We start from the raw sequence: 72,089 nt of genomic DNA, 5'->3' as shown, positions 1-72,089 counted from the left end.
TGTGCGGCCTCAACATGGACCTCTCCGTGGATTCAATGATCTTTGCAAAATCACTCACCACATCTTTAGTTTAGATTTTCCGTATGGATAGAGTAAATTGTTTTAAGATTTGAGATCAAGTAGAGGTAGGATTAATTAGATATGACTTGGGTTGTTATTTGTTAGTTTATGGGAGCAAAGACAAGTCGTCAACATTGTATCAAGGGAGCGGGTATAGTTTTGGTGGTATGAATAACTAGAAAACAATGTGCGCGCAGCGAACAAAATATTGAGTAAGATGGCTTTTTCTTCAGATTATTGCAATGGTTAATAAAGGAATCGCCCTTTTGATGTTCGATGCCTATCTATTTCTTCCATTGCCTCACCGTTTGCTTATGAGAGCGGCATAAACATTTAGTTCTATACTCTACTTTATTTCTAGGTTCCTTGCTCGGTGCTACATCATACTTTGTACCACAACAGTTAAACACACTCAAGCACCGACCACGTAGCTCCGTTTACCACGCGTTGCTGCTGCTGCTGCCCTTCCTTGTGCATGTCATAGGACTCTAGAACATAGACCGGTCTAACCGTCACAAGTTTAACTTACTTTATGAGTTTAGAGGACAAAATATAGCCAAATCAAGTTTAGCATATATATCCATTGATTTCCGACGTTGGACTGCATTTCAAATTGTTTCAAAATACCAATAAGGATGAGAGCGTATGTCTTATTATGATCGCGTTGGTTATGTAGAAATGATTTGGTTTGTAATAGCGAAAATTCTACTTCTTTGCAGATTATTTTCCACTGTGCAAAGCCGCTTCGCATATGGTTTATGTTGCACCGGACAGAGTATCAACTGATGTTCAAGACAGTGTGTATGCCTATGGAGCGGGTGGTCAGAGAGTTTTTTACCCAACATGAAGTACAACATAATCTCTAGACGGTCCATCGCCTATTTTGACATAGGCATAGTGTCGGCCTATATGACTACTGTTGCGGATGTATCGATTATTTTATTTTACTTTTGTCAGACTGTTGGTCTTTGACTGTGTGCATTTTACGTATGCAGAGGTCAGGTGTTGCTCGTCATATTTTGTATGATCTTGATCCTTGATGCTACATTTTGAGTTAACAGGAATGCCCTTTATCAAAAAAGTTATGACAAATTGTTCCCTGTGAAATTCATGTGTCGTGTATAAGAAAAATCCATCAACCGCTTAAGAAAATCGAGAGGGTGCTTACATGATTTTGTTACGCGTAACAATAGAATATTCTTTAGCTGCGTAACAGTAGCAGGTAGACGATATGATTAGTGAGAGTAATTACCTATCCAGGCGTCGCTTCAAGAAAGGGGTCAGCTCGAGCGATGGGCTCCGGGCGAAGAACTCGAGCGACTCCCCGAGGACGGGGAGACCCCGGGACCCCGGCGGCAGCATTGCCCCTGCTTTGCATGGTGGACTCGTGTTCCATCTAATGACAAAATGGATGAACCAGGCAGCTAAGAGGGCCGCCATGGCCACGAGAACAACCCAAGGCATGGCCAGATCCACAGGGATAGAGACCGACATTTGCATGTGTGTTCACTAGAGCTAGCTAGCTGGCTGGGTTTTGGCTTACCCTATCACCCCGCCCGGAATGTGATTTATATAGACAATTTGCAAAGTTGCAAGCCGTCAGAGGTACAGAGACCCATGGCCTGGGACAGTGACAGTGCAGCTACCCATGGAATCCACCATCCCGTTCGGATCCACACCCCGACCCCCTTCTTCACGCAAGAACGTGCAATGCATGGGACCGTTCTTTATGCTGTTTTAAGGAAAACTCAAGTTTTCTTCTTTCTTTGACGGCGATATATGGGGTCATAGATCCGCAATTAGTGTCTTGAAATTTCTTACTTTTCGCTGCAACAAGAACCTATTAAGAGAGGACTTCACAAATTCAGACCCCTATACATCCGCATCCGTGGACGTACCTGAACAGTGACCAGTTATCCCTTATTTTTTTGACATCCTAAACATTCATGTACTATTTTGTAAGGTCTTCATGAATAATTAATAAAATGAATGCATGCATCTTCCAGATGCACAGGCTGGGGTCATCCTCCTTTTCTAAAAAAAAACATACATAGCTAGCCTATCTACTCATCATCGGATATGTGATGGCGTGCTTGCCGGAGTCGCCGGCCTCATGGTCATCTGTGACGGGGCAAAACTTCAGCGCGCGCCCCTTGTTGGCAAACAACTCCTCATGTGCCATGTTCGCCTCGTGGATGTAGCAGAGGTTGGCCTCGACCTCAAACTCCGACTGGATGGACTCTAAGGATGCATGTTCCTCCTCTACCTCCTCTGCTTGGGCGATCTCGAACCCCGCCAAGGCATCCTCCATGGAGAGTTTAGCTTGCTCCAGCGTTGTATCTGCATCGTCCTTATGTTCGTCCCACAGCTTCCAACTCCTACATCTCCGCGTCCGGCGCCGCCTCCTACTTCGGCGCGTCCTCCTGCTCCTCCTTCGGAGAGTTCAAAGGCAAACAGGTTGCAATCTGAGTGTCGCGCCGTGCCTAGACGACCTCCATCTCCTCCCAACGCTATATATGGGGTCAAAATCTTGTAGTAAGTAACCTTTTGGCGGACCATGGCTACCAACAAACGGCGAGCTCAGAGCTAAAAACATGGCGTGAACGGGGTTACGGTGGCGGGGGAGGGGGTGGAAATGGGGGCTACTAGGGTTCAGGCTCACCGTCCTACTTAAATAGCAGGGTTTGGCCCCTCAGGCGGTGCACGGGTGAGCTCTCGTCGGACCGATGGGTTTATGCGTGTTTCTGTGTGGGTCCCGCTCGTTATCCAACATGCGGACACGTCTGGGCAGGCTCGGGGCTCCCCATATCCGCTTTAGATATGGGTTAGGTTTGAGGGGGGCAATTGGGTCACATTTTCTTCACCTGTCACTAACCGGGCTATCCACCCGGATGTATAGGTGCAATATGAGGGGTTCGGCCCTGGATGCTCTAACACCGATGTGACTCAACACTATGTCGATCCAGATTATTTCACATGTTTTCTGAACTTGGCCGCAAGGGGCAAATAAGTCGTTATCATCACTTATTATGTGCATGACTAGACATATTGTTTTGTCCATTTGTATATGTAGAAATAATGTTGTGCTTTATAACAAGAAAGTCCAATCTTTTACGCATGTGCTGCTCGTGTACCAGTTGGTTGGGGTCCTGCGTGCTGTTACTGAAAGGAGCCGATGAAACTTGATGTAAAGGAACTTGACGGAGCAACCAATGAGTTTGTGTTCGATTTGCACGGCTTGGCAGTGATACGCTTCAAAGTCTTTAGACTAGTCACAGTGGGAGTAACTTCAGCAGTAACATCGAGTCTAACTCAGCAAATTTGCTTATGTGACAATGAGTTAATGAGGAAAGAGATAGTTGTAGTAATTTAGCTACTTACTATAACATCACATGTCCCAATACAATATGAGTCTATAACCTAATAAATGAATCTTTGCATGTTACTACACTTAAGTTACTACCTACTATAAAGATAGTAATATAGTCTAGGGAAATATGTATGTTACTAGTGTATGTTACTCTTCATTGTGGCTAATCTTAGTGAGGATTATTGTTATGTGTTGCATATCACGCTTTTTCGAGTCAATTATGTCAGCGGTGTTTAAATTTATCAAGAAAGGTCACTTTAATATTAAAACTCACGGCATACATCAAACCGGTGCAACGACTTGGTATGTGCGTGCATATACGATGCAGATTGTGTTTGTATATGAACGGTGCTGACTAGGTGTGCCAATATGGCATGGAACCCGCTGTTAGCAACTAGCATGTGTGTGGCCTTTTTTTTGTGGAAACCCCCTAAAATTACTTGTCCGTCCCAAAAAGCCTCTCAAGCATATTAATTTCTTGCAAATAAGACCCTAAAACGTCACTGTGACCTTTGAGCCCCACCCGTCAAGAAGCAGTGCAAAGAACGCAGAATAATTGCCGGCCGTGGTTCAAAACCACAACCTCATCTATCACGCAAGCCATGCTAGCCATCAAACCAGATCACCAAATGGCTATAGACAAACACGCACACGGGGCTTAAGAGCAACTCCAAAGAGTCTCGACCCATTTCGTACGCCTGTGTCCGTTTAGATCAATGCGAACAAAAGTAATGACCCAACGCACCGATCCAAACCTAAATCACGTTTGTGTCGCGTCCGCGCCGATGCATTTGCAGCCCAAATTTGCGTCCCAAATGCGTCGGCGCGGACGCCGAACGGATGCTTCGCGCGCCTTCTTGATGTCCGCCGCGTCCCCATATGGCGGCCGTCCAACTACCCGCTGCCCACGCGGTCAGCTTAATTTATGACCACGGGCACATGCGTCAGCGTCGATGCTCGTCCTTTTTTAAGCCGACCGTGCGACAGGACCGTCCTCATCCAAACTCGCCATCCACATCTGCCAAGTTTTGCTCCCTCGTCGCCGGTAAACCCTAGCCACCACAAGTCCACAACCACAGCGAGATGGGCCTCTTCTCCGGCACCAGCGGCAGCAAGGCCAAGGGCAAGGCCCCCGCCACCCCTTTCCCCTCAGAGTTCCTCCCGCCTCCGCCGGCGTCTCGCCGGCAGAGTCAGCGGGTGAACGTGCCAGTGCACCAGGCGGAGTGGCACTAGCAGCACTGGCAGCACCGTCAGCCTCTGTCGCATCCCGACGTGACCCTGCCGCACGACTGGCATCTGGATCCAGATAGGATCCCAGTGCCGGCGGCGCCGCGGACGGCTCGGGCTCACGCGGAGGAGTTGCGGCGCCGGCGGGCGCTGCTGACGCCGGAGCAGCGCCGCGAGGCCGCCTACGCAACCGACTCGCCCAACTGGGCAAGGTGGTTCGCCTTCGAGCACGAGGAGGCTAGGCGATGGGGCGTCCGCGAGGTCGATCGGAGCTCGCCGTCGCCAGCGCTCCTCGTCCGCGTGGAGGACCGGGCGGCGGAGGACGCCTACCAGGCGGCCCTTGCGACCGTCTACCGCGAGAGCGAGGAGGACGAGCGGCGCAGGGCGGAGGCGATGGAGGCGAAATAGGAGGCTCGGTACGAGGCGGCAATGACACAGGCACTTGCCCTCTCCGCGGCGGGCGACAACGTGGTGCCGCCGGTGGCCCCGTTGTCCCCTATCAAGCCAGAGCCCAAGCGGGAGCCGTCCCCATCGAGCGCTACTTCTGGATGGGAGTAGTGCGCGAGTGGGTACGCGCGCCACTGGTCTGGATGGGAGCGACGCCGGCGCAGGAGGCGGCGTACCTCGAGCACCGGCGCAAGATCCGGGTGGTCGTGGAGCGCCGCGACGGCAAGTACCTCGAGATGCTCGAGCGCGACCTCGAGGAGGAGGCGCTCCAGGCCGCGGCTGCCCCCCCCCCCCCCCGCGCCGGCACTGCCCGACATGACGGCGATCTGGAACACGGCGTTCGCCTGGGTCGGGCCGGCGCCGACGCTCATCGACCTCACGGACCCCGAGGACGACGACGACGTCTAGGACAGCGCGCCGCCTCGTAATTTAGGTTGTCTTTATTTTTTTAAATGCAAATGTGGACGCGTGGACTCTCGTCGGCCTTCGTGGCCGGCTTTAATATTTAATTAATGTTGTTTTTCTTTTTTAATAAGCATGCATCCATTTTTCTCTAGTGTCGTCAAAATAGGTTTAGGCCAGCGTTGGGCGCACGCGCCGACCCAAACACGGAAGCGGACATCCGTGTTCGTTTGGCCGACCCAAACGGACAAAAAAGGGGAAAATTTTGTCGTCCGTTTGGGTCGGCCCGTTGAAGTTGCTCTCACTGTATGTGATGCGAGGTCGAGTGTTGATTGTCTCCTTCTGTCGGGCGGTTCATGGATGGAGCATCCGCTTTACCTCCGTTGTTAGGTCACTGAAACGCCCTCGATGCGGCTATATCTCCCACGTGTCGAAGCACGACTTAGAGGCATAACCGCATTGAAAGCAATGTCGCAAGTGAGGTAATCTTCGCAAACAACCCATGTAATACAATAGGGAAAAGATACATAGTTGGCTTACAATCGTGACTTCACACAAATACATGAATACAACATTACAACATCCAAATACAATCAAGGTCCGACTACGAAACCAAAATAAAAGAAGACTACCCCAAATGCTACACAGATCCCCGATCGACCCCAACTGGGCTCCACTACTGATCAACTAGAATGAAACAACATAAAGGACAAGATCTTCCTCGAGCTCCTCCTTGAGCTCGGTTGCGTCACCTGCTCGGTAACATCGGCACCTGCAAACTGGTTTTGGAAGTATCTGTGAGTCACGGGGACTCAACAATCTCACACCCTCGCGATCAAGACTATTTAAGCTTATGGGTAAAGTAAGGGTATGAGGTGGAGCTGCAGCAAGCGACTAGCATATTTGGTGGCTAACATATACGCAAAAGAGAGCGAGAAGAGAAGGCAAAGCACGGTCGAGAAACTATGATCAAGAAGTGATCCTAGAACAACCTACGTCAAGCATAACTCCAACACCGTGTTCACTTCCCGGACTCCGCCGGAAAGAGACCATCATGGTTACACACGCGGTTGATGCATTTTATTTAAGGTCAACTTCAGGTTTTCTACAACCGGACGTTAACAAATTCCCATCTGCCCATAACCACGGGCACGACTTTCGAAAGTTCAAATCCCTGCAGGTGTGTCCCAACTTAGCCCATGACAAGCTCTCACGATCAACGAAGGATATACCTTCTCCCGAGACATTCCGATCAGACTCAGTATCCCGGTTCTACAAGACACTTTGACAAGTTAAAACAAATCCAGCAACACCGCCCGAATGTGCCGACAAATCCCGATAGGAGCTGCACATATCTCGTTCTCAGGGCACACTCAGATGAGACATCCTACGAGTAAAACCAAACCTCAAGTTGCCCCGAGGTGGCCCCGCAGTCTGCTCGGTCGGACCAACACTCAGAGGAGCACTGACCCGGGGGGGTTAGAATAAAGATGACCCTTGAGTCTGCAGAACCCAAGGGAAGGTGGTAGGTTGTTAGTGCAAATGGTAAAACCAAGGTTGGACATTGCTGAAGGAGTTTTATTCAAGGCAAACTGTCAAAGGGTTCCCATTATAGCCCAATCGCGTAAGGAATGCAAAATCCGGGAACATAACACCGATATGACGGAAACTAGGGCGGCAAGAGCGGAACAAAACACCAGGCATAAGGCCGAGCCTTCCACCCTTTACCAAGTATATAGATGCATTAATTAAATAAGAGATCTTGTGATATCCCAACAAGTAAACATGTTCCAACAAGGAACAACATCTCCATGTTCCAACAAGGAACAAACTTCAATCTTCACCTGCAACTAACAACGCTATAAGAGGGGCTGAGCAAAGCGGTACCATAGCCAAACAACGGTTTGCTATGACAAGGTGGGTTAGAGGCTTGGTTCAACAATATGGGAGGCATGATAAGCAAGTGGTAGGTATCGTAGCATAGGCATAGCAAAAGAGCGAGCAACTAGCAAGCAAAGATAGAAGTGATTTCGAGGGTATGGTCATTTTGCCTGAAATCCCACAAGGAAGAAGAACGAGTCCATGAAGAAGACAAACGGCCGTAGTCGAACGGTTCCACACAAACGCGACGTTATCGGAACCAACCCGAAGAAGCAACACCGGAAAGAAGCACAACTTAGTAAACAACCATCACATAATCATGGCATGACGCACAATCAAGTATGATGCATGTCCGGATTAATGAGGCATGGCATGGCAAAGTGCACAAGCAATCCTACAAATTAAGTGGAGCTCAATATGCAACGAGTTTCATATTGACGGAACACCACATCAATTATTTAGTTCACTCCCGGTTAGGTACTCAACAATATTAAAGGTTGGTTAACATGGCAACAGGTGAAACATGAGTGAAAACATAGTTAGGCATTTTAAATGAGGCCAGAAACATCAAACAACAATTCTGGTATATCCTCATGTGCATTAGCAATTTAAAGCAAACAACAATTTTAAACATCTTAATGTTGTTAACATGATGCGGATGACATGTTCAAGTTTATGCAATTTTAAGAAAATGTTGACATGATAAGATATAAGGCATTTGTCATCGTGGCGGAAACGAAGGGGGTGCCACGACAACAATTCCGAAAATGCTGCCCCGGCAACATAACGGTTCCGGTAGCTCATGGAGATATCGGTGCAAAGGAAATGTGACGGGAGCGTGCAAAAGATGGTGGGGTGATCCCGGTTACCGGGTTCCCACGGGTCGACGACGGTGACAAGGCAAAAGGGGGGCAACATGCACCGACAATTCGAGCACGGAGCAAGCATGAGCATCTCATACATCACACATGCATTCGTTCACGGGCGGTCGTCTCGGGGTTATACCTTCGAAGCGTGCGTTATCGGAGCGGTTCGAGTTCGATGCGGTGTATGGAAAGTAGACGTTTTCGGGACGTTCGTAATGGAAGTAGTTGTTCTCGCATGCTCTAGGGTCGACGGTAGAGGTTCTCGCGATCTCGGTGTCGGTAGTGGTACATGTTTATCGTTGCGCGAGTTTTCGTAGATGTTCGGGGTCACAGTGAGGAACTTGATGCATTGTTGAACTTAGGGTCCGAGGAATCCCGCGTAGTCGTACACGAGTCATAGTCAAATTTGACGATTCCGTTACACGATTCTTCGGAGACGGTAGTTGTTCTCGGTTCATAGACGAACTTGACGGATCCGAGGGCTGCGGCCATCGGGGTACTTGACGCAACGCCGAGTAGTCGTACGTTTTGAAGAGGAACTTGGTGTCCAAAGGTGTACTTGGCGGACAATGGTCGTTGTGGAAGTAGTGGTACTTAGGCGTTTCGGTCAGCACTCGTTCGGGCATCCAAGGTCTTCGGCGCTACGGTAGTCGAACTTGACGTTTTCAAGAGGCTCCGGGTGTCGGGGTACTTGGCGACTCCGCGTGGTCTCTGAAAAACTTGAAGGACCGGTTGCTCCGAGTCCTCGGTCCTCATGCTGCTTGCCGAAAACCTAAGAACAAGAAGGCCTTGGCGAGATCCAAAACAACACCAAAAAGGCCTCGGTTGATAGCGTTCAAAAGGACACGATGAACTGGTCGCCTCCGACGGCGGCAGGTTTCGCAGATGGGGTGCTCGCAGGAGTGGTAGAAGCATGTGGCAAGGGCAGCAGGAGGTTGTTGGCTGGCGCGGGCTCACCGGAGCATCCGGTGCTCGCGGTGGCAAGGCGAAGCAGGGCTGAGCAGCAGCAGGAGTAGAGGCGGAGGCGAGCTCGCGCAAAGGAGGCGGCATCCGTCGACCCATGCCCTGGCGGCTCGATGTAGGGGCACGGGGGCGCTCAAGGCAGTGCCGGAACCTGCGGGTGGCGACGCGAGAGGACCCGGGCGGAGGAGACCCGAGGCGGCGGGGCGCTCTAGTGGGGTAGGCAGGACGGCGGCGGCAGCCATGGAAGGTGGAGCTCGTGGCAGGAGGGAGGCGCTGCAGCGGCGCGGGAACGACGGCACTTGGACTCGTCGGATCCAGTGCGAGGAGGACAGGAGCGGGCGGCCGGCGTGGTGCTCCTGGACGGGCAGCTCAGGCGCGAGGCTAGGAGGAGAACCAGGGGGCGACAAGGTCGCCTGCAGGTGTCCAGAGGCTGGCCGGGGTGGCCGCCGGCGGCGTCGGCGGAGGAAGATGGAAGGGCGAGGAGAGGGGATCCTCTGGCGGCGCGGGGGAGATGGTGAGGGAGAGACGCGGGGATCGAGCACAACACCAGGGGATCGGGCGCGGGGTTCTGGCGCTGTCCCTCTCTCTATGCGTGTGTGGCGGCGCCAGGAGGAAGGAGGGGATCGAGAGGGAGAGAGGCTGAGCGAGGCTAGGGTTGTAGAGGCGGCTGGGCCTAGGAGGCCGCGGGAGGCCTTGGGCCGAGAGGAGCAAATGGCCAGGGAGGTGGGCTCTCTCTTCTCTCTCTCTGTCTGACTCTAAAGAAAAAAAACAAAACAGAGATAAGAAAGAAAAGAAAGGGAGGTTAGGGGAAGAAGTTGGACACGCGGATAATTTTTCCGGACTCGAAAAAAGTGAGGAATTTAAATAAAATGGCAAGAGAATTTTTGGAGAACAAAAGATTCGCACATGTTGAATTTAATTCAACATGTTTGAATTTTGAAACCCATTCGAAAGGACTCTAAATGGGCTGAGATTTTTTTGAGGAGCCTCGATAAAAGAGATGAGAAATATTGGCAAGGTTTGAAGGTCAAACTCGAAGAGGAATAGACATGGAAAATATTTTGCACGTGTGTTATGGGTGATTCCGAAGATGGAATATTTAATATAGCTCCCTAATATCGGGAGGATATATTATAAAGAGAATCACTATGTGAATTCCCTTGATTTAAATGGATCAAAGATCCATGCCATTATTTAGTTGAGTTAAGAAAAAAAATGACATGATGGCATAATGACATGATGCAATGCATATGATGCAATGATGAATGAAATGAACCAAACAAATCACACGACGAATCCCGGAAACCCTGGAAGGCATCTGAAGCTCCGGTCTTGGGGCGTGACAGTCACCTCCTTCATTGCTTCCACACTACCACTACACACTGTAGGACAAAATATGAGTATTATAAAAAACAAAATATGTATCTGGCACACCATATCTTTTGGACACATCTAACTGGAGGTCGGCTGCCCACTAGTCCTCCGTGGTGGCCGGACGAAAAAGGTAAGTTTTTGTCTCCCTGACACATATTAGAAAAAGTAAATAGGTTTGGACATATGTGAAGAGGATAAATAATTGCAAAACATCCATGTGAACGGATGAGAGCGCACTTAATTTGTGTTTTTAGTTTTTAAAAAAAAACATAACTTTCAAATTGCGCACCAAAATTAAGATCCGCTTGCACTATTGGAACCCTCGCGAGACGTGCTCTTCAAAACAAGATCCCGCATGGGTATGTTTCGACGAATTTTTTTTTGTGCAATTTTCTTTCCGTTTTGTGCAACTGCCTAGCCGTCGATGTGCAACTACTTGATAGGGATGTACAACTTTTCTCCTACACCGTAGACGTGCAGTTTTCAATTATGGTACCTTCACCCCAAACTACCTCCTTATAGTGAGATGTGCAACTTCGTCTGTTGCCCAGGTCAACTTCATGGTAGTTGATGTGCAACTTTCCCCTGCCCGTGGATGTGCTTCATTGTTTGCTGCGTTGGTCAGCGGCCTAACAGTGGATGTGCAACTTCGGATACTGCCACGGCCAACTGTCTAATAGTGATGTGCAACTTTCTCTCATACTCCCATGGATGTGTAGTTTCCCCGCTAGCACCTGCCCCATACCACCCCTGCTAGTGAGATTTGCAACTTTAGCACTCTCTTTATATGTAACTTTTCAATACCCTCATGAATGCCAATTTTTCATCATTCAACTGTCGCTCTGGCCAACTACCTAGCAGACTATGTGTTTGTCGCCCCCGCCAACTGAAAATACATGTCCACAAATAAGAAGGGCAATGAGTTGCACATTGACTAATAGGCAGTTGGCTTGAACAATAGACTAAGTTGCACATATCACTTGTGGGGGGGGGGGTAGGGTGTGCCAACAATGAAAAATTACACATCCACAAGTACGAAGAAGGGTTGCACATCGACTATTAGGTAGTAGGTCGGGACAGTAGACTAATTGCACATCAAAGTTGTAATGGTTGCTAGATTGCAATCTTATAGGAAGTTAAATCATGCATATCCAAAAATTGGTTTTGAAAAAAATTGCATGATGTAGTACTAAAGTTGCACAATACAGTACTAAAGTTGCACCATATACCACCAAAGCTGGCATAAAAAAATTCGTCAAAATATACCCATGCGGGATCTAGTTTCAAAAATCTCGTCGCAAGAGTTCAACAGTGAAAACGGATCTGAATCCTGACGCGTGGTTTGAAAGATATGACTTTTTAAAATTTGAAACTGACCAAATAAATGTGTGCATCTGTTTTTTCAAAATGAGGTAATCAATGTAAATGCATTTAATGATAACAGCAACATGCATTAGAAGACAAAAAAATTAACACAAGTATGCATACAAGACCAGCCGCTCGTTTCGTCTAGATGATGCACATGCACCGGGAAGAATTTGGGATATCTTTTTTGCAAAACTGTCAAACAACCTGAGGAACGTCAGATCTCTATCGTGCGATCGCGACTGAGTCTCCCGCATGCACTTTGGTTCTGCACGGTCGCGATCAAGGAGCAGTCCCCCAACATACACCCGCTCCGCTGGTCCACCTATACATCTGGTCCCTGCTGGCCACACTGCCTGCATGTTGCGCTCGCTAAAAAAATTGGCACATGAAAATTGAACACTACATGAGAACTAGGCATCAGTCTAATGGTAAGGCTGGTCGTAATGGGAGTATCATAACTGGTATCATGCATGCCAACTAGACAATTTAGATGATGTAGCATAGAATTAAATGAAGAAAGAGAAGGTTGAGTATCATATTATGATACCGTATCACAATAAATGCTACACTACTATGTGTCATGCATGGTAATAAATAAAGTCATCTATGATACTACTATATGATACTATGCATTAGAGAGGTAGTATCATACACTAGTATCATATGCATGATACTAACTTATGATACTACCCATTACAAGCAGCCTAAGGGTGTGCAGTGGCGCACTCTATGGCTAGAGTTTGACTCTCGTCGGAAGCGAATTCCTGGTTCCTCATCCGGGTGGGCTGCCTCTATAATAATATTTCCTGGATGTTAGTGCACATGGATTTCACTAAAAAATATGGGAAATGCTAATAATCAACCGGCGGATCACTCGGCCGCATCCACTGCCTGCCCCAATCGCCATGCGTCTTTCTTTAGGCCACACTTAGTCTTATCTCCTTGGCTCAGAAGTGTTGTGTGTTCGCTACAGTGAATTATCACCCGAGGTGCTTTTTGCCACACATGTTATGTTACAATGAGGTTCTACAACAGAATCTATGTTGCAAAAAATGTGCAAAAAAAGTCTCGATTTTTTTCCACAACTGGACCTCTGTTGCAAAAACACTATGTAACAAGACCTCTGTTGCAAAATTTTCTGCAATATGAGCTTTGTTGCAAAAGTTTCTGTAACATGACATTTGTTGCAAAAGTTTTCGCAACACAGTCGTTGTTGCAATTATAAGGACGCGTCTGGGTCATAGGTTGACACTAGATCTAACGGCTGCCGAGCCAGCGGATATTTTTAAAAAATTCACCGGCCGACGCCTAGCGTCCCCCAAAAAATATACGCTGTATGCATCAAAGTTTTTTAATTGCTAAAAACTACACGGCCGGGAGTTTACCAGGATTCTAACCTGGACTGCACAGCGCCAGGTTGGCCTGAAATCAGATGTTACCCCGGCGTGACGTGTGAAAGACGTGTGTGCAGGTGCCCTGCGGCTTCAGCAGTCCACCTGAATAAGGACTAGCAAAACAAGCCGTGTGTTGCAACAGGAAAAAAAATTCATAATCTTCAATGCCCATGATCATATTTTTCCGCATTACCGAGATACACTATCCCTCTCATTTTCGTGACATCGTGTTTTTTTTCAAATCGTGAACATTTTTTTAAACTTGTGAACATATCTAAAATCATGAACATTTTTCAAATTCATGATTGTTTTACAGATTTCAAACATTTTCGCAAATCATGAACATTTTATACTATTTGCAAACATTTTAAAATATATGAACAGTTTTTAAACATTTTTTTGAACAGGTGAACATTTCTAGAATCGACGAACTTTTTTTGGAAATTGTTAGAATAATTTTTGAAATTCATGAACATTTTTTTGATTTAACGAACATTTTTTGAAATGCATGATCATTTTTTGGATCATCCAACATTTTATGAATCAATAAACTACTCTATAAGTCACGAACAATTTTTAAATTTTTAGGATATTTTTCAATTCATGAACATTTTTTGAATTCACGATTTTCTTTCAGTTTCATTCACATTTTTAATACGCGATTTTTTAAAAAAATCTCATGATCATTTTTTGATTTTCACAGTTTTTTTTCAGAATGGCGTACATTATTTGAATATGTGAACATTTTCTAAAAATCACGAACATTTTATGAATCCACAAACAATGAATTATTAAACATTTTATTTCAAAATATTCAGTTTATTATTTTTTGGAGGTTTGGAAGTTTTTTGTAGTCCCAAATGATTTAAAGTAGAAAAGGCAAATATGGAAGTGGAAAACGAAAAATAAAAACTAAAATGTAAAAACAGGCCACCCGGACATATGCCGGCCCAAACAGGCGCGTTGTGTCTTCTACGAGCGCGCAGAACACGGTATAGAAGGTTCCTACTGCATGGGCCGGCCCATGCCGGGATTCCTCTATGAAAACCGTTTTTGTCACTTATAGGTAGCATCAGTGGATAATATTTTGCAACCTTGGGAGTTTCGGTGACGTACCGCCAGAAGCAAGAGTCTCTTTATTATTATTACTTTTTTGAAGTAATTTAATATTATTAGTTAGAAATATAATAAGGCACGGTTTGTTTCTGCCCGTTCACCGACATTAAAAGTGTCCTAAAAATGATAATATTTACCCCCACTGCCATCCGTAAGTGGCAAAAAATATTCGTTTTTTTCGTTAAATTCACCGCCCATTGCGTTTGGTTCATGTAGACAGCTATCACATGATAAATCACAAGTGCACAGGCGTCCTATTGGCAAGAGCCTTACATTAGTACCCGGGAGACTTGAGTTCTATCTCTACTTTCTTCCTTTTTTTTTCTCCCTTTCTCCTTGATTTCTGGTTGGCATAAGAAAGAGCTTGCTACTTTCTTTTAAAGTTTTCTTTTTTTGGCAGATTCAAGTATTTTTCAAGAAAAACTATCTTTCAAAACCTAACTTTAAATTTAAAATGTTATATATGAAAATCCCTTAGAAAAATGTGTAGATTCCAAATATGGTATTATCTTTCATGTTAATTATTTCTAAAATTATGTTATGTTGCACCCTTGATTAATACTTATTTTTATATGAAGTAGATTCCAAATATGATATTATTTTGCATGTTAATTATTTCTAGAGTTTATATGGGTTATTTTGAAAATGCATATTCGTTATGCATGTTCTTACAGATTATTGTTTTGGGGGGAAATATCTTATATGTTTGTAACCACATTAAGTCTTGACTTGGATTACAGTTGGAAACACGTATATCAACAAGACAAAAATAATGCTCCTATGCACATGCTTCATTGAGTAGTAAAGTGTGCTTTGCTATTTTCGGCCTAATGCACTGTTTGTTGAGTATCACTGAGGAGGAACATAGCAAAGACATTAATTGATACTGGCAGCTAGGTAGATATATTTGTTGTCTAATGAATTGGACACAACTTCTGTACACTTAAAAAATCGTCCAACCATTTATGTTTGTGCACAACACCACTTATTATGTTGTTTCTTGTATGGCGCCGCGAAAGATTTCAAGTGATTTGTTGATGTCATCGAGTGTGTGTATGAGAAACGGTTTTTTTCCTCCCGTTGCAACGCACGGACATGTTTGCTAGTTAGGTATAGAGATCTTAACCGTCCGACTCCCATGGATTGTTCAGCTGAAGAGATGGCTGTATTTTTTTCAGTTTTCACCTGACCAACACAGAGTGTGCCCCTTTTCACATTGGCTGACAAACCAAACACCTTTATGGATTTTCTTTCGTGAGGACACCTTTATGGTTTTATCATTTTTTTAGAAGAAAAGGGCCCAGCCCCGACTCCATTGCATAGCAAAGAAATCAAACCAGTACATCGAAGGATCTACAGTACTAACAGACTACAGCAAACTAAGTATCAGAAAAAGAAAGAGAGCGACTAGCTGCCCAGCTATTACAAGGAAGACAGACTCACATAGAGCTAGGAAAAGAAACTAGCCACCTTCCCTGTCCAGCTACAAATAACAGAGCCACATACTCAACATTGGACAGGAGAAAACTACCACAAACTCCTCAGCCTGGATCCGGCCACATCAGCGGTAACGGAGCTTTGATCAGGATCTCCAGCTCCCGTACCATGTCCTGGATTTGTTTTTTAATAGGGTCTGCAGCCAGCGGTTCCCAACGAGCAGCGTATGAGGCAGTCTTGCGCCATAGTACCTGTATATTAGTCCATTTGGCGCGGTTAAAAATCAAATCATTTCTGGTATTCCAGATGGCCCAAAGGTTGGCTGCATGAACGATATTAGTAGCACTTAATTTATTTCCTCTAGACTAGCAGTCCGCAAAGGATAACATGTTGGTTGTCCCTCTATATCCAGTAATACTAGAAATGTTTCTTCAGAATTCAGTCGCAACATCACAACCAAAAAATAAATGATGGCAAGTTTTGTTACACGAACAAAAAGGGAAAGAAATGTCAAGGACATTTTGTCTTTTACCCAAGTTGACTTTGGTTAAAATCTTGTTGTTGACCACCAACCAAAGAAAAATATGAATCCTGGCAGGGATCTTAATTTTTCACACATCAGGAGTATTATAAGGCAACACACCCCTAAAGTTAACTATATTATACAGGGATTTAACAGAATAAACCCCACTAGAATTAAGGTTCCAGATTAGAGAGTCTTCTGTCTCAGAAAAGGTAATGGATTTAGCAATCTCCAAAAGTTCAAACCAGAGAACAAGAAGCTCACTAGAGAAACATCTCCTAAAAGTAATTTTGAGGTCAGAGCCATCCCACACTTGATCTAAGGTGCAATCATGTTCATTGGCAATATTGTATAAGTCCCAATAAATAGTAGCTAGTGGGGCCGAGCCAAACCAATGGTCCTCCCAAAACCTAACTTTCTTACCATTGCCAATATTCTAGGAGTATCCAAACTTAGTAGCTTGGGCAACCCAAAGAGCACCCTTCCAAAAAGGTGAAGCACCTAGAGATGGACAAGTAAAAATGTTGGGGGACTCGGTGTTGTACTTAGCACCTATTATACTTCTCCAGATCTTTCCCTCATCTCTATTATATCTGCTGACCCAAGAAGCAAGCAGACATAAATTCATATCAGAGAGGTCAGTGATCCCCAACCCTCCATAGGCTTTCTTCATAGTTAATGTCCCCCAGCTAGCCAGATGGTATTTGTGATGCCCTTCATAATCATCCCAAAAGCAATGAGCTACTTGAGAGTTAATGAGCTTAATAGCCCACTTAGGGAATTTGATATAGCCCATAAGATAAGAAGGGATGCTGGCTAGACAAGCTTGGACAAGAATCAGCCTCTTACCAAAAGATAACAGTCTCCCTCTCCAGCTAGCAGCTCTTTTAATAACTGTGTCTACCAAAGGCTGGAGTGTTGGGGAACGTAGTAATTTCAAAAAAAAATCTATGCACACGCAAGATCACGGTGATGCATAGCAACGAGAGGGGAGAGTGTTGTCCACGTACCCTCGTAGACCGAAAGTGGAAGCGTTAGCACAACGCGGTTGATGTAGTCGTATGTCTTCACGATCCGACCGATCAAGTACCGAACGTACGGCACCTCCGAGTTCAGCACACGTTCAGCCCGATGACGTCCCTCGAATTCTGATCCAGCCGAGTGTTGAGGGAGAGTTTCGTCAGCATGACGGCGTGGTGACAATGATGATGTTTTACTGACGCAGGGCTTCGCCTAAGCACCGCTACAGTATTATCGAGGTGGACTATGGTGGAGGGGGGCACCGCACACGGTTAAAAGATCAAGAGATCAATTGTTGTGTCTCTAGGGTGCCCCCTGCCCCCGTATATAAAGGAGCAAGGGGGGAGGTGCGGCCGGCCTAGAGGGGGCATGCCAGGAGGATTCCTACTCCTACCGGGAGTAGGACTCCCTCCCTTTTCCTTGTTGGACTAGGAGAGGAGGGGGAAAGAGGAGGGAGAGAGGAAGGAAAGGGGGGGGGGCGCCCCCTCTCCTAGTCCTATTTGGACTAGGGGGAGGGGCATGCGGCCCTGCCCTGGCCGCCTCTCCTCTTCTCCACAAGGCGCACTATGGCCCATTAAGCTCCCGGGGGGTTCCGGTAACCTCCCGGTACTCCGGTAAAATCCCGATTTCACCCGGAACACTTCCGATATCCAAACATAGGCTTCCAATATATCAATCTTCATGTCTCGACCATTTCGAGACTCCTCGTCATGTCCATGATCACATCCGGGACTTCGAACAACCTTCGGTACATCAAAACATATAAACTCATAATATAACTATCATCGAAACGTTAAGCGTGCGGACCCTACGGGTTCGAGAACTATGTAGACATGACCGAGACACGTCTCCGGTCAATAACCAATAGCGGAACCTGGATGCTCATATTGGCTCCCACATATTCTACGAAGATCTTTATCGGTCAGACCGCATAACAACATACGTTGTTCCCTTTGTCATCGGTATGCTACTTGCCCGAGATTCGATCGTCAGTATCTCAATACCTAGTTCAATCTCATTACCGGCAAGTCTCTTTACTCGTTCCGTAATACATCATCCCGCAACTAACTCATTAGTTGCAATGCTTGCAAGGCTTAAGTGATGTGCATTACCAAGAGGGCCCAGAGATACCTCTCCGACAATCGGAGTGACAAATCCTAATCTCGAAATACGCCAACCCAACAAGTACCTTCGGAGACACCTGTAGAGCACCTTTATAATCACCCAGTTACGTTGTGACGTTTGGTAGCACACAAAGTGTTCCTCCGGTAAACGGGAGTTGCATAATCTCATAGTCATAGGAACATGTATAAGTCATGAAGAAAGCAATAGCAACATACTAAACGATCAAGTGCTAAGCTAACAGAATGGGTCAAGTCAATCACATCATTCTCCTAATGATGTGATCTCATTAATCAAATGACAACTCTTTGTCCATGGTTAGGAAACATAACCATCTTCGATCAATGAGCTAGTCAAGTAGAGGCATACTAGTGACACTCTGTTTGTCTATGTATTCACACATGTATCATGTTTCCGGTTAATACAATTCTAGCATGAATAATAAACATTTATCATGATATAAGGAAATAAATAATAACTTTATTATTCCCTCTAGGGCATATTTCCTTCAGTCTCCCACTTGCACTAGAGTCAAAAATCTAGATTACACAGTAATGATTCTAACACCCATGGAGCCTTGGTGCTGATCATGTTTTGCTCGTGGAAGAGGCTTAGTCAATGGGTCTACAACATTCAGATCCGTATGTATCTTGCAAATTTCTATGTCTCCCACATGGACTAAATCCCGGATGGAATTGAAGCGTCTCTTGATGTGCTTGGTTCTCTTGTGAAATCTGGATTCCTACGCCAAGGCAATTGCAGCAGTATTGTCACAAAAGATTTTCATTGGACCCGATGCACTAGGTATGACACCTAGATCGGATATGAACTCCTTCATCTAGACTCCTTCATTTGCTGCTTCCGAAGCAGCTATGTACTCTGCTTCACATGTAGATCCCGCCACAACGCTTTGTTTAGAACTGCACCAACTGACAGCTCCACCGTTCAATGTAAACATGTATCCGGTTTGCGATTTAGAATCGTCCAGATCAGTGTCAAAGCTTGCATCAACGTAACCATTTATGATGAGCTCTTTGTCACCTCCATAAACGAGAAACATATCCTTAGTCCTTTTCTTGTATTTCAGGATGTTCTTGACCGTTGTCCAGCGATCCACTCCTGGATTACTTTGGTACCTCCCTGCTAGACTTATAGCAAGGCACACAACATTGCATACATGATAGAGCCTATGGATGAAGCATAGGAAATATCTTTCATTTTCTCTCTATCTTCTGCAGTGGTCGAGCATTAAGTCTTACTCAACTTCACACCTTGTAACACAGGCAAGAACCTTTTCTTTGCTTGATCCATTTTGAACTTCTTCAAAACTTTGTCAAGGTATGTGCTTTGTGCAATTCCAATTAAGCATCTTGATCTATCTCTATAGATCTTGGTGCCCAATATATAAGCAACTTCACCGAGGTCTTTCATTGAAAAACTCTTATTCAAGTATCCCTTTATGCTATCTAGAAATTCTATATCATTTCCAATCAACAATATGTCATCCACATATAATATCAGAAATGCTACAAAGCTCCCACTCACTTTCTTGTAAATACAGACTTCTCCAAAAGTCTGTACAAAACCAAATGCTTTGATCACACTATCAAAGCGTTTATTCCATCTCCGAGAGGCTTGCACCAGTCCATAAATGGATCGCTGGAGCTTGCACACTTTGTTAGCTCCCTTTGGATCGACAAAACCTTCCGGCTGCATCATATACAACTCTTCTTCCAGAAATCCATTCAGGAATGCAATTTTGACATCCATTTGCCAAATTTCATAATCATAAAATGCGGCAATTGCTAACATGATTCGGACAGACTTAAGCATCGCTACGGGTGAGAAAGTCTCATCGTAGTCAATCCCTTGAACTTGTCGAAAACCTTTCGCAGCAAGTCAAGCTTTATAGACAGTAACATTACCATCAGCGTCAGTCTTCTTCTTGAAGATCCATTTGTTCTCAATTGCCTGTCGATCATCTGGCAAGTCAACCAAACTCCACACTTTATTCTCATACATGGATCCCATCTCAGATTTCATGGCCTCAAGCCATTTCACGGAATCTGGGCTCACCATCGCTTATTCATAGTTCGTAGGTTCGTCATGGTCTAGTAACATAACTTCCAGAATAGGATTTCTGTACCACTCTAGTGCGGATCTTACTCTGGTTGACCTACGAGCTTCAGTAACAACTTGATCTGAAGTTCCATGATCATCATCATTAACTTCCTCACTAATTGGTGTAGGTATTGCAGAAACCGGTTTCTGCGATGAACTACTTTCCAATAGGGGAGCAGGTATAGTTACCTCATTAAGTTCTACTTTCCTCCCACTCACTTCTTTCGAGAGAAACTCCTTCTCCAGAAAGATTTCAAATTTAGCAATAAAAGTCTTGCCTTCGGATCTGTGATAGAAGGTGTACCCAATAGTCTCCTTTGGGTATCCTATGAAGACACATTTCTCCGATTTGGGTTCGAGCTTATCAGGTTGAAGCTTTTTCACATAAGCATCGCAGCCCCAAACTTTCAGAAACGACAACTTTGGTTTCTTGCCAAACCATAGTTCATAAGGCGTCATCTCAACGGATTTCGATGATGCCCTATTTAACGTGAATGCGGCCGTCTCTAAAGCATAACCCCAAAACGATAGCGGTAAATCAATAAGAGACGTCATAGATCGCACCATATCTAGTAGAGTACGATTACGACGTTCGGACACACCATTACACTGTGGTGTTCCGGGTGGCGTGAGTTGTGAATCTATTCCGCATTGTTTCAAATGAAGACCAAACTCATAACTCAAATATTCTCCTCCACGATTAGATCGTAGAAACTTTATTTTCTTGTTACGATGATTTTCAACTTCACTCTAAAATTCTTTGAACTTTTCAAACGTTTCAGACTTATGTTTCATTAAGTAGATATACCCATATCTGCTTAAATCATCTGTGAAGGTGAGAAAATAATGATATCCGCCACGAGCCTCAACATTCATCGGACCACATACATATGTATGTATGATTTCCAACAAATCTGTTGCTCTCTCCATAGTTCCGGAGACCGACGTTTTAGTCATCTTGCCCATGAGGCACGGTTCGCAAGTACCAAGTGATTCATAATCAAGTGGTTCCAAAAGTCCATCAGTATGGAGTTTTTTCATGCGCTTTACACCGATATGACCCAAACGGCAGTGTCACAAATAAGTTGCACTATCATTATCAACTCTGCATCTTTTGACTTCAATATTATAAATATGTGTATCACTACTATCGAGATTCAACAAAAATAGACCACTCTTCAAGGGTGCATGACCATAAAAGATATTACTCATATAAATAGAACAACCATTATTCTCTGATTTAAATGAATAACCGTCTCACATCAAACAAGATTCAGATATAATGTTCGTGCTCAACGCTGGCACCAAATAACAATTATTTAGGTCTAATACTAATCCCGAAGGTAGATGTAGAGGTAGCGTGCCGACCGCGATGCATCGACTTTGGAACCATTTCCCACGCGCATCGTCACCTCGTCCTTAGCCAATCTTCGCTTAATCCGTAGCCCCTGTTTCGAGTTGCAAATATTAGCAATAGAACCAGTATCAAATACCCAGGTGCTATTGCGAGCATTAGTAAGGTACACATCAATAACATGTATATCACATATACCTTTGTTCATCTTGCCATCCTTCTTATCCGCCAAATACTTGGGGCAGTTCCGCTTCTAGTGACTAGTCTGCTTGTAGTAGAAGCACTCAGTCTCAGGCTTAGGTCTAGACTTGGGTTTCTTCTCCTGTGTAGCAACTTGCTTGCTGTTCTTCTTGAAGTTCCCCTTCTTCTTTCCTTTGCCCTTTTTCTTGAAACTGGTTGTCTTATTGACCATCAACACTTGATGCTCCTTCTTGATTTCTACCTCTGCAACCTTTAGCATTGCGAAGAGCTCGGGAATTGTCTTATTCATCCCTTGCATATTATAGTTCATCATGAAGCTCTTGTAGCTTGGTGGCAGTGATTGAAGAATTCTTTCAATGACGCTATCATCCGGAAGATTAACTCCTAGTTGAATCAAGTGATTGCAGTACCCAGACATCTTGAGTATATGCTCACTGACAGAACTATTCTCCTCCATCTTGCAGCTGTAGAACTTATTGGAGACTTCATATCTCTCAATTCGGGCATTTTCTTGAAATATTAACTTCAATTCTTGGAACATCTCATATGCTCCATGATGTTCAAAACGTCATTGAAGTCCCGGTTCTAAGCCGTAAAGCATGGCACATTGAACTATCGAGTAGTCGTCTGCTTTGCTCTGCTAGACATTCTTAACGTCGTCAGTTGCATTTGCAGCAGGCCTGGCACCCAGCGGTGCTTCTAGGACGTAATTCTTCTGTGCAGCAATGAGGATAATCCTCAAGTTACAGACCCAGTCCGTGTAATTGCTACCATCATATTTCAACTTTGCTTTCTCAAGGAACGTATTAAAATTCAACGGAACAATAGCACGGGCCATCTATCTACAATCAACATAGACAAGCAAGATACTATCAGGTACTAAGTTCATGATAAATTTAAGTTCAATTAATCATATTACTTAAGAACTCCCACTTAGATAGACATCCCTCTAATCCTCTAAGTGATCATGTGATCCAAATCAACTAAATCATGTCCGGTGAGATGGAGTAGTTTCAATGGTGAACATCACTATGTTGATCATATCTACTATATGATTCATGCTTGACCTTTCGGTCTCCGTGTTACGAGGCCATATCTGTTATATGCTAGGCTCGTCAAGTTTAACCTGAGTATTCCGCGTGTGCAACTGTTTTGTACCCATTGTATTTGAACGTAGAGCCTATCATACCCGATCATCACGTGGTGTCTCAGCACGAAGAACTTTCGCAACGGTGCATACTCAGGGAGAACACTTATACTTTGATAATGTAGTGAGGGATCATCTTATAATGCTATCGTCAATCAAAGCAAGATAAGATGCATAAAAGATAAACATCACATGCAATCAATATAAGTGATATGATATGGCCATCATCATCTTGTGCTTGTGATCTCCATCTCCGAAGCACCGTCATGATCACCATCGTCACTGGCGCGACACCTTGATCTCCATCGTAGCATCGTTGTCATCTCGCCAATCTTATGCTTCTATGACTATCGCTGCCGCTTAGTGATAAAGTAAAGCATTACAGGGCGATTGCATTGCATACAATAAAATGACAACCATATGGCTCCTGCCAGTTGCCGATAACTCGGTTACAAAACATGATCATCTCATACAATAAAATTTAGCATCATGTCCTGACCATATCACATCACAACATGCCCTGCAAAAACAAGTTAGACGTCCTTTACTTTGTTGTTGCAAATTTTACGTGGCTGCTACGGGCTTAGCAAGAACCGTTCTTACCTACGCATCAAAACCACAACAATAGTTTGTCAAGTTGGTGCTGTTTTAACCTTAGCAAGGACCGGGCGTAGCCACACTCGGTTTAACTAAAGTTGGAGAAACTGACACCCGCCATCCACCTGTGTGCAAAGCACGTCGGTAGAACCAGTCTCGCGTAAGCGTACGCGTAATGTCGGTCCGGGCCGCTTCATCCAACAATACCGCCGAACCAAAGTATGACATGCTGGTAAGCAGTATGACTTATATCGCCCACAACACACTTGTGTTCTACTCGTGCATATGACATCTACGCATAAAACCTGGCTCAGATGCCACTATTGGGGAATGTAGTAATTTCAAAAAATTCCTACGCACACGCAAGATCATGATGATGCATAGCAACGAGAGGGGAGAGTGTTGTCCACGTACCCTCGTAGACCGAAAGCGGAAGCGTTAGCACAACGCGGTTGATGTAGTCGTATATCTTCATGATCCGACCGATCAAGTACCGGACGTACGGCACCTTCAAGTTCAGCACACGTTCAGCCCGATGACGTCCCTCGAACTCCGATCCAGCCGAGTGTTGAGGGAGAGTTTCGTCAGCACGACAGTCTGGTGACAATGATGATGTTCTACTGACGCAGGGCTTCGCCTAAGCACCGCTACAGTATTATCGAGGTGGACTATGGTGGAGGGGGGCACCGCACACGGTTAAAAGATTAAGAGATCAATTGTTGTGTCTCCAGGGTGCCCCCTGCCCCCGTATATAAAGGATCAAAGGGGGAGGTGCAGCCGGCCTAGAGGGGGCGTGCCAGGAGGAGTCCTACTCCTACCGGGAGTAGGACTCCCTCCCTTTTCCTTGTTGGACTAGGAGAGGAGGGGGAAAGAGGAGGGAGAGAGGAAGGAAAGGGGGGCGCCGCCCCCCTCTCCTTGTCCTATTCGGACTAGGGGGAGGGGCGCGCGGCCCTACCCTGGCCGCCTCTCCTCTTCTCCACAAGGCCCACTATGGCCCATTAAGCTCCCGGGGGGTTCCGGTAACCTCCCAGTACTTCGGTAAAATCCCGATTTCACCCGGAACACTTCCGATATCCAAACATAGGCTTCCAATATATCAATCTTCATGTCTCGACCATTTTGAGACTCCTCGTCGTGTCCGTGATCACATCCGGGACTCCAAACAACCTTCGGTACATCAAAACATATAAACTCATAATATAACTGTCATCGAAACGTTAAGCGTGCGGACCCTACGGGTTCGAGAACTATGTAGACATGACCGAGACACGTCTTCGGTCAATAACCAATAGCGGAACCTGGATGCTCATATTGGCTCCCACATATTCTACGAAGATCTTTATCGGTCAGACCGCATAACAACATACGTTGTTCCCTTTGTCATCGGTATGTTACTTGCCCGAGATTCGATCGTCGGTATCTCAATACCTAGTTCAATCTCGTTACCGGCAAGTCTCTTTACTCGTTCCGTAATACATCATCCCGCAACTAACTCATTAGTTGCAATGCTTGCAAGGCTTAAGTGATGTGCATTACCGAGAGGGCCCAGAGATACCTCTCCGACAATCGGAGTGACAAATCCTAATCTCGAAATAAGCCAACCCAACAAGTACCTTCGGAGACACCTGTAGAGCACCTTTATAATCACCCAGTTATGTTGTGATGTTTGGTAGCACACAAAGTGTTCCTCCAGTAAACGGGAGTTGCATAATCTCATAGTCATAGGAACACGTATAAGTCATGAAGAAAGCAATAGCAACATACTAAACGATCGAGTGCTAAGCTAATGGAATGGGTCAAATCAATCACATCATTCTCCTAATGATGTGATCTCATTAATCAAATGACAACTCTTTGTCCATGGTTAGGAAACATAACCATCTTCGATCAATGAGCTAGTCAAGTAGAGGCATACTAGTGACACTCTGTTTGTCTATGTATTCACACATGTATCATGTTTCCGGTTAATACAATTCTAGCATGAATAATAAACATTTATCATGATATAAGGAAATAAATAATAACTTTATTATTCCCTCTAGGGCATATTTCCTTCATGGAGGTCCTCTCTTATAAGCTTTGAATAATGGAGATGGGCACCAAGATACTTAATAGGGAAAGTACTTAGTTTACAACCTAGAGAGTGAGCAAAACTAGTAGCCTCATCTCTATCTATGTTAATAGGCACCAGATCACACTTATGGAAGTTGATCCTCATGCCAGAAAGTTGCTCAAAACATAAGAGGAACCACTTTAAATTTCTAGCATGGTCTAAATTATTATCTAGAAACAGAAGGGTATCATCCGCATATTGCATGTGAATGACCCCAGCTGGTTTAGAAGGAGTAAAACCCCTAGCAATCATGCTCTGATTAGCTGCTTTTGCTGGTATTCTAGTGAATACATCAACTGCAATATTAAAAGGCAAAGGGGAGGCAGGATCCCCCTGCCTCACACCTTTGCCAGCAATAAAAAACTCAGTATTGGTGTCATTAATCCTGACCCCAACAGAGCCATTGTGGAGTAGCGAGCCCAATTTGTACATCCATTTTGGGCCAAAGCCTCTTCTCCTAAGCATGTCTAATAGGAAATCTCTATTCACCATGTCATAAGCTTTCTCATAATCAAGCTTAAAACAAAACCCCTAAAGGTGGTTGCTAGCTACAGCATGCATCACCTCATGGGCAGCTACAATACTCTCTAGAATAAATCTGCCTTTAATAAAAGCAGTTTGGTTGGGGGAAATCAAGTCATTGCAAACTAGGCCTAGCTTACTAGCAGTGCACTTAGCAAAAATCTTGAAACTACAATTGATCATTGCAAGGCGTCTGAATCTGTCCAAAGAAACAACATTAGGTTCTTTAGGGACAAGGGTCAGAAGGGAGAAGTTAAGTCTATAAAACTCCAACTTCCCATTCTCCCAATCTCTAAAAAAGTGCAAACAGATCACTTTTGATGAGATCCCAGAAATGCTGATAAAATAAAAAAGGAAAACCATCAGGACTAGGAGCACCTTCAGCATAAGAGCCAAAAACTACATTTTTAATTTCTTCTTCAGAAAAAGGTTTTTCTAAGTACTCAATATGTTCAGCAGTGGCCATGCTAGACTGGTCCCAAAAGTCATCAACTAACTTTAGATTAATAGAAGGAGAGTATCCAAAAAGATTCTTATAATAAGCTACTGCATTGGCAATAATACCTTCAGTGTCTTCAACTGGGCCATTAGCAGTTTCCAGAACAGCAATATGCTTCTTCCTTCTCTTCTGGTTGGCCAGGGCTTGAAAGTAGTCAGAGTTCAAATCCCCCTCTTTTATGTCTCTCTCTAGCTCTCTGCCTGGCCTTGATTTCCTCTTTCTTCCGTATCTCATTTAGATCACCTGCAATCACTTTCAATCTAGCTTTAGAAACAGGGGAAAAAGGTTGAGTTTCTGCAAGAATGTCTAAACAATTATATTCAGCAACTAAGGCTCTCTTAGCCTTGTTTTGAGAGGCCTCATAATTAAGGCTCCACCCTTTGGTGGCTTTCCTAGTATTCCTAATCTTAAATTGCCAAATATCTATGGCAGAGGAGAACTGACATTCAGCATTCCAAGCTTTGTGGACAATCTCATCAAAGCCAGGAATTTCTAGCCACCATTTTTCAAATCTAAAAACTTTATTTTTGGGAATAGCTATAGCATCAGAATTAAAAATAAGGGGGGGTGATCACTCCCAATTCTAGGAAGAGTTTTAACCTGGCTAGCAGGAAAAAGTCTTTCCCAGTCAGCAGGGACAAAAATTATATCTAAAGCAGCTATGATTAGATTGTCTTGGTTATTGGCCCAAGTATACTTCCTACCAGCATTCTTAATCTCAATGAGTCCAAATTTATTAATCCAGTCATTGAAAAGATCAGCCCAGTGCTGATGAATAAGGTCAGTATTCTTCTTCTCAACAACTCTAATCAAATTAAAGTCTCCTCCCACAATAGTGGGACCAGCCCAGCTATCTAGGAGGTTGTGGAGTTCATTGATAAAATCAAGCTTAAGGTTGTCATAAGCAGAACCATAAACTGAGATTAGCCTCCAAACCGTGTTATTACACTTGTTCTTCAGCAAGCAGGAGATACTAAAAGTATGTGTATCATAAGCTAAAATCTCAAACTTATCTTCCTTAACCCCCACTAATAAACCTCCAGCAGTGTTATTAGCAGGCAACCAATTCCAGATAAAACCATTTCTAGAGTCTATAGCCTCTAGTTGATTAATGCTAAACTCGGTCTTTTTGGTTTCTGACAAACAAATAAAATTAGGGCAGTGAGAACTAATAATCTCCTGCACCTTAAGAGTTTTCAAGACCATTCAGGCCTCTCACATTCCAAAAGCAGCCCTATCATCTAAACCTAGTAGAAATTTTAGCTTGGCACTTTTTTGACCTCTGACTTTTAACCTCCATCCATAAGGAGGCATCATCATACTCTCTATCCATATTTGAAGCAGAGTGATGGTCAGATTCAGTGTCAAGGGAGCAACATAATTATAAACAGTGCAATACTCTTCCTTGGTGACATCAATGTCTCTAGGGAGGAACATATCAGGATTGTCCTGTTTAAACTTACCTAATCTATCCAACTCTAGTTTCTTAATAGCTTCAACATTATTGCTAACTTGAGAGGGATTATCTCCCATAACAATGCCAGCTTTGAGGGCTTTAGAAACTAGAACATCATTGTCCAGACAAGCAAAAGAATTATGGAAGATTTTGGGGTTATTACCTCTGGGAATCTCCAAGTTCTTCTTCTACTTAATCTCTTGAGCTTTGATCAAGGATGGTTTCCCATCTCTCTTGATCCTGTTACTCATCCTAGTGGATATAACAGGGCCCCATTTGCCTCCATCAACTTTAAGACTAGTTGTATGAGTAGGGCAGGGAATTAACCCCCCCCCCAAGAGAAACAGGAATACAATCTTTGTTGGTCCCTCCATCCTTGATAGTAGCTTCAAATTCAGGAAGAAGAATAGTACCAAAATTCTCCACTGGAGTTCTCTTAACAACTTGCAGGTAGCTTTTAGTCAGGGGAGCATCTTGGATTTTCAAGAAAACTGATCTCTCCAAAGGGCTGTTATTATTCACATCTTTTTGGAGAACAAATTAGGAGGAGAGATAGCAGCCAAGTTGTGGGTTTTGTTTCTAGACCCACTAGGAGCAGAGGCAGGTCTTGGCCTAAAGTTGGGATTCTTCCTGTTGTTGTCAAGATCATGTTCCATCTCCTCTCCCAATAGGTCATCATTACTGAACTCATCCTCTACCCCCTGCTTCTTGTTGTTGTCTTCCTCATTATTCTTGTGGTCAGGGGGATCAAAAGGGTTATCAGAATCCACAGGAGCTTCCTCATCAACTTTGAAAGCGAGCAAGAACAGTTCTTGCTGAATTTCAAAAAGCCCGTCTCTAGGAATCAGAGCAGGATCTCTAACATCAACCTGTACTCTCACCACTTCATAAAAGCTTCTAAAAATGCCATGCCAATCTATATTAGTAATGACACCCAGAGCAGCAGCAACTTGGGCAATCACAGACCAAGAGCACCAAGCAGGAGGCAGGCCCATAATATCCACCCAAATCTCAGTCAAGGAGTCATAAGCAGGTAGCTCTCCATGCCAGTTCTTGAAGGAAATTGACACACCTTTCTTCTTGAGGTTGATGGAGTCATAAGAAACTAGGTCAGTGTGTTTTTTTGTTGGGAGGAAATCTGACTAGATATTGAGAATTATCGGAAGCTCTGATCTGCCAAGGCCAGTTAGTCTTCCACATACTAGTGAAGCAAGCACCTAGCTCCTCAGCAGAAATATCACCTTCTTCAATAACAACCAGACCCACATTTCCAAAGTTCAGCCAGTCACTGTTGTTTTTTTCTCCAGTCTCAAGATGAAAGAAACCCAGGCCATTCCCAGCACTACCCCAGAATTGAGCAGCTGGGCAAGGTTTGTACCACAAGGGGCAAGCAACCATATGCTGACCCGAAACAGAACACATGAAGCAATTCTTTGGGACCTGGCACATACCTACATAGTGCCCAGGCAACCCGCAGTTGTAGCAGGTAGCGCCAATATACTTCGGGTCTACATTGTAAGAGTCAGGCTCATCAAAAAGCAAAGCAACCCGAGGAGCAGCAAGCCCAGCATATGTTTTCATAGGTTTCTTCTCTGCAGCATTCCTCTGCTTCTTCTTGTTTTTGCTCTGACCAGCCTGCCCATTACCAGAACCAGACCCACTACCAGCAGCCACGGGTTGTTGAATACCTTGAGGATATTGCATAGGAGCACATTGGTTGGGGGCCATGAAAGGGAATTGAAATTGTTGTTGATTTGGCCAAGGGTTAGCAGGATACTGTTGGAAACCAGGAGGAGGATATCCTGGGAACATCGCCCCCATCTGTGGATACATCATCTGCGAGCTAGAGGCCAAAGGGAAAATTGGAGGCTTGGCATATATGGAGATAGGAGGGTTTTGCTGTTGTTGGGCCATAGGGGGGCAAACAGGGGGGCAACAGGAGGGCAGCGGTGACCTGGGAAGGGGGCGAGACTCGTTCCGCCCCGGCTGCCATTGATTCTCCCACCTCCTCTTGCCCCCTGCCCCGCTCCAGCCATCTTGCGATCACCTTCGCATAGGTCTCTCTTCCTTCTCGCTTCGCCCAGAAATCGGCAGAGAAACTAAATCTCATGGGGACGTGGTGTCTGTCGGCGGCACCAGCAGGGAAGCAATCAGCCTCCGTGAAGCACTCACTCCTGAACTTATCCTTCCTCACCCAGACTAAGGAAGAAGGAGGAGGGGGGCGACGCAGACGCCGACAAACCCTAGCAGCCCCTGGATCAGGCTCGCGGTTGGTAGGTTGGGGAGGATTGGGGAAAGTGCTTTCCCTTTTAGCACCAGCAGCGGGCCCTGGTGCCATTCTCTCCCATGCCTTTGACCACCCGGGCCCTCCTAGACCCATCGCCCAATGCCGTGTTGACCAGTTTCTTCGGAGGCAAAACTGCGAACGGCGGTGGTGATGGCAATCTCCGGCGAGTAGCAACCTCTAAAATTGGAATAACAACAGCAGGGGAATGAGACTTACATCCGGAATCAGCCAATTTGAACTCCATCAGCGCGTTGCCCTTCGGAATGGCCTCCATCTCCTCCTCTGTTGTCTCGATGTGGAGGTCGCCTCCCCATCCGCCCACTGCAGAATCAAGGCAAGGGAGAGCTCCCGCCCCATCGCAAAGATGGAGGCTCGCTCTAGCTCCGTGGTGTTCGCCATTGCCCGCAGCGCGAGATTCATCTTCGCCACAGCCAGCGCCTGTGTCGCCTGCTCCGCCGCCCTTGTCGCTCGATCCGCCGCACGCTCTCTCCGAGCCACCTCCGCGAGCAGCCGGCGTATCTCCTGATCCGCCGCAGCTCCTTCTCCTCCATCCATCAGCAGATCTGAGGATTTCCACCGCCCCCCGACTCTCCGCTTCGTCTGGATGAATCGCCACCGTCAAACCCGCACTAGCGCGAGTCTGCTGAACAAGAAAAACTTCCATTTTAAGAAATGCGCATCTAATTCTGTATCTCTTTTTACAAATTTCCACAACGCGCACGCGGGCGAAAACCAGAGGCGCGTAACGTTTCGTGTCAAGCAGATTAACCGCAAGATTTATGTGGCACAGCACGAGGGAGATGGTACCGTACGGCTCAATCCTCAATGGACAACGATGTGACATGGACGGACAACGGATCGGGAGAGCGACCTCACTGTACAACCCGCCACAGACCACAGAGAAGGCTCCCGGTGCCAAATCACGAAGCGACACCTCGGGGGCAAAGCAATCGTGCACACTTTCACTTCTCGCTCGCCGCACACGCACCGTGGGCGCGCTTCCTTCCTTTGCGTGTATATAAAGAAGAGCAGGACTCGCGGGATCAAGCCGGAAAGTGTGGCGCACGCGCACAGAGGGTTTCATGGCGGAGGAAGCTAAGGCGCCCGCCGACGCAACGTCGACGGTGGCGGAGGCGGCGCCGGTGACGGCCGAGCGGCCGGTCCGGGCGGACCTGGAGACACACCTCCCAAAGCCCTGTGAGTGCCTGCCCCGTTTCTTCCGTTCGTACGTGCATGGTAGTTTCATCAGCAAGGCAGTAACTAGTAGTAACAGGCATGGATGCATGCATGCAGACTTAGCTCGAGCTCTGGTCGTGCCGGATGTGTACCATCCTGAAGGAGAGAGCGGGGAGGGGCACGAGCACGGGCAGAAGAGCGTGCTTCAGCAGCATGTCGCCTTCTTCGACCTGGACGGCGACGGCATCGTCTATCCCTGGGAAACTTACGGAGGTATGTATTTGTATATGTTGCACGGTGTGATGATGGCCTGCTCGTAAAATTCATGTGAAGAAGCTCAATTAGTTTCAAAGGATTAAGTGGCGGGCATTTAGCTGCAGCTTGGCCAGAAGCTATCAAAAATTCAAAACGTACTTTGTTTCGGTACACCCTCCTTAAAAGTAGTAGTATAGAGCAGATTAAATGTGAAGATTAGAAATTACCCCTTCAATAAAAAGAGAGGGTAAAATAGTCCTTGTATCCATGTCAATCTATTCAGTAAGTTTGATCTGCAAGCTAATATGGCGATATCCTTTTTAAATAACTTCAAGATTCGTGTAAACTTTTAAGGGGGGGTCTGCTGAATTAAAACTCAAACTATATCGAAACTAAGATTCATTTTGTACTATTTTTCTTGAATCATGAAGAAAATAAGCATACAATCAGACATCATATGTAAAGTATCACATATATTTGACATACACATCTCCAGACATTAAAAAAAACACAAACATGCTAATTCAGTAGCCAAGTGTTGCATCAATGCATCCTATATATCGAAAACAAGAAGAAAGAACGAGACAGATGGATGGCTTTATGGAACTCACTTGCGCTATTCCTCTGGCCACGACGGCTTAGCGGCGCTAAATAACTTCAAATTCAGCGCTGTGACGGAAATTAGTGAGTTATTAACCTCATATTTAGAGTAGTGTGAAATATGCATAGCTTCAGTGACATGGCTCTTCAAAAATTATATTTTAGAACCACAAAATTTGACAGTGGTTGCCGTAGTTTATGTACTTATATTGCCTGAATTCCAGGAATGAGGGCATTGGGCTTCAACGTGATCGTGTCGTTCGTATTCGCAATTGTCTTTAATATTGGTTTCAGCTTCCCAACTCTACCTGTAAGTACAAAAAGATTTGAAATATTTCCTTGAAAAGTTTCAGCAGGCTCTTATTCATCCTTACTTTTCATAATGGTTATATATAGAGCTGGATACCATCTCCCTTGTTGCCCGTATACATCAAGAACATCCACAGGGGTAAGCATGGTAGCGATTCCTCAACTTATGACACAGAGGGAAGGTAAATCCACACTCCAAACTTGCTTACTACTAGTTCAAAACTTTGTTACACCATCTTTCAGTTCTGAAAGAGGTACGTTCCAACTGTGAAACAAATATAGGTTCATGCCGGTAAATTTCGAGAGCATCTTCAGCAAGTATGCCCGCACGGCGCCGGACAAGCTTAGCTTCGGCGACATCTGTAGGATGACCGAAGGCAACCGGCTGAACTTCGACTTCATTGGATGGTGAGCAGAGCACTCGCGAATTCTCATTTCATCGGCAGTTTACTTAGCAGTCAGTGATGCCAAATGAACTGCAGAAGCGTTGTTCCACTCATGTTTAGCCTGAACTGATATGTGTGTCCAGGATTGTGAGCAAGGGGGAGTGGATACTGCTGTACGTGCTTGCAAAGGACGAGGAGGGCTTCCTCTCCAGAGAAGCTGTTCGCCGCTGCTTTGATGGTAGCCTGTTCGAGTTCATCGCCCAGCAAAGGAGGGAAGCCCACGACAAGCAGCACTAGAGTTGCAACGCTGTCATCTTCGTGAGTAGGACTGTAGACCAGATGGATTACCTCATGTATGCCTAATATATGAAATAAGAGAGGAACGAGTATGAAGTTCAGAGAATAAAGTTGTACACTTCTCAACTAAACTTGAGAACATAAGTACTCTGCACTGTGGTTGTTGAATTTACTGTGATTGTTGATTTTTCTTACTTTATTTAGGGGTAGTTGTACTACAGCTGTGACAATTAATTTGAATAGGAGAGAGTACTAACTCGATTTTCTTTTGAGACAAGATTTTTTTTTAGAAGATTTATTTTCTTGAGGGAAGAGTACTAACTCGATTGTGTTTACGCTGCGGTGATTTCCCCATAAACGGCCCGGCCCAGCTAGTCAGACAAAAATATGGTCCATGTACACTCGGAAGGAAAAACAGATCGAAGAAGACCACTCACTCCTCGCTCTAAAAAAATGTTTTTTGGCCAGATCTAAATAACGAATTATTTAAAACACATCATGATTTTTTTAAAGTGGTGGATTTCAAAAAATATACTTACTAAATAAAATACTTGTGCATAATTAAAATAATCTTCACAGACATTATTCTCATGAAGAATAACTGTGCATAATTTAAAAATGTTCACAAATTTTATAGATATTCATAAAAATATTATAAAATAATTTTGCGTCATTTAAAATGTGCAAAAAAATTATAGATGCGCAAAAATATATTTTAAATTTTAGATTTTTTTGGAAAACAGTCTTGCATTAAAAATTGGTGAATTTTAATTGTGTTTGTAAATTGTAAAAATAATTCATGTATTGTAAATGACTAAAATACAAGAAAAATAATAACCAAATAATTAAAAGGATGAAAAATAAAGAAAGAAAAATTGAAAAAATTGGCAAAAGTTTGAATAGAAAATGAACAAAAAAGGAAAACTAGAATAAAACAAGGGGAACTAATATTCTATTTGTGCTCCTATGCGAAGAAAACTATTTTATTTTTAGAAAATACACCTAAAAGGCGTCTTAAAACTGAGAATTGTCAATGAAGAAAGACAATAGCCAATATAATGAAGATACAAATGGACACAAAACGACCAATAAATATACTCCCTCCGTTCCTAAATATAAGTCTTTCTAGAGATTGCACTATAAACTACATACAGATGTATATAGACATATTTTAGAGTGTAGATTCACTCATTTTGCTCTGTATGTAGTTTATCGTGGAATCTCTAAAAAGACTTATATTTAGGAACAGGGAGTATAATACATTGTAAATCATACTCACTATCTTTTTTCTTCAATTATACGCCATCTATCTGAGATTGAAAATTGCATTGAACCGGCAGAAAAGGAAAGGGACACCTGCAAACGCCCTCGCCATACCAGGCCTTGAAGACCACAATAACCACTCGCCACTTGAAATGAGACCTAGATTTCGCCCAAGGAACATCGATTGAGGCAACACCTCATGCAACAGGCGTCATATTCTTCACCACCATTCTATGGTGTTGGAAAATTGGATCACATCATCGAATGTATAATAGGATATTCCCATGTTAACACCATGAATGCAAGCTTGTGGTGAATAGAAGAAGAACAAATACACTTATTGCGGAGACAAATGTTTCTTTACCCCTCATAAATGGGATCCTGAAGTACTTGCTTTATTTATGTGTACGAGTAAATTCCAAAGACTAGGGCGGTCGTGGTATTCAAGATCACCAAGATAAAAAAAACAGTTTGCTCAGCAAATACCTTTATAAGCTTTTGACAAAGGATGATGTATAGTAAACCCTTTTGTGCATCAAGTATCCAAGCTCAAATCCTTTTCCAAGGCATATAGGAAACCTGTAGACTGACATTTTTTGGCGTGTTGATCACGGTGAAGAAACATCTCTTCCGTTTTGGATCTTTTGCAAAGGAATGGCTTGGAGATACATTTCGGAGAGGATACATGGTCGGGTAACACCACTCTTCGAGAACAATATCTAGCCCTAGACCATATTGCTCACGATAAAAGTAAGTGCAGTTGTTTTGAGCACATCTTCGCCTAATATTTATTTTAAGCAGGATTTGGTCGATCTCCACCTTGTGTCAAGGCACTTCCTCTTGGGGGACTGGTTGTGATCCAACCGATACAAGGCCGGGACGAATTCCGCTGGCACCTTACATAGAATGAAACCTTTACATAAGATTGCATGTACATGGCGCTTACACACTCTGAGATTACGCAATAACGAAAAGACTTGGATGTCAAAGGTACCACTAAAAATTAAAATTTTCCTCCGATATCTTTCTCGAGGAGTGATCCTAACAAAGAACAACCTCGCTCGCCACAATTGGCTAGAGATTAATATTGTTATTTACGTCATCACGATGGGACTATTAAACTTTATTTTGGCAATGTGAATTTACGCATTCTATATGGTTGGTGATCCAAGTTGCCCCCAACTTACCTAGCCCCCCGCAATGTTTGGATGTTGGATGGGTGGAGTTCCACAAAAGTTCTGCGTGTCTATTAGGGTGGGAGTGCCAACCCTGATTTGCTATTTGAGTTTTAGCGGTAAAAATTCCCCTCCCCTTAGGTTAATTTTCGGTTTACACACTAGCTCCGGTTGTGATGTTCTCTGGGGTGTTGTTTACAATGATGTCTGTGCGTGCGGGTCGGAGCATGTGAGCAAAGTGTTGTTACCCAACATTGTTGGTGGCATGGTCTTGGGATAGGTCTCCCACACTCTACGCCGTAGGTTTAGTTTTGCTTGCAATGGCTGTGCTCATTTGGGTTTGACTCTGTGGATCTTGGTTGTGTAGAGGCTGGCGTGTACTTATTATGTTTTCTATTCTCTTGATGCCACATTTTAAGTTAATAAAATACGCCTTTTATCAAAAAATGAGTGATTAAGGGAAAATCAGGATATCATTGAGACCAGGCCTCATGTTTATTTTGTAGTGCGGATTCAGCTGCTTGGTTTGGTTTCACTATATTTGGTATGCCAATTATTTAGATGCATCATAAGAGTTATTTTAGGATTTTTGCAATATCATATTTTTTGTATTTTTGTTACGGGATTGCTAAATCTCAGTCGACTGAGACTTAACCAAGTCTCAATCAATGCCATATTCATTTACATGAAGATCCGTTCAAAATTTTCTTTTTAGTCTTTTTTTCTTTTTTACTCCCCCCGTCTTAAAATAAGTGATACTCCCTCCGTTCCAAAATAGATGACTCAACTTTGTACTAAAGTTAATACAAAGTTGGGTCATCTATTTTGGAACGGAGGGAGTACATGTTATGTCACTTGACTTAGACTTGATTAAGTCTCGATCGACTGAGACCTAGACACTCCTTTTTGTTAGCATAATTGTACGTAAAGTAACCGATGAAGTTGTTTTGGGTTGTGCCCATGCCCAACGACAACGAAATGTATTCATGAACATAGAGACAACAGTAAACAGAAGATGCATAGTACTATATCACTCGAAGAGGATAAGTCTTACATGTCGTAATGCATGTCACCCAGCATGATGATGGATGCAAAACTGCTAATTAGGGGAGAAACTACCGCACCCCTCTTTGGCTGTAATAAGTATTAAGCCGACTGACTTGATCAAACCTTCAGCTCTTATTTTGCCGTAGTAACTTTTTTTTTGGAAAAGGGAGTACCCAGCCTCTGCATCACAATGCACAAAGCCATTTTTACCGTAGTAACTGAAGACAGCTTATTATACTAGAAGAACCAAATGCAGCATCCCCAGCACCAACTAAGATTAATTAGTTAATCAAGCTAGGTCCACCCTCAAGCTTAATTAACTAACCAATTAGTTAAGGTGGGTGATGCATGAAATGAGATCACTTGCATGTGGCGACGAGGACCCTCCTGGGCGCCAGCGACGGCCGGCGGCCGTGGAGCGTTGCGAGGTTGTCGAGGATGAGCACGTCGCCCTTCTCCCACCGGAACTGGATGCTCTCCTCCTCGATGATCTCGCCGCACCGGCGCACGAAGTCCGCCGGTATCTCGGAGCCGTCGGCGAACGTGGCGGAGCTGAGCTCCTTGCCGTGCATCCCCACCACCGTGTTGAACCACATCCGGCGGCCCTTCCGGCCCGGGAACACCCGCGTCAGCTGCCTCGGCCCGAGGATGGTCCTCACGCCGCCTTCCTCCGGCAGCCACTCCACGTCCATCCCCAGCGCGCGGGCTCTCTGCTCCGCCACGGCCTTGTCGGTGGTGGCGAAGGCGTCCTCCCACCCTCGCCCCCGCATGGACTTGGTGTCGTCCTTGCTCAGCGCGGTGAAGGTGTAGCGGAGCCCCTTGGCGTCCAGCTCCTCCACCATGTCCGGGAACTCCTGCAGCGCGCGCTCCGTCACCCGGAAGCTCGGCACGAACGGCGTCTCCCCGCCCTCCGGCGGTGGCACCTCGCAGAACAGGATCACCTTCCCCGGGAACTCCTTGATCTGCACGTCAATTCGTCACACAACAACACAGCGGCAATGGCGACGTCGCCGTCCGTCCATCAATCAATGGCGAACGAGCGATGGAAGCAAGCAAGATCGAGGTGCAGGAGTACTTACGAGGACCATCTCGTGGTGGTAGTAGATGAACTCCTCGAGGGGGCCCTCGTTGGCGGTCCAGATGCGGCCGTGGACGTGGGTGCGCGGGGCGGGGCCGACGTACCGGATGTCCGGCCACCCGAGCGCGTCCACGATGGCGTCGAACTCCACGGCGTCGCGCACGCCGAAGCCGCGCAGCAGCACGCCGCTGTTGGCCACCACCTTCTCCTCCACCCACTCCCGGTTGGCCACCAGGGCCGCCACCAGCGCCTTGTGGTCGTGGCCGCTCACCTCCTCGCTGCCCGGCGTCAGGACCAGTGGCACCTGCTCGCCGTCGATCTCCACCTGGCCCTTGCACTCGCCCAGGCCGAAGAAGCCGTCGCGCGAGGCGGCGACAACAGCTGCAGCTTCTCCCATGGCGCCGGCCTAGCTTCTAAGCTCCGATGCGTGGATTGATACTTGGTACTTGGTAGTGCGTGCCTGACTGACTCTGAATACAATGGATATTTATACAGCGATACGGTGACAGTTCGGAGGTGACCCCTAACAAGGTCTGTGATGGAAACCATGCAACTCTTTTGACCTCTGTGATGCTTGGTTACCGTGGGAGACACAAACAAGCTCATTAATCAACAACACGACAGTAAATATTCACGAAAGTTCCGTTTTCCTTTTGTCCGGATCGAGCACTGAGAAATGCGCCGCTGCTATTGACCGGGCGGACCGAGTGCGCGCGCTGCCATGTCGGGGTGACGCCCTGGCTGGCGTCCTTTGCATTGCATCGTGGGCGCCTCGCGCCATAGCGCAGTCCAAACTGACGGATCGATCGGAGTTCGGAGCCTTCAAAAACAGTAAAAACAAAAAATCCTAATCGAAGAGACAGTAAAACTGAGCCACGTAGGACCTACAGCCATTGACGTCATCAATCATCACATAAGCGGTCAATAATGTTAAAAATCCGACGTCAGGTTTTTTAGCTTGACAAATTGAACGTTTCTTATGACAATTTAGGTGTGCCGAGGATGCAATTTTTTTATCAAGTATGGCAAATTCTGACAAAAAACTGAAGTGTCATGCCTGCTAAAGGAACATGCCCCTCGTGAAAACTAAATTTGCTATAAAAATGTTTGATTTCCATGCTGAGCATCAGGGGTTGTTTTGTAGCGAAATCGGATGCTCCACACCCTCTAGTCCTTCCATCCGGTGTCTGACTGAAAACACAGATTTTTTATACTTGGGGCCCAGTTTTGTCAATATTCTTCAAAATTACGGGCCATGGCTCAATTTTGTCTCATCGTGGCTCCGCCCTTACCATTCACCGTCACCGAGACGGAACCTTCTATTTAGCACGTAGCGTGCTGGACAACGAGCAAACGCGTAGGTTGGCGCATGCTATTGGGCAGTCCCACTTACCCAATATTCTTATATTTTTTTCCGGCACGAAGCAGACTACACCGATTTATTAATTTCACAAAAAAAACTAAAGTGGTTTTGAGCCAGTTTTTCCTAAAACAACAGTACTGCAACAATTTAAAAACATTCATGGTTTTCTAAAATTCTTCACAAATTTTAAAAAAGTTCACACACTAAAAAATGCTTGCAAATTCAGAAAAAATATCAATTTTAAAAAACTGTGCAAGAATTTTAGAAACAAAACAGAATTTCATAAAATATCCACCAATTCAAAAAAAATCCATACATTTCACAAATATGTTCTCCAATTCAAACATATATGTTCAAGAGTTACAAAAACTGTATCAAAATTTCAAAATATGTTCTATGATTCAAAAAATAAGAATTTGCGAAATTCTTCATTGATTCAATAAATGATCACAAATTCATAAAATGCTCATGAATTACAAAAGAATAGTTCCCAATTTCAAAAAATGTTTGTATTTTCAAAAAACAAATCTAATACTCCAAAATTATTTCCAAATTTCAAGTAAACGGGAAAATTAAAATGGAAAAGAAAAGTCAAAAAATAGGGCTGATAATAGTAATAAAGAAATCACATTAAAAAGAAAAACAGTGTTTAGGGGGGGGGGGGTGAATAAGGCTAGTAGATTGGCATGCATTATTAAAAATAAATTCAAGAACAAAATTGAGAATTGAGAAATGGGAATATTTTAAAAATTTCCTAGTTTTTAGAAAACACAAACATTTTTTGAAATTCCAACACTTTTCGAAAATACAACACTTTTTAAATTTAAGAACAAAATTTTGAAAACGGGAACAATTTTTGGAAAACACGCATTTTTTCTTAAATTCCCAAATATTTTTCAGAAGCACAAACAAGTTTTGAAATTACTGTACATTCATCGTAAACATGAACAATTTATGAATTTATGAAGAAATTTTGAAAACATAACATTTTTGGAAAATACTAAACTATTTGTGAAAAAAGTTTTTTAATCCGAACATTTTGCAGAAAAAAGATAACACTTTTGAAATTTTGAAAATATATCTGAAATTCCAGAAAATTGTTGGAAATTGAAAAATGACAGAAAAAACATTCAAATATCGGTTTAGTTTCCTTCTAGAAGGTTACCAAAACTAGTAAAACCGGATTGGAACCTTCAAGAAGGTTCCCAAAACCAGAACGACAAATTTGGTCATAATGCTAAAATGGTCAGCCTATTCCCAAAACCAGAATGACAAATGTTTTGGGTTTTATTTGTTCCTTTTCCGTTTTTTCGGCTTTCTGACTGGTTTTCCTACGTTTTGGCGGGGGGGGGGGGGGGGGGGATTGTATATCTTTTATTTTCTTGGGAAGCAGCCAAAAAGAGAAAAACGTTGTTGTGCTTCTATGCTTCTGCAAGAAGCACACCATGTCCTTCCACAAGAAGCACATATGTGATTCCACAATAAGCACAGCCTGTGCGTCCATGAGAGAAGCACAATTGTGCTTCCCCCCAAAAGAGAAAAACGTAGCTTGCGCTTCCACGAGATGTGCTTCTCGAAAATGGAAAAGCATAGCTCCCCTCGAGTGTTCTCTGTCGTTGACATTTGGCACCACTGTGCCAAATCGATTAGGCAGTTCATGCGTAGTTGTGGCCTAATATGGCCATGGAGCTTAGGACTCGTAAAGGAGCCCTTCTTGATCATATTAGGCCATTGGATGTGATTACAGGCGGCCTTGGCCTCGATGCCAACGAGTGGCTCCAGCGTTACACCCTTGGAGCCTCCCTAATGGAGATCTTTAAGGGAGAAGATCTCTTTTGGCAGCGTAGGGTGGGGTGGGGGGGGGGCTAGAATTGGCTTCTAGAGGGGGGCATACCGTCTATTTCCATGCCATTACGAATGCGTGGCGTCAGAAATGCTCTATCCCGTGTTTGTGGGATGGAGACGTCTCCTTGAGCAGTTAGGGCAGATCATGTCGCACATTTACTCCTTCTATAAGGAGCTCATCAAGGTGGAACCCCGATCTAGGGTTTCTCTGGCAGAGGATTTGTTGGAGAGCAGAGGCCAATGTCTCGGCCATTGAGAATGGCGAGCTAACTTTTCCATTCTTGCCAAAGGAGGAAGGTCGGGAGATTGTTGTGATGGAGGCTAGTTCGTCCCCTAGCTCTAATGGCCTTCTGGGGGCCTCCTTCCAGAATTTCTTGTTACTACAAGTCTACAACCAAACATCTTATATTATGGACGGATGGAGTTCATTACATGATTCGTCCATGTCAGTTGTTGCGAACCAAACATAGAAGACACCTCATGGATTAGGTGTATTACTGGAATGTGTTCAGATGCCCCTTCCTGATTATTCCTAATTGTTATATTCTTTAGCTATTAAGAATTTCAGAATGGCTATGATTCTCTTTTTCTTTTGTGTATGAATATGGAGATTAACATTAAAGTTGCTCCAGGATCTCATGCTACTGCGAATAAGCCTAATAGATTGGCATGCATTATGTCTACAGCTTTACATTAAGTTCCGTATTATGCGGTACATGAGTTCGTGAGTTAATTGCATAATGAAAAAAAAAAACCTTGAACTTAGCCTCATCCGAATAATTCTGTACATGTTATATTTTCCTTTTTGCTCTCGGTTGTAGCAAGTTCCTTTGTGATGGTTTTTCTTTTCGGTGGTCGGACTTGCTTACCATGTATAATCGCCTTCTTTTATTCCTTCGGCTCCACATTACAACTCTAAAATTTACTGAAAACAAAAATTGGTAACATCAGCCAACTACGAATTAGTATTACACTGAAGTTGCAGCATCAGATTGTTCTGCGAGTAGTCTTGGCATCAAGGGCATATCAATCTCCTGTAGAACCTCGAGAACCCGACCGATCAAACTGATTTGTTTCCACTTCACCCATAGTAGACATACTTTTGCACAGCTTCAATAACTAAACGTGTGAGGTTCTGGCATTTTCCAAACATGTTTGACATGCTCCAATTTTCTTTCTTTCCCTGCAATGAACAGACGCTATAGAGCTATGGCTGGGATCTTGCCGGCTGCCATGGTGGTATCTCAATGTTGGCGAAACCGACCGCCTACATTGGCAAATCGTTCAACATGGACGGCTGCAACATCAGGGAAGCCATCCTCAGTTCCACTGGACTATGTATAAGTACCAGCAAATGGACCAGGATTCCGTACTTTTGCAGGTTCAGTTTTGCACCCGAGAGCGGCGAACTCGACCGGGCAATGGACTGCAGAATTCAGTTCAGGGGCTTGGTTCTCGGAGGCAATGTTCAGATGAGTGGTAGTGGTAACTAGGGTTAAGTGAGTCGTCATCATGTAAAAAAACCCTGAAGAAATGTAATAACTTTCTACATTTTGTCTGCCTTGTTAATTCAAAAAGGAAATGGAATTTTTCCTAATTTAATATTGGAGAGTGCTTCTGTTCTGGAGAACAGAGCCTTTATAAGTTGTCTAAGAAGATGCATCTTTTTTTTTTCCTGGTGGTTGTGAAAACTTCTTACTTGGTGTCCATTTGATGGTCAGCTTTTTTTCCATCATGGAGAACTATTTTGTAGGCTGTCAAATATAATCGTCTCTGTAGTAGTGAATAAGCAGCTTACAAGTGACACATCTCTAAGATGAAGTAATTATTGGGAGTATCTTTCTCTCTTAACAAAGTAGTGGCATTTATTTCGCTACAATGCTTGCTCTATACCATATACAGTATAAGATAAGTAAATAACAGACGATTTGGAGACCGCTAGCTCGCCTCCTTCTTTTATTCCTTGTTCTCCACATTACAACTTAAAAAAAAGTACAAACTCTCTTTATTATTATTACATTGAAGTTGCAGCATCAGATTGTTCCATCATAGCTGCAAGGAGTCTTGGCATTGGGGGTATATCAATCTCCTGTAGACCCTCGAGAACACGAACCACTTCACTCATAGTCGGCCGATCAAACTCACTATCTTGGATGCACCAAGATGCAACTTTGCAAACCCTTTCAGCCTCTTCCAAATTGAAGTCACCATGCAATTGTGTATCCATTAAACTCTTCACATCTCCCTCGTGAAGCTTCTTGATGGCTTGCACAGGGAAATATTCGTGATGTTGGTAACTGTTGCTGCTGCTCTCAGTGCTGTGTGATATTTCCGGTGAGGAATTCCTCCTTCCTGATATAATTTCTAGCAGTACCATGCCGAAGCCATAAACGTCGACTTTCGGTGTGATCGCCACTCCGCTAAGCCACTCTGGGGCAAGATAACCTATCGTTCCTCTGAATGAAGTCAGAATTCGGCTGAAATCCCTCCCCACAAATGCTGCCAATCCAAAGTCTGCGACTTTAGGAACAAATGCTGCATCCACAAGTATGTTCTCTGGCTTAATATCGCAGTGTATGATGCACTCGCGACAACTCTGATGCAAGTAGGACAATCCTCTGGCAATTCCTAGGGATATCTGATATCTGGTGTTCCAGTTTAGCACAACAGCATCAACATTATTGCTCTTCTTAAACAGATGACCATCAAGAGAACCATTTAACATGTGCTCATACACAAGTAATCTGTGATCACCTTCGCAGCAGAAACCAACCAATTTTACTAGGTTGATATGTTGGATCAGTCCAATTGAGCTCACCTCGGCCCTGAACTGCTTCTCTCCTTGACGGGCACCATCAAGCCTTTTCACTGCTACAGTAGTCTTTGAGTCACTTAACACCCCCTTTATACAGAACCAAAACCTCCACCACCAAGCTTGTCAGAGAAGTTTTTAGTAGCACGAACTAAATCAGTATATCTGAAGGCTATAATCCCGCCAACACTGCCTTGATTGTCATAGTATGATGAAAGAAAACCACACCACTTAAATCTGTTCCTCCAAATCAGTAACAGAAACATGAGCATGAGTAACCCAAAACCAATAATGCTTGCAGCGGTAACAACTCCAACGTTTGGTTTTCTTTTGTTTTTCCTCAAACTTGGCATGAAATCTTTGGCAGCAAGACGGAGATAAAGAACATCTTTAGAAGTGTATTCAATGCCATCACTAAGAGTTACACTAAGCAACTCCCCATTCCAGACAGAGCATTTGCTATCATTATAGGAATAAGCAGTGCAGGAGCAGGAACCGAGACAAGTTTCTTCGCATTCGCTCTGAGTGGTGGCAACGGCTATGATTTGTGGGCTGTAGGGCAATGTAACTTGAGCAATGGGCTGGAACATGTCTGTTGAACTTGTGATGTTTTTGTCACTAGTGCAATGTAAAGGTGTATTTCTGATGCATCCTCCTGTTCGATCTTGAAACTTCCAATCCTGCGGCGACTTCTGAGAGAAGCTCTCCATGCAGTCACATGATGGATTTGGATTGCCTCTGCACACTGTAAAAGGTCCACAGGCAGCAGGCGCGTTGCAGGGATCGTCAGGTTGGGCATATATGATTTGCCAAGACTGATTAGCTTGCGACCAGTGATTCAGCTTTATCTGACCAGACATGTCTAGTGAGACAAATACAGAAGGCGATGGTTCATTATGTGAAGTGTACATGTAGTACTCCTCTTGGTCATTATCAACATATACTAGGTTATATAAGCCTTTGGTCAGAGGATTGGAATCAAGCAGTGAGTTGAGTACTCGCACAAGATTGAATGATGATGTTGTGGAGGATGCATACTGCCAATACACTACAGATGGGTTGTTGCGGCGACTGAGGACAAGCCCCCTGGTGTCTTCTAATTCAATGCTGTATGAGCCGAGCCCCGGATCAATGAGGCTCTTCTTTGAGATGGGTTGGCGAGTGAAACTAATGACCTTGTTTCGGCCTAACTTGGCACCAGCAAGCACAACATCTGTTGGGTAGTCGAAGCTCTGCCATGCCAGTAGGTCAGATGACCGGCTCTCTTTGAGGACAAGGTTTCCACTGTTCAAGAGAACGGCAGAACTAGTGGCTTTGATGCTGCTGTGTGTCCTATTATTGACAATGTGAGTGGACCAAACAATGGATTCATTGTTGGCGGCATGGTTTACTATGACAAGATTGCCATCTCTTGATATCTTGAGCTGTGTTAGGTTGACATTGGGGTTGGTGATGGGCTGATCCCTATTAGCAATCCATACGGTTGTGAGAACTGGGATCTTATTGAACCATATGCCAAGGTACCACAAGCTGGGGCTGGGAGATGTGGTGTTGTGGGATGACTTACTGATGGTGCTTGCTGGATGGAACTGGAAGAAGCCAAGCGCGAACTTGCCGTTTCTCGAGACAAGCTTGTCAGCGAAGGCCAGGTTTTGGCCTGCCATGAGAGTGTCATTGCTTGCAGTTGCAGAGGAGGAGCACCAAGGAGTAGTGTGCACGAAGAGAAGCCAGAGTGATAATATGTAGAGGGGAGGCATGGAGAAGAATGTGAATGCTCTCTGCTCTGCTATTCAGAGAAGGCAGAGAATGTGTATATATAGACAGAATGGGAGAGGCTGAGCCTAACAAGTAGTTAAGGATGCATGCATGTTCCGCTAACTGACCAGAGAATTCACTACAATCCACTTTGGACAAATTATTCAGAGACGGACAGCGCTAGCTACTAGCTATTTACCCACTTGGGCTGCAACTTGAACTCAAAGTTAGTACAGTATTAACATAAAAAGCAAGTGCTAGATTAGCTTATCAAGAAGGAGGACCTTGAATGAAGCTTCCACCAAGCGGGCTGCATAGAACCACCATGGACGACCAGGCTTCCACCAGGTCAAGGTCAAGTCAATCATGAGGCTTCCACCAGGCTTACCAAACAGATCCTTCAGTATTTTAGTTATATCAGGCATGTGCTAACCAACAGACAATTTTTTTAAATCCATCCTGCAAATCTTTGCTTCAATGAATATCAACACAAAAGACCAACAAAAATGAGACCACAGACGCAAACTTAAAACACATAAGAGAGCACCTAGAAAAGGAACACAAATTAACCACAAGGGACGGTGGTAGTACTGTCAATATCCTTTTTTACTAACCAACCCACAAAGATAAATGTTTTTGATTTAGATAATGATAAAGATAAATGTTTGTGTTACAAATACAAATTCAACGGATATGAACACAAAGTCACCATGCGTAAGTGTGACCAGCGAAAGAAAAAACAACAAATGTTGTAAACTAAAGTTGGCAACTTAAAACACATACTTGGCAGAAAAAAAGGGTAACTTATAACACATAACAAAGAGCTAGGGGGAAAAAGCAGAAATTAACCAAAGGGGCGGCAGTATTGGCAATATCTCTGAACTGAAATTCAACTAATACATATACAAACCATCCCAGGCTCATTGGACCAAGGTCCTGTTTGGTATAGACTCGTCAATTCCTCTCGTTTGATCGCTCACACGCTTACTGGAAGCAGTCAATTCTCTGCATCACATTTGAGTGCTAATCTACAGAACATAAGATGACTGACGGGGGGAAGTCAAGATTGGTGACTACAGCGGTACTAGCTACGTACCCACTTGGCATGGCAACTTGAGATGGGCAGCTGTACACCCATTCGGTGCTATCTATCTCTCTATATATAATGGAGCTTCCACCAAGTGGCTGCATGGAGCCAGCCATGGTCACAGTCAAGTCGATCATGAGGTTTCCACCAAGCTTACCAGGCAGATCTTTCAATATTCTAGTGCTATATGGCAAGTGGTACCTTGCCATACAATTTTTAAAATCCAACCCCCGAATATTTGCTACAATGAATATATTACAAATGCAAATTCAACAGATATCAATGCAAAAGACTAACCAAAACTCCCCAAAAAAAAGGCGACCAGACAGAATTATAATAAAAAGTTGGAAGCTAAAGTTGGCAAACTTAAAACATACAAGAGACGGTGGCTGTAGTGCCAACATCAGAGTACCAGACTCACGTCTGCAGGACTGAATTTCAACTTATACTTGACAAGCTATGGGACCGTGTGTCCCAGGCTCATTGGACCAAGGTCTCTTCAGTTTCAATATGAGTTCATTGAACTATCTACTCCGTCACTCTCATTTGGTTGATCACACGCCTATTGTGAAGCCAGTCGATTCTCTGCGTCATGCTTGTAAGGGCAATGGTAGCTAATTCTACAGAATGTCAGATAGAAAGCTACTTACTCAGGAACCTAACTGCCAAACTTTTTCCCTTATAGCATTTCCAAGTTTAGGATAAAGGAAATAATGCATAGCACTCCTAGAGTAGAATAGGCTGCCTATTCTACATTGGCAGAATAAGAAAATAGCAACAGACATAATTAGGCACAGTCTGAAAACAATTATTTAATCTACACCTGGCATCTTGACTAAGCATGCTAATAGTAACCTATCCACGGTAATTAGAAGTTCTGAAGTTACCATCCCATGTCTATAAAAAAACACCTGAACTATCACCTAGATGTTTTTATTGGGGATGATTCGCTGCAGCTTTTGTTCTAGGCAATTTGGTATGAATGCATAAGCATAGTGCAATTCAGTACCTTGAAAAGCATGTGCTTCATGCCCACTTCCAGATGCCTATGCTTTCAAAGGAAAACACCTAAACACAGAGCATAAATTCATCAAAGCATTTCCAAACAGTAGAATTTATTAAAAAATGTGGCAATCAGAATAGAAACAGTTCTTTGCTGCTTGGTGGGGAATCTATAACAAATTTATGAAATGCATATAATAACCTCACAATTAGACATTGGAGCAAATCATTCTAAAGAAAGAAAGATGCACGCTTGTCAATGAGAGACCTGACATTGTCAAGTGGGCGAAAGCAGGGACGGTCTGATTGGTGGCGCTTCTTCTGGTGGTGCCTAGCGCTTAGGAGTGTAGCGTTGTAATTTTTGGGTGTTGCCCTTTATAGGGCATGTACATAACTTTTTCTACTGACAATGCATCATGGCACAAAACTTTTGCATTTTCATGAAAAAAAACACTTCGAAGTTTAGGATAGAGCAAATAAAGCATAGCACCCATAGATAAGAATAGGCTGCCTCTTTTACACTGGTAGAATAACAAAAGGCCTCTGATAGAAATTTGGATATACCAAGCGATTATACAGTATATGCGGTCTCTTGATTAGGTACAGTTTGAAATCAATTATATAATTTTCTAGAAAAAATTTTATTTAAACTATAGCTGGCATCTTGCCTAAGCAAGCTATTAGTAACCTGTCCCTGCATTGTAATTAGAAGTTCTGAAGTTACCATCCCAAGTCTGAAAAGAACACCTCAACTTTCACCTAGATGTTTTTATTGAGGATGACTGGCTGCGCTTTTGCTCTCGGCAATTTAATATGAGCAGGCAAAAACAGTGCAGTGCAGTGCCTTGAATAGCCTGTGCTTCATGCTCCTTTCCAGATATGCAAATACTAAACGCGGCACATATATTCATCAAAACATTTGCAAACTATACAAAAGGAGAAAAAATTGCGGCAATCAGAAGAGAAACAGTTGTTTGTGCTGGTGGGGAATCTTTAACAAATTTGCAAAATTTAGGAGGCTTAAAACCAAAGGTGTTGTCCAGTAGGAGGATGCTTCTTCATTGCTTTGTCACCATGGACTGAATGTCACTTGTTATGCTCTCTCTAGCAGGGTTATGAACCTTACTGTCATCTGCGGTTGCTTTCATCTAGGGGACTGAATGTAATAGCCTCATGACCTTGGAGCAAAATCATTCTACAGAAATAAATAATAGTGCAATCACATTCCTTGTCTTACATAGTATGGTGTATATGAAATAAGAATTCTATCATCACTATAATCTCCAAGAAACTCAAAAGGCAATCATATCCTCAAGAGAGATGGCGATGGCAGAAAGTTCAGCAGACATTAAGTGAGTTTATATGTAGCAATAGTCAACATATTACATACCGTCATGTCACCTTTGACCGTCTTCAAACCTGGATTCCTTCATTTGTACCCATATTTTCCTTCGCATCCATGCCGCACTGGAGCCTGCCGCAATTTTGTCGCGCAGGTGTAGGGTCAGGCCACTCGGTTTTGTACCAGAACACCACACCATCGAGTGAGCATGAGGGATGACCAGGCCATGCGTACTCTTGATCAAGAATGGGTTGTGGCATACATGTACATTGACATCTTCCTTCGATTTAAAGATAGGTATCAAACTATCCCATCAACAAAACATACACATATTTCTAGGTCTGCCATACTTTGCTACAACGCTTGATTACATACGGCACTAAATAAGAGATAATTTAATTAGCATACCAGCTTTGCCTTCCTTTATTCCTTCCGCTCAACATTACTAAAACTCTAAAACTTGCTGAAATTAACAGATATTATTAGCATCGACTGCTAGTTATTATTACACTCAAGTTGCAGCACCAGGTTGTGCCGTTATAGCTGCAAGTAGTCTTGGCATCGGGGGCACATCAATCTCCTGTAGACCCTCGAGAACCCGGACCACTTCACCCATCGTTGGCCGATCAAACTCATTATCTTGGATACACCAACCTGCAACTTTGCAAACCCTTTCAGCCTCTTCCAAATTGAAGTCACCATGCAACCGTGGATCCACCAAACTCCTCACATCTCCCCCATGAAGCATGCTGATGGCTTGCACCGAGAAATATTCAACATGGTAACTGCCGCTGCTGCTAGTGTTGTATATTTCAGGTGAATTCCTCCTTCCCGATAAGATCTCCAGCAGGACCATGCCAAAGCCATAAACATCAACTTTGGTGTAATAGCAACTCCGGTAAGCCACTCTGGGGCAAGATAGCCTGCAGTTCCTCTGAATGTAGTTAGAATTCGGCTAAAATCCCTTCCTACAAACGCTGCCAGCCCAAAGTCTGCAACTTTAGGAACAAATGATGTGTCCACAAGTATGTTTTCTGGTTTAACATCACAGTGTATGATGCATTCATGGCAACTCTGATGCAAGTAGGACAACCCTCTGGCAACTCCTAGGGTTATCTGATATCTGCTGTTCCAGCTTAGGACAGCAGCATCAGCATTATTGCTCTTCTTAAATAGATGACCATCAAGAGACCCATTTAACATGTGTTCGTATACAAGTAATCTGTGATCACCTTCGCAGCAGAAACCAATCAATTTGACAAGGTTGATATGTTGGATCAGTCCAATTGAGCTCACCTCGGCCCTGAATTGCTTCTCTCCTTGCTGAGCACCATCAAGCTTTTTCACTGCTATAGTAGTCTTCGAGTCACTTAACACTCCCTTGTATACAGAACCAAAACCACCTCCTCCAAGCTTTTCTGAGAAGTTTTTAGTAGCATGAACTAATTTGGTGTATCTGAAGGCTATAATCCCACCAGCACTACCTTGATTGTAGAATAAAGGGGAACCACACCACTTGATTTTGTTCCTCCAAATAAGTAAGAACACCATGAGCATTAGTAACCCAAAACCATTGTTGAGGAAATCGTTAACTGGTAGCTGCTCGGTCGGCTGGTGAGTAGGGGATTAATAGGCTAATCGGCAAGTTAATCGGCCATTTAATCAATTAATCGGACGATTTATCGGGTAATCGGCTACTCGGGGACCCTATGAGTAGGGATTAATCGACAAGATAACTGGTTAATCGGATGAATTCTTGAACAGGGCCCAAAACCAAAAATGCTTGCAGCAGTGACCACTCCAACGTTTGGTTTTCTTTTGTTTTTTCTCAAACTTGGCAGCAAATCTTTGGCGGCAAGGCGAAGGTAAAGAACATCTTCAGAAGTATTATCAATGCCATCATTCAGATTTACACTAAGCAATTCCCCATGCCAGACAGAGCATCTGCTACCGTTATAGGAATAAGCAGTGCAGGAGCAGGAACTGAGACAAGCTTCTTCGCATTCGCTCTGTGTGTTAGCAATGTCTATGCTTTGTGGGTTGTAGGGCAATGTAACTTGAGCAATGGAGTGGAACATGTCTGTTGAACTTGTGATGTTTTTGTTGTCACTACTAGTGTTGCAGTGTAATGGTGTATTTCTGATGCATCCTCCTGTTCGATCATTAAACTCCCAATCCAGAGGTGACTTCTGAGAGAAGTTCATCATACAATCACAGAATGGCTGTGCAATGCCGTTGCAGACTGTGAAAGGTCCACAGGTAGCAGCCGGAGTGCAGGGATCGGCAGGCTGGGTATATATAATTTGCCAAGACTGGTTGGCTTGTGACCAAACATTCAGCTTTATCAGACCAGAGATGTCTAGTGAGACAAATGTGGGAGATGATTCATCCGGTGAAGTGTACGTGTAGTACTCCTCTTGGTTGTTATCAACATATGTTGTGTTAATCAAACCTTTGGTCCGTGGATCCAAATCCAGAATGGAATTGAGTATTGGTATAAGACTCAACGATGATGTTTTGGAGGATGCCCAATGCCAATACACTACCAAGGGGTTGCGGCGCTTGAGGACGATCCCCTTGGTTTCTTCTAGTTCAATGCTGTATGAGCCAAGACCCGGATCAATGAGGCTCTTCTTTGAGATGCTCTGATGAATAAAGCCGGTGACCTTGTTCCGGCCAAACTTGGAACCAGGAAGAAAAATATCTGTTGGGTAATCAAAGCTCTGCCACAACGGTAGGTCAGATGATGATGGGCTCTCTGTGACTGTAAGGGCAAGGTTTCCACTGTTCAAGAGAACGGCAGCACCAGTGGTGGTGTTTATGCTGCTGGTTTGTGTCCTATTATTGACATTGTGAGTGGACCAAACTACGGAATCGTTGTTCGCGATGACAAGATTGCCATCGCTCGATATCTTGAGCTGTGTTAGGTTGAGGTTGGGGCCAGTGATGGGCTGGGCCCTATTAGCAACCCACACAGCAGTAAAAACTGGGATCTTGTTGAACCATATGCCAAGGTACCAGCTGGAGCTGGTGGTGTCCAGGGACTTACTGATTATGCCTGCTGCTGGCTGAAAGAAGCCGAGCGCGAACTTGCCGTTTCTTGAGACGAGCTTGCTGCCGACGGCGAGCGATTGGCCAGCCGTGAGGGTATCGCTTGCAGCTGCGGACGAAGGGCACCAATGAGGAATGTGCAAGAGGAGGAGAAGCCCGAGCGAAAATGCGTAGAGGGGAGGCATGGAGGATAGTGTGAATGTTGCTTTGCTCTGCTATTTGGAGAAGGAAGAAGAGGGTGGATATAAAGATGAAATGGAAGAGGAACAAGAGTGTGAACAAGCATGGAGGCAGGGCAAGTCAAGATTGGTGACTACTGACTAGGACAGCACTAGCTACGTATACCCACTTGGGCTGCCACTTGAGCTGGGTAGCTGCATACCCACTTGGACTTGGGGCTATCATCTCTGTATACAATACAAGGAGCAAGGCGCTGGCAGTATTGCCATGAAAACCGTGTGCTGCCCCGCATGAGGCACACCAAGGTTGACTTCCAATGAAGCATCCACTACACTGATCGACTGGAGCCACTTCTGAGTGCTCACTGGATTCACCCCTTCATGACTGAATATGAAATCCAACTTCCCTCATAGTGCAGAAGGTCAGAAAGCAACTCAGAAACCTAACTGCAGGCAAGCTTTTCGTCTGTAGCATTTCCAAGTTCAGGGCAAAGGAAATGAAGCATACATCGGTGTACATCGGTATATATTGACAGAATAGGAAGAATGGCAACACATAAAGCAGCAAGTAATAAACAAAATCTATCCTTTTTTCAGAGAGAGAAGAAATAACAATCAACAGGCTGATGTAGAACAGGATGATATGTAAGAGCTTGAGTAGTTTAACTTTCTTTGTAGAGGAAGAGAATATAATATTGACAGAAGAGAAAGCTCACCAGCAGCAGCCATTGTTCAGCTTGTAGAACCGAATCAGGGAGGCCGCCGCCGCCGTGAACCACCGGAATGGAAGTAAATGGAGCCCGCATGACGGAGACTCGCCAGCTCGCCGTCCCGATGTCCGTTCCCTATTCCCCTCGCCGGCCTCTCGATTGTTCCGCCGCCAGCCAAGCCTGAATGCCACCGCCTGCCGTGGTGTGGCCCGTCCCCCGCCTCCACGCCTCCACTACCGACGGTTGCCACCCCCGCCCCCGCCACCCGCGTGATTCGCAGCGTCGGCGCCGCCGGCCACCGGCAGAAGGTGACGTGAGGGTGAGGTCCGGCGGCCGTCAGAGGGAGAGCGGCGGCAGACTGAGCCCCACGGTGATAAATGATTTTTACCGATTGGTTCACAGCCGTCGGATGGATGAAACTAATTAAAATTCATGTAAATGATGTGCAATACACCACTCCATTGTTTTTTTCGGGACTCCATTGTTTGTATCCCTTGCTTAAGAAAATAAGTACGGTTAGGGCATTTTCAAACCCATGCATCAAAATGTTTGTAAATGTCCATACAATATGATTCGAACCCGTTGTCTCCGCTTTGGTCGCGGTTGCCACCCACCCAGTTCCCGCCCATTTCTCGTCCATCGCCACGATGGAGCCGGAGGTATTGGTGGAGATGTTCACAGTTTCGCCAGGCCTGGAGCCGGAGGACCTATCGGTGGTGGTCACCCATCTTTTTTGTTTGAACTTTTTTATTTCATGTTTGACTTTTTCGTTGTTTTTTGAAATCGCCTCAATTTGTCAACCTCTTATTCTTATTGATCCATCTGATGCCTTTTAAGATCTGGTTTGGATAGCAGAAAAGTTCCCTATCTTTTCTTAAAGAGTAATTCCGAGTTATCGAACCCATAAGAGGATGTGCACTACGACAAAGACTTTGACAAGTCTATGTTAAATCAAACCTTTAACAATTAATCTTAGAGGTGTAAACACTAAAATTAAAACATGCATGACTATGAGGTCTTACTCTCACAACCCTAGATTTATACTCGGGGTCATCATGATATTAATTTATGCATTGGAAAACACCTATTAGGATGTGCTTGCGACGCGATAATGTGAGGGATGTATCCAAAATACGTCTTGACCGGTGCGCGACCTGGATCAAGAGTCAACTGTTCAACCACATGCACTTATCGCGAACCAACCTGTGGTTAGATGGTTAGAGGGACTGTGGTATCTCCAGCCCACCAGGGTTCAAATCCTGGTGCTCGCATTTATTCCTGAATTTATTTCAGGATTTCCGGCGATGCGCATTCAGTGGGAGGAGACGTTCCCATCGACGACGAGGTGCCTACGGTGACTTCGTAAATTTTAAGATGATATACCGGCTCAGTCTTTCGAAGGCCCTCATAGGGGTAGGATGTGCGTGTGTGCGTTCATAGGGGTGAGTGTATGCGCGTGTATATGAGCGCTTGCGTCTGTACTGTGTTCAAAAAACCACATACACTTATCACCGTGCGGCATTACTTCGGTTATTAAAAATAAATTGTTTGGACAAAAGTGTTGGAAATATGCCCTAGAGGCAATAATAAATTGATTATTATTATATTTCCTTGTTCATGATAATCGTTTATTATCCATGCTAGAATTGTATTGATAGGAAACTCAGATACATGTGTGGATACATAGACAACACCATGTCCCTAGTAAGCCTCTAGTTGACTAGCTCGTTGATCAATAGATGGTTACGGTTTCCTGACCATGGACATTGGATGTCATTGATAAAGGGATCACATCATTAGGAGAATGATGTGATGGACAAGACCCAATCCTAAGCCTAGCACAAGATCATGTAGTTCGTATGCTAAAACTTTTCTAATGTCAAGTATCATTTCCTTAGACCATGAGATTGTGCAACTTCCGGATACCGTAGGAGTGCTTTGGATGTGCCAAACGTCACAACGTAACTGGGTGGCTATAAAGGTACACTACAGGTATCTCCGAAAGTGTCTGTTGGGTTGGCACGAATCGAGACTGTGATTTGTCACTCCGTGTAAACGGAGAGGTATCTCTGGGCCCACTCGGTAGGACATCATCATGATGTGCACAATGTGATCAAGGAGTTGATCACGGGATGATGTGTTACGGAACGAGTAAAGAGACTTGCCGGTAATGAGATTGAACAAGGTATCGGGATACCGACGATCGAATCTCGGGCAAGTATCGTACCGCTAGACAAAAGGAATTGTATACGGGATTGATTAAGTCCATGACATCGTGGTTCATCTGATGAGATCATCGTGGAGCATGTGGGAGCCAACATGGGTATCCAGATCCTGCTGTTGGTTATTGACCAGAGAGTTATCTCGGTCATGTCTGCATGTTTCCCGAACCCGTAGGGTCTACACACTTAAGGTTCGATGACGCTAGGGTTATAGGGAATAGATATACGTGGTTACCGAATATTATTCGGAGTCCCGGATGAGATCGCGGACATCACGAGGAGTTCCGGAATGGTCTGGAGGTAAAGATTTATATATGGGAAGTCCTGTTTTGGTCGCCAGAAAAGTTTTGGGGTTTATCGGTAACGTACCGGGACCACCGGGAGGGTCCCGGGGGTCCACCAAGTGGGGCCACAAGCCCCGGAGGGCTACATGGGCCAAGTGTGGGAGGGGACCAGCCCCAGGTGGGCTGGTGCGCCCCCACACAAGGGCCCAAGGCGCCTCCAAGAGGGAAGGGGGGCAAACCCTAGGCCAGATGGGCCCTAAGGCCCACCCCAGGTGCGCCTCCCCCTCTCCCCCTTGTGGCCGCCACCCAGATGGGATCTGGGGGCTGCCGCCACCCCTAGGGAGGGAACCCTAGGTGGGGGCGCAGCCCCTCCCCTCCCCCTATATATACTTGAGGTTTGGGCTGCCCAACACACATGAGTTCTTGACCTCTCCCTGGCGCAGCCCTACCCCTCTTCCTCCTCGTCTCTCGTAGTGCTTGGCGAAGCCCTGCTGGAGTCCCGCGCTCCTCCACCACCACCACGCTGTCGTGCTGCTATTGGATGGAGTCTTCCCCAACCTCTCCTTCTCCCCTTGCTGGATCAAGGCGTAGGAGACGTCACCGGGCTATACGTGTGTTGAACATGGAGGTGCTGTCCGTTCGGCACTAGGATCATCGGTGATTTGAATCACGACGAGTACGACTCCATCAACCCCGTTCACTTGAACGCTTCCGCGTAGCGATCTACAAGGGTATGTAGATGCACTCTCCTTCCCCTCGTTGTTGGTTTCTCCATAGATAGATCTTGGTGACACGTAGGAAATTTTTTGAATTTCTGCTACGTTCCCCAATAATGGCATCATGAGCCAGGTCTATGCGTAGTTTCTATGCACGAGTAGAACACAAAGTAGTTGTGGGCGTTGATTTTGTTCAATATGCTTACTGTTACTAGTCCAATCTTGATTCGGTGGCATTGTGGGATGAAGCGGCCCGGATCGACCTTACACGTACTCTTACGTGAGACTAGTTCCACCGACTGACATGCACTAGTTGCATAAGGTGGCTAGCGGGTGTCTGTCTCTCCCACTTTAGTCGGATCGGATTCGATGAAAAGGGTCCTTATGAAGGGTAAATAGCAATTGGCATATCACGTTATGGTTTTTGCGTAGGTAAGAAACGTTCTTGCTAGAAACCCATAGCAGCCACGTAAAACATGCAAACAACAATTAGAGAACGTCTAACTTGTTTTTGCAGGGTATGCTATGTGATGTGATATGGCCAAGAAGAATGTGATGAATGATATGTGATGTATGAGATTGATCATGTTCTTGTAATAGGAATCGCGACTTGCATGTCGATGAGTATGAAAACCGGCAGGAGCCATAGGAGTTGTATTTATTTATTATATGACCTGCGTGTCATTGAACAACGCCATGTAATTACTTTACTTTATTGCTAACCGTTAGCTGTAGTAGTAGAAGTAATAGTTGGCGAGACAACTTCATGAAGACACGATGATGGAGATCATGATGATGGAGATCATGGTGTCATGCCGGTGACGATGATGATCATGGAGCCCCGAAGATGGAGATCAAAAGGAGCAAAGTGATGATGGCCATATCATGTCACCTTTTGATTGCATGTGATGTTTATCATGTTTTTGCATCTTATTTGCTTAGAACGACGGTAGTAAATAAGATGATCCCTCATTAAAATTTCAAGAAAGTGTTCCCCCTAACTGTGCACCGTTGCGAAAGTTCGTCGTTTCGAAGCACCACGTGATGATCGGGTGTGATAGATTCTTACGTTCACATACAACGGGTGTAAGCCAGATTTACACACGCGAAACACTTAGGTTGACTTGACGAGCCTAGCATGTACAGACATGGCCTCGGAACACAAGAGACCGAAAGGTCGAGCATGAGTCGTATAGAAGATACGATCAACATGAAGATGTTCACCGATGTTGACTAGTCCGTCTCACGTGATGATCGGACACGGCCTAGTTGACTCGGATCATGTAATCACTTAGATGACTAGAGGGATGTCTATCTGAGTGGGAGTTCATAAGATGAACTTGTTTATCCTGAACATAGTCAAAAGGATTTTGCAAATTATGTCGTAGCTCGCGCTTTAGTTCTACTGTTTAGATATGTTCCTAGAGAAAAATTAGTTGAAAGTTGATAGTAGCAATTATGCAGACAGTAAAAGGCTTATGTCCTTAATGCACCGCTCAGTGTGCTGAACCTCGAACGTCGTCTGTGGATGTTGCGAACATCTGACATACACATTTTGATAACTACGTGATAGTTCAGTTAAACGGTTTAGAGTTGAGGCACCGAAGACGTTTTAAAACGTCGCGAAACATATGAGATGTTTCGAGGGCTGAAATTGGGATTTCAGGCTCGTGCCCACGTCAAGAGGTATAAGACCTCCGACGATTTTCTTAGCCTGCAAACTAAGGGAGAAAAGCTCAATTGTTGAGCTTGTGCTCAGATTGTCTGAGTACAACAATCGCTTGAATCAAGTGGGAGTTGATCTTCCAGATGAAATAGTGATAGTTCTCCGAAGTCATTACCACCAAGCTGCTAGAGCTTCGTGATGAACTATAATATATCAGGGACATATATGATGATCCTTGAGATATTCGCGATGTTTAACACCACAAAAGTAGAAATCAAGAAGGAGCATCAATTGTTGATGGTTGGTGAAACCACTAGTTTCAAGAAGGGCAAGGGCAAGAAGGGATACTTCATGAAACGGCAAATCAGCTGCTGTTCTAGTGAAGAAACCCAAAGTTGAACCCAAGCCCGAGACTAAATGCTTCTATAATAAGGGGAACAGTCACTGACGCAGAACCACCCTAGATACTTGGTAGATGAGAAGGCTGGCAAGGTCGACAGAAGTATATTGGATATGCATTATAATGTGTACTTTACTAGTACTCCTGGTAGCACCAGGGTATTGGATACCGGTTCGGCTGCTAAGTGTTAGTAACTCGAAACAAAAGGCTACGGAATAAATGGAGACTAGCTAAAAGGTGAGATGACGATATGTGTTGGAAGTATTTCCAAGGTTGATCAAATATCATACGCTCCCTCTACCATCAAGATTGGTATTAAAACCTAAATAATTGTTATTTGGTGTTTGCGTTGAGCATAGACATGATTGGATTACGTCTATCGCAATACAGTTATTCATTTAAGGAGAATAATGGTTACTCTGTTTATTTGAATAATACCTTCAATGGTCTTACACCTAAAATGAATGGTTTATTGAATCTCGATCGTAGTGATACACATGTTCATGTCAAAAGATATAAGATAATAATTATAGTACCACCTACTTGTGGAACTGCCACTTAAGTCATATCGGTATAAAACGCATGAAGAAGCTCCATATTGATGGATCTTTGGACTCACTCTTTTTTGAAAGGATTGAGACATGCGAACCATGTTTGTTGGTAGATATGCATGAAGAAACTCTATACAGATGGATCGTTTGGACTCACTTGATTTTGAACCACTTGAGACATGCAAATCATACCACATGGGCAAGATGACTGAAAGCCTCGTTTTCAGTAAAATGGAACAAGAAAGCAACTTGTTGGAAGTAATACATCTTGATGTGCGCAGTCCAATGAGTGCTGAGGCATGTAGTGGATATCGTTATGTTCTTACTTCACAGATGATTTGAGTAGATACTGAGTATATTTACTTGATGAAACATAAGTCTGAATTATTGAAAGGTTCAAGTAATTTCAGAGTGAAGTTGAACATCGTCGTGACAAGAGGATAAAATGTCTATGATATGATCGTAGAGATGAATATCTGAATTACGAGTTTGGCACAGAATTAAGACATTGTGGAAATTGTTTCACAACCAATACAGCCAGGAACACCATGGTGTGATGGTGTGTCCGTACATCATAACTGCACCCTATTGGATATGATGCATACCATGATGTCTCTTATCGAATTACCACGATAGTTTATGGGTTAGGCATTAGAGACAACCACATTCACTTTAAAAAGGGAACCACATAATTCCGATGAGATGACACTGTATGAACTATGGTTTAGAGAAACCTAAGCTGTCATTTCTTAAAAGTTTGGGGCTGCGACGCTTATGTGAAAAAGTTTCAGGCTGATAAGCTCGAACCCAAAGCGGATAAATGCATCTTCATAGGACACCCAAAACAGTTGGGTATACCTCCTGTCTCAGATTCGAAAGCAATAAGGGATTGTTTCTAGAATCGGGTCCTTTCTCGAGGAAAAGTTTCTCTCGAAAGAATTGAGTGGGAGGATGGTGGAGACTTGATGAGGTTATTGAACCGTCTCTTCAACTAGTGTGTGGCAGGGCACAGGAAGTTGTTCCTGTGGCACCTACACCAATTGAAGTGGAAGCTTATGATAGTGATCATGAAACTTCAGATCAAGTCACTACCAAACCTCGTAGGATGACAAGGATGCGTACTACTTCAGAGTGGTACGTAATCCTGTCTTGGAAGTCATGTTGCTAGACAAACAATGAACCTACAAGCTATGGAGAAGCGATGGTGGGCCTGGATTCCAAAATGGCTCGATGCCATATAATCCGAGAGAGGATCCATATATGAAAACAAAGTGTAGACTTTGGCGGAAAGGCTCGATGGTCGTAAGGCTGTTGAGTACAGATGGATTTTTAAAAGGAAGACGGACAATGATGGCAAGTATCATCATTAAGAAAGCTCGACTTGTCGTTAAGATGTTTTCTGACAAGTTCAAGGAGTTGACTACGATGAGACTTTCTCACTCGTAGTGATGCTAAGAGTCTGTTGGAATTATATTAGCAATTACTGCATTATTTATGAAATCTTGCAGATAGGATGTCAAAACATTGTATCCTCGACGATTTTTGAGGAAAGGTTGTATGTGATACAACCGGAAGGTTTTGTCAATCCTAAAAGATGCTAACAAGTATGCAAAGCTCCAGCAATTCTTCTAAGGACTGGAGTAAGCATCTCAGAGTTGGAATGTATGCTTTGATGAGATGATCAAAGTTTTGGGTGTATACAAAGTTTATGAGAAATTTGTATTTCCAAAGAAGTGAGTGGGAGCACTATAGAATTTCTGATGAGTATATGTTGTTAACATATTGTTGACCGGAAATGATGTAGAATTTCTGGAAAGCATGCAGAGTTATTTGAAAAGTGTTTTTCAATGGAAAGCCTGGATTAAGCTACTTGAACATTGAGCATCAAGATCTATAAGGATAGATCAAAACGCTTAATGGTACTTTCAAATGAGCACATACCTTGACATGATCTTGAAGGTGTTCAAGATGGATCAGTCAAAGAAGGAGTTCTTTCCTGAGTTGTAAGGTATGAAGTTAAGACTTAAAGCTCGACCACGGCAGAAGAAAGAGGAAGGACGAAGGTCGTCCCCTATGCTTTTGTCATAGGCTCTCTACAGTATGCTATGCTGTGTGCCGCACCTGAAGTGTGCCTTGCCATGAGTCAGTCAAGGGGTACAAGAGTGATCCAAGAATGGATCACAGGACAGCGGTCAAAGTTATCCTTAGTAACTAGTGGACTAAGGAATTTTCTCGATTATGGAGGTGGTAAAAGAGTTCGTCGTAAAGGGTTACGCCGATGCAAACTTTGACACTAATCCAGATTATTCTGAGTAGTAAACTGGATTCGTATAGTAGAACAGTTATTTGGAATAGCTCCAAATAGAACGTGGTAGCTGCATCTAGGAGATGACATAGAGATTTGTAAAGCACACACGGATCTGAAAGATTCAGACCCGTTGACTATAACATCTCTCACAAGCATAACATGATCAAACCCAGAACTCATCGAGTGTTAATCACATGGTAATGTGAACTAGATTATTGACTCTAGTAAACTCTTTGGGTGTTAGTCACATGGGGATGTGACCTTGAGTGTTAATCACATATCGATGTGAACTGGATTATTGACTCTAGTGCAAGTGGGAGACTGTTGGAAATATGCCCTAGAGGCAATAATAAATTGATTATTATTATATTTCCTTGTTCATGATAATCGTTTATTATCCATGCTAGAATTGTATTGATAGGAAACTCAGATACATGTGTGGATACATAGACAACACCATGTCCCTAGTAAGCCTCTAGTTGACTAGCTCGTTGATCAATAGATGGTTACGGTTTCCTGACCATGGACATTGGATGTCATTGATAACGGGATCACATCATTAGGAGAATGATGTGATGGACAAGACCCAATCCTAAGCCTAGCACAAGATCATGTAGTTCGTATGCTAAAGCTTTTCTAATGTCAAGTATCATTTTCTTAGACCATGAGATTGTGCAACTCCCGGATACCGTAGGAGTGCTTTGGGTGTGCCAAATGTCACAACATAACTGGGTGGCTAATAAAGGTACACTACAGGTATCTCCGAAAGTGTCTATTGGGTTGGCACGAATCGAGACTATGATTTGTCACTCCGTGTAAACGGAGAGGTATCTCTGGGCCCACTCGGTAGGACATCATCATGATGTGCACAATGTGATCAAGGAGTTGATCACGGGATGATGTGTTACGGAACGAATAAAGAGACTTGCCAGTAACGAGATTGAACAAGGTATCGGGATACCAACGATCGACTCTCGGGCAAGTATCGTACCGCTAGACAAAAGGAATTGTATACGGGATTGATTAAGTCTATGACATCGTGATTCATCCGATGAGATCATCGTGGATCATGTGGGAGCCAACATGGGTATCCAGATCCCGTTGTTGGTTATTGACCAGAGAGTTATCTCGGTCATGTCTGCATGTTTCCCGAACCCGTAGGGTCTACACACTTAAGGTTCGATGACGCTAGGGTTATAGGGAATAGATATACGTGGTTACCGAATATTGTTCGGAGTCCCGGATGAGATCCTGGATGTCACGAGGAGTTCCGGAATAGTCCAGAGGTAAAGATTTATATATGGGAAGTCCTGTTTTGATCGCCGGAAAAGTTTCGGGGTTTATCGATAACGTACCGGGACCACCAGGAGGGTCCCGGGGGTCCACCAAGTGGGGCCACAAGCCCCGGAGGGCTACATGGGCCAAGTGTGGGAGGGGACCAGCCCCAGGTGGGCTGGTGCACCCCCTCACAAGGGCCCAAGGCGCCTCCAAGAGGGAAGGGGGGGGGGCAAACCCTAGGGCAGATGGGCCATAAGGCCCACCCCAGGTGCGCCTCCCCCTCTCCCCCTTGTGGCCGCCACCCCTAGGTGGGGCGCAGCCCCTCCCCTTCCCCTATATATACTTGAGGTTTGGGCTGCCCAACACACATGAGTTCTTGACCTCTCCCTGGCGCAGCTCTATCCCTCTTCCTCCTCGTCTCTCGTAGTGCTTGGCGAAGCCCTGCTGGAGTCCCGCGCTCCTCCACCACCACCACGCCGTCGTGCTGCTGTTGGATGGAGTCTTCCCCAACCTCTCCTTCTCCCCTTGCTGGATCAAGGCGTAGGAGACGTCACCGGGCTGTACGTGTGTTGAACACGGAGGTGCCGTCCGTTCGGCACTAGGATCATCGGTGATTTGAATCACGACGAGTACGACTCCATCAACCCCGTTCACTTGAACGCTTCCGCGTAGCGATCTACAAGGGTATGTAGATGCACTCTCCTTCCCCTCGTTGCTGGTTTCTCCATAGATAGATCTTGGTGACACGTAGGAATTTTTTTGAATTTCTGCTACGTTCCCCAACAAAAAGCATTGGGCATATGGCTAGGAACTGATGATACGACAGCGTTGTATGCATACACTAATGCAGAAAAATATAATTTATGACTTAAATGCATGACTAACTTATGTTGCATCTATTAACCAATGGGTTGTACCAGGTTGTATATCTATTAAGAAATAGAGGATAAGTATTCCTTGTTTAAGAATTTGTCCAAATAACTAGTTAACTTGTCGATTAATTAGCGAATAGTCAATAAACTGATAAATTGACCAATTGATTGATTAAATGACCGATTAACTTGTCAATTGGCCTATTAATCCCCTACTCGCCAGCCAACCGCCCAACTACCAGTTAACTATTTCCTAACTTTTTTACATAATCACATTAATATATGGGTAGGTAAATCATGGATTAACCTACTACAATAATTATGCGATAGTTTTTAATAACATACATATACATGAGGAAGGTTCATGCGTTATGCATTTATGATGAGGCATGCCTTTGTAACTGCTTGTCTTTCTGCCCGTCGATACATGACCCCAGCAGCCGCGGATTGGAGAAGGAGGTCATGAAAGAAATACAAAGTCCAGCTCATAGAGTTTAGTAAAGTCTTAACTCCTATACTCCTAGATTCTCGTGATATGGATAGCAAACATCCATCGATAGGACTGCTCGTTCATGTCTCTTAGCTTCCAACGCTCTCTGAGTCGCAATGACGTGACTCAAGGATGAATCCCTACACATGATGTCGCCGTGGGTGACCTGACCTAGGTGCTTGTTACTGGCCTTTGCCTCCCTCTCCACGTCAAGTCGCCGAAGCGGCTTCTCTAATGTGAGGCACCGGTGAGCACAAAGGACCCAAATGGGAAGAGTTGACGCACTGCCATGAGAGAGATGTGGAGTGCTGAAGGAAAGGCGAGGAGGGCGCCACCTTGATCAGGGAGATGTGAGAGAGAGAGAGATGTCAGAATTTTCCAGATAATGCAAGATAAGTGCAGAGTGGCTGGAAGGAAATATCCAATGTTGATTGCAAAACATTTACCTCAGCCAAATCAAAGAAATCAATGTACAACAAATCAGGAGCAAAAACAGTTGTCAAGCGCTTGTTAATCCCATGACACCCCCCAAAAAATGGAGGAAATATGAATGCTACAGAGTTTAGTTTTGTATTATATTATATATTGTTTGTATTATATGGGCTATATAAGCAGGACGAGAATTCAAGAGGCCCACATCCTGAGCTTCAATGGCAAGAATCCCATGATGCCCTATGTGCCCTTAGACATTTTACATTTGGGATGTAGGAAACGAGAAACCCATGGTTATAACTTCACCGTTTTTCTTGACTTCTGATGACCGCCAGAGTTATATCACAGAGGGAATCCTTCAGTCCCACCTTTGGCACGAGGTTAGTGGGCTAGCTCAGTACTGTAGTAGCCAAGAGCGGTTTTTTGAAGCTTTAAAGGACCGGTTCGGTCTAGTTTTAAAAGGTTTGTATTTCTTTCATTGGCATGAGGTTTGTGTTTTTCTTATCAGTTTCATTGGGTTTCTTTATTTCTTTTATCGTTGTTCTTCAGGGTTCTTCAAATTTTTGGTTTCTTGTTTTTTCAAATACATGTCCAATATTTTCAATACATGATCTACATTTTTTATACCCGTGGAACATCTTTTTGATACACATTCAACATTTCTCAAATGCATGATGAACATTTTTACTAATAGGTATTTGATTTTTGTTTGAAATAAATGCAAAAAAAATTAAAATATGCACCAAACAGTTTTTGAATGGTATGAAACATTTTTAAAGTAGGTGGACTTTTTAAACATTGTATAAACATTTTTGAAGGCCACAAACATATTATTGGGATGCATGGACGTTCTTTTTAAATTTCAAAAATATTTTGTCGAATGGTAAAAATCATTTTTTAACTATTTGAACATTTTTTACATTGTATCAATGTTTTCTTTGCAAATGTGACTAACATATTTTTGAAACGCGTGAACATTTTTTAATCACGCAAACATTTAAACACGTGAACTTTTTTTTAACAGTATAAAAAAATTCATCCGCAAAAAAATTAAGTTTCACGAACATTAGAAACACCGCATTAACATTTTTAACGCGTCATGAACGTTTTGAAAAATTTAAGAAAACATTTTTTGAAGTATTTACACGTAGAATATTTCGAAATATAAACAGAGGCTGATGTGGGCGCTTATGGGGCTGGCCCATTTAAATAGCAGCAGATGCAACGGTACATACCTTTTCGCCAAAGGCGAGACAAAGCCGCCCCCGCTCGACGACGACGGAGTGCTTTACTCGAGCCCTCGAGATGCCATGAGAAACCTCGGGACACGACGATTCCGTGAGTAGGTGCGGCGCCCAGCGACACGTTACGGCCGAGCAGGGCGGCAGCGCCATGCACGCGCCCACGTCGTGCCATCGCCGCCACGTACCACGGGCTCTGAGCCGCTTTATATGGCTGCGCGGCCACGGCGCCACTCCCCACACACTGTTAACCTCGGTAGCAGAAGCAGCACTCCACAGCTTGCCGGCAAGTTATCTTCTCCACGATTCCGCTCACGGTTCATCGGTTGCCACCCGGTTCTGGTGCGCCGTCGCAGAGCGGCGGAGATGGCCACCAAGGGGCGCAAGGTCGTCGAGGTCCGTGACGCGAGCAGGACGGACGGGAAGGGCGACGCCGCGGACGTCCACGTCGTCCGCGAGGGGAAGAGCGACTACGACACCGCCGGCGGCGTCGGCCACCGTGGCGCGAACAAGACGGATGGGCATGGCGACGCGGGCAGCATGGTCGGGGACATCCGGGGCATCGACGGGAAGGACTCCCTGAAGATCGTCGCGATGCAGGCGCCGGTCACCGTGGAGCGCCCCGTCCGCGGCGACCTCGAGGAGCACATCCCCAAGCCCTGTGAGCAACGCATACGCACATCTGCCATTTCGTTTTTTCACTGGCATGTTCTGATGTTAGTAATAACTGGGCTGAGCAGACTTGGCGAGGGCTCTGGCGGCGCCGGACATGTACCACCCGGAGGGGACGACGGATGATCACCAGCACCACAACATGAGCGTGCTGCAGCAGCACGTCGCCTTCTTCGACCGCGACAACAACGGCATCATCTATCCCTGGGAGACTTACGATGGTACGTACTACGTGTGCTGCACCGCGCTTCGGATTGATTTGTGATTTCAGTTCGGCCGGTGCGGAGGACATTTAACGTCTTCCTTTTTGTCCGTGTACCTACGATTGATGTAGGGTGCCGTGCGGTTGGGTTCAACGTGTTCACGTCCGCCTTCATCGCGTTTCTGGTGAACCTGGTCATGAGCTATCCCACCCTGCCCGTGAGTGAGCTATCAAAGAACTTCAGAAATCACACCGTGCTTCATTCAGTCTTTGTATATGTATTGACTGCGGTTTGTGGCCGTGGCTGTGCAGGGCTGGCTGCCGAACCCCCTCTTCCCGATCTACGTGCACAACATCCACAAGAGCAAGCACGGGAGTGACTCGGGGACCTACGACAAGGAGGGCCGGTATGTTGTAGTCGATCTAATTTACAGCAAGCAAGTTACACATGCGTGAGAAACTTCAGACATGTGTGTGTTGTGCAGGTTCATGCCGGTGAACTTCGAGAACATCTTCAGCAAGTACGCCCGCACGTACCCGGACAGGCTGAGCTACAGGGAGCTGTGGCGGATGACGGAGGGGTCCCGGGAGGTGTTCGACTTCGTCGGCTGGTAACTGACTATATATAATTACACGATCTTCATGAATGAAGCTTCAGTTTCAGTCGCTACATGCTGCGGCTATGTTGTTGTATAGCTAACTGGTGTGGGATGGGATGGGATGGATGGATGGATATCCAGGGTGGCGATGAAGCTGGAGTGGTCGTTCTTGTACGTGCTGGCTCGGGACGACGAAGGGTACCTGTCGAGGGAGGCCATCCGGCGGATGTACGACGGCAGCCTCTTCGAGTACATGGAGAGGCAGCGCATGGAGCACGTCAAGATGTCCTAGATCGCCGTGTGTCCGTCGTCGGTGGATCTCGCAGGGGCGGAGCTGCACCCACCTGTGATGCTTTCCGTGTCCTTGTGTGTATGTACAGCAGGCCACAGATCCATGTGGTGAAAACATAAATAACGCGATATGATATGCCATGTACTCTTGAATGTTCAGCCCCGTACGGTCTCCCGTCCTTCCCTGGTTCCTCTCTTCCCCCGGCCGGAGCGTCGACGGTCGACTGCAGATAGATACAGATATTCCCTTCTTCCCCCGGGCGGAACGTCGTCGATTGCAGATACGCAGATAGATAAGGCTGGCGCCGGAGCCTGGAGGGCCTCCGCGGTCGCTGTGGTGTACTAGGTCGTGCGTTGGAGGATCCGGAGCAGTCGGTGCGCGGCAGGTGAGGAACCTGCTTCCTTCACAATGGTTCCTCCGACTTTGTTTATATAAACATTTTCATCCCAACGTAGCAATAAGGCCTATTAGCTCAGCTGGTTAGAGCGTCGTGCTAATAACGCGAAGGTCACAGGTTCGAGACCTGTATGGGCCATCTTTTTTTTTGTATACGTACATCCTCAGAATTATTCCTGGCGACATAAAATGATTTCAACCTTATTTGCTTGGTTTTTAGTTACCGACAGCATGGCTCTTAGTTAGAAAACAAATTATTATGAAGCAGCACGCAATTTTCAGCATGTAGCAAATGTTTGCGCTGCTACAAATTTGTCACGAGCAAGCAATTCATACCCTAATTACTGAAAATACCAATGCGCGTACAAAACAATGTTGCTGCTGCCTCCGTCCTGTAATGTAAGTTTACAAGCTATAATGTAAGACGTTTAAAAGTGAAACTTTTTAACACAGTGCAGAAGGCGCATATACACTCAACGAACACATACCCTACCACATTAGCCACCTATCAAACGCGCACATAGACCCTACCGCATTGAGCATATCTGAAAAACTAAGCCGGAATATCATCTTCAGATTTTACCAAGCCGGCATAACGTCTACTTGCACTGAACGTAGAAGCACTGAACGTAGATTGAAGAAGAAAAAAATGCAAGCATCAGAACTTGAACCCTATACTCTTACCTGGCTAAGATATCATTATCCTTCTGGCCTAAGATACCATTATCCTTCTGGCCTAATGTTATACTGGCGTGTTAAGTTTTTTGAAGAAAAAATTTTATTTTTAAATATAAGACGTTTTGGCATTCCATCCTATATAAAAGTTGAAACATTTTTAATGAACATGGTCTAATGTTATACTCATGTGTTAAGATTCTCAAAGGGATCAGGTTTCACATGGAAGTTGATAATCAAATTTTATTTTTACGTTGATAGCATTATATTTATTTACTCTAGAAGAAAACACTGAAGTCATTTGTTAAAGTTCCATACGTGATCGCAACAAAAATAATATCAAAACTGTTGAAATTCTTATATTTTTTAAAATGCCTCAGGTGCCTCTAGACTTAATTCCCGACTGGAACGACTTTGAATACTAGTTCTTGAATGAAGTAAATAAAACAATAGAACTAGAGATGTGCCAACTCCTAGCACTGTTGGTCTTTGATTATCCTCTTCACCCTTCTGGAGTTTTAAGTTTTTTTTGTCATGTGTTTAAGTTTTCTGAACGCAGTGCTTTAGGATAACCAAATAGCGCCTTCCCGACAGCCAATGGATTTTTTTTGTTCACGCTCCTGGTCATATTGGAGTTGAGCTTTGAAATCATTTAGATCCGAAAGCCAACAAAGGAGTACCTGAAAAAAAGTTGGATATTATGCATAAAGCAATTGCACATTCAATTTGAATTGATACTCCTTGTATAAATCAGTGGTGCATTTTTTCAAAATTTCTTGGAAACAAAACATGTCCAGAGATGCTATGTCTTCTACACTGAAACATGTCTGACAATCCACACACACCCGAGTCGCCGGAATAATATAGTCGACTTCTTTCTGTTCGAAAGTGGGAGCAACACATCTTGTGATCGAAATGTCATGGATATTCTCTTTTTTTGAGAAAAAAGGCATAAAGCCATCTTACATCGCCCCAAGGACTGGATTACGATCTTTTGCTAGACTTGCTCTTAGATCCCGTGGGACATCTGCCACACAAATCACATCCCCTGATCTTGCCCAGGTGGCCAATTCATGAGTCATTTTATTTCAGTTCCGTTTGACGTTGCTGATCGATACCTCTTCGAAGTTCTGCATAAGGTGTCTCGCGTCAGTAGTCAAAAGGAACAGTGTGGAGAGATTTGCTTCTTTGCTACCTCTTTTAGCACTGCGTTGGTTTTTCCCCGAAGAGGAAGGGATGATGCAGCAAAGTAGCGTAAGTATTTTCCCTAGTTTTTGAGAATCAATGTATCAATCCAGTAGGAGGCTACGCGCGAGTCCCTCGTACCTGCACAAAACAAATAAATCCTCGCAACCAACGCAAATAGGGGTTGTCAATCCCTATAGGGCCACTTACGAGAGTGAGATCTGATAGATATGATAAGATAATAATTTTGGTATTTTTATGATAAAGATGCAAAGTAAAATAAAGGCAAAGTAAATAACTAAGTAGTAGGAGATTAATATGATAAAGATAGACCCGAGGGCCATAGGTTTCACTAGTGGCTTCTCTCGAGAGCATAAGTATTCTACGGTGGGTGAACAAATTATTGTTGAGCAATTGACAGAATTGAGCATAGTTATGAGAATATCTAGGTATGATCATGTATATAGGCATCACGTCCGAGACAAGTAGACCGACTCCTGCCTACATCTACTACTATTACTCCACTCATCGACCGCTATCCAGCATGCATTTAGAGTATTAAGTTAAAAATAGAATAACGCCTTAAGCAAGATGACATGATGTAGAGGGATAGACTCATGCAATATGAAGAAAACCCCATCTTGTTACCCTCGATGGCAACGATACAATACGTGCCTTGCTACCCTTACTGTCATCGGGAAAGGACACCGCAAGATTGAACCCAAAGCTAAGCACTTCTCCCATTGCAAGAAAGATCAATCTAATAGGCCAAACCAAACTGATAATTCGAAGGGACTTGCAAAAATAACCAATCATACATAAAAAAATTCAGAGAAGATTCAAATATTATTCATAGATAGACTTGACCATAAATCCACAATTCATCGGTCTTAACAAACACACCGCAAAAAGAAGATTACATCGAATAGATCTCCACAAGAGAGGGGGAATTGTATTGAGATCCAAAAAGAGAGAAGAAGCCATCTAGCTACTAACTATGGACCCGTAGGTCTGAGGTAAACTACTCACACTTCATTGGAGGGGCTCTCTCTGGTTCGAAAAGGGATTTGGCAACTGGATTTGGTGTACTCTTTGCTGGAATGGGGTTTTTGCGTCGTACAGCTGGTGCTATGTCAACTGGCATAATCATATTGTTTGCTGTAGTTGGGGTCTGTTGAGTTGGGGCATCAGAAATGACCAGTGTAGTAGGGCTAGAGTCTGCTAGAGTTGGGGTATTTTGTGGGTCAGGTGATATTGCAACTACACCTAATGGGCTATTTGATTTATCAGGTGCCACTACCTTTTCCAAATACTTTGCTTGTGCTCCTCCACGATCAGCAATCACCCTCTTTCTTTTGAACGTCTGATACACAAGAGCAACATTTGAATGGATAAATATGGTATGATGACAGATGGAATATGTACTGAAAATGGATAGGCAGGGCGTATTCACATACACGATGTGTAAACTAACCTAATGGCAGTTCAACAAAGTAGAAGCAATGCAACGCATCAGTTGCAAGATATGTGCGGGCAATGTAACCTTGGAAAGTTAGAGCAAGTACCTTGATGGGTGAATAAGATAGGACATCTTCCTCTGACTCCTCCACTAGGGAGCTACATTGACTTAGGTCTCCCTCTAGCTCAGAATCACTGTTAGGATCATATTCTAAGCATGAATCTGTAGGTGGAGAGCGTTTGCATTGCATTGCATCCAGACTTGATTTCAGTCCCTTAATGCCAAGTTTGACAGCCATGGCATTGTTCTGCTTTATTCTTTTCATGCGCGCAAGCTCATAATCATTATGATGCTATTCAGAATCTGAGATTCATGAAAACATAAAAAGTAGTCAGATTATCTATGGAATGCATTGCAGATTCAACTCGGAGAGTGTCTCCCTATAAAACCCTGCATATGCAAAGTTCACCTCCCCAACCGTCCTGACCAGACCACACACAGAAATACAAACCTCTTATGTCTCTATAACAGGCAGGCACACATTTCAAAA

General features: G+C 44.4%; 4 protein-coding genes, 1 non-coding gene and 2 pseudogenes across 5 annotated transcripts in view; 3 read left to right on the top strand and 4 right to left on the bottom strand.

Annotated features, from left to right (window-relative positions):
* Window positions 1-1,588, bottom strand: part of LOC123185705 (cytochrome P450 87A3) — an 8,497-nt gene extending 6,909 nt beyond the window's left edge. The window contains exon 1 of the mRNA XM_044597539.1: window positions 1,313-1,588. Coding sequence (XP_044453474.1) covers window positions 1,313-1,560 — 248 coding nt within the window. The 5' untranslated portion in view covers window positions 1,561-1,588. The remainder of the gene's footprint in view (window positions 1-1,312) is intronic.
* Window positions 1,589-31,827: 30,239 nt separating this feature from the next.
* On the top strand, window positions 31,828-34,084 carry LOC123185704 (peroxygenase). Its single transcript, XM_044597538.1, has 6 exons — window positions 31,828-32,064; window positions 32,161-32,316; window positions 33,123-33,208; window positions 33,295-33,389; window positions 33,490-33,615; window positions 33,737-34,084. Exons 1-6 carry the CDS (start codon window positions 31,950-31,952, stop codon window positions 33,888-33,890), a joined length of 732 nt encoding a protein of 243 aa, XP_044453473.1. The 5' UTR covers window positions 31,828-31,949; the 3' UTR covers window positions 33,891-34,084.
* A 3,249-nt stretch (window positions 34,085-37,333) lies between these two features.
* Window positions 37,334-38,850, bottom strand: LOC123189773 (clavaminate synthase-like protein At3g21360). Its single transcript, XM_044602260.1, has 2 exons — window positions 38,455-38,850; window positions 37,334-38,337 (listed from the first exon to the last, which is right to left on the bottom strand). The coding sequence occupies exons 1-2, from the start codon at window positions 38,848-38,850 to the stop codon at window positions 37,735-37,737; spliced, it is 999 nt and encodes a 332-aa protein (XP_044458195.1). The 3' UTR covers window positions 37,334-37,734.
* Window positions 38,851-43,496: 4,646 nt separating this feature from the next.
* Window positions 43,497-46,278, bottom strand: LOC123189771 (G-type lectin S-receptor-like serine/threonine-protein kinase At2g19130; annotated as a pseudogene).
* Window positions 46,279-50,158: 3,880 nt separating this feature from the next.
* Window positions 50,159-53,937, bottom strand: LOC123189772 (G-type lectin S-receptor-like serine/threonine-protein kinase At2g19130; annotated as a pseudogene).
* A 12,350-nt stretch (window positions 53,938-66,287) lies between these two features.
* On the top strand, window positions 66,288-67,982 carry LOC123189769 (peroxygenase). Its single transcript, XM_044602259.1, has 6 exons — window positions 66,288-66,720; window positions 66,800-66,952; window positions 67,066-67,151; window positions 67,246-67,340; window positions 67,419-67,544; window positions 67,674-67,982. The coding sequence occupies exons 1-6, from the start codon at window positions 66,426-66,428 to the stop codon at window positions 67,822-67,824; spliced, it is 906 nt and encodes a 301-aa protein (XP_044458194.1). The 5' UTR covers window positions 66,288-66,425; the 3' UTR covers window positions 67,825-67,982.
* Window positions 67,983-68,285: 303 nt separating this feature from the next.
* On the top strand, window positions 68,286-68,359 carry TRNAI-AAU (transfer RNA isoleucine (anticodon AAU)). Its single transcript has one exon. It is a non-coding gene; the product is annotated as a tRNA-Ile (tRNA).
* The last annotated feature ends 3,730 nt before the right edge of the window (window positions 68,360-72,089 follow it).

Source organism: Triticum aestivum, chromosome 2A (assembly GCF_018294505.1).
Source record: "Triticum aestivum cultivar Chinese Spring chromosome 2A, IWGSC CS RefSeq v2.1, whole genome shotgun sequence".
NCBI lineage: Eukaryota > Viridiplantae > Streptophyta > Magnoliopsida > Poales > Poaceae > Triticum > Triticum aestivum.
This window is presented reverse-complemented; position numbering and strand designations above follow the sequence as displayed.

Coding starts and splice junctions, on each gene's coding strand:
- LOC123185704 (XM_044597538.1), top strand. CDS start 31,950: ATGGCGGAGGAAGCTAAGGCGCCCGCCGACGCAACGTCGACGGTGGCG. Junction 32,065..32,160: donor GACACACCTCCCAAAGCCCT/GTGAGTGCCTGC, acceptor GCATGCATGCAG/ACTTAGCTCGAGCTCTGGTC. Junction 32,317..33,122: donor TCCCTGGGAAACTTACGGAG/GTATGTATTTGT, acceptor CCTGAATTCCAG/GAATGAGGGCATTGGGCTTC.
- LOC123189773 (XM_044602260.1), bottom strand. CDS start 38,850: ATGGGAGAAGCTGCAGCTGTTGTCGCCGCCTCGCGCGACGGCTTCTTC. Junction 38,338..38,454: donor ACCACCACGAGATGGTCCTC/GTAAGTACTCCT, acceptor ATTGACGTGCAG/ATCAAGGAGTTCCCGGGGAA.
- LOC123189769 (XM_044602259.1), top strand. CDS start 66,426: ATGGCCACCAAGGGGCGCAAGGTCGTCGAGGTCCGTGACGCGAGCAGG. Junction 66,953..67,065: donor TCCCTGGGAGACTTACGATG/GTACGTACTACG, acceptor CGATTGATGTAG/GGTGCCGTGCGGTTGGGTTC. Junction 67,152..67,245: donor TGAGCTATCCCACCCTGCCC/GTGAGTGAGCTA, acceptor GTGGCTGTGCAG/GGCTGGCTGCCGAACCCCCT.